A 72,089-nucleotide genomic window follows, 5' to 3' on the forward strand; every position below is an offset into this window, starting at 1 on the left:
TTAGAGGGTTCAGATGAGCTTTGTGTCCGTAAACCTTTGAATACTTGTAGAGGAACTAATCTTACTGTCTGAACTTTTCTGAGGTTCAACACATCTAATTTCTCTGGAGCCAAACTTCTAACTCCAACCAGACTCTCTCCGCCCACCACACACGCACAAAGGCATTGGGCTCGAATCATATGTGCCAAACCTAAACTCACAGAAAATGGCCAGAAAGTTCTAGAGTTTGTGCCTGTACATCACCTCCATTGACAATGCTGTTACGTGTTCTACTTTGCAGCATACATCCTCCTAAAAAGTCTGGAGGTTTTTGTTGGTCTATTTTTGTCCTTTTTTGTGTGTTTGTACAACTATAGAGTTATGCAAACTAAAAATGGCCTCTATATGACATACCCTTTTGAATGCAAAAGTTTCTACTGTTTTCTCTAGAAGATTTAGGCTGATTTTTAAAATTATTTCCAATGGATGAGATTATTTATTGGTTTGTATTTTATAGGTGAAGTGTGTTGTGTGCATGTATGAAAAATAACTTACGATCTTCATACTTTCTACAGCGACTTAGTAGTTAAAAATTTCATGATTCAATTTTTTTTGGTATCTGTATTATAATTTGTCGTAGGCAAACCCTCCATAAAAACAAGATTTCCCAGAGAAATCATGATCTTGCAGTGTGTAAAACTGAGTAAAGACAGAGATTGTCTAGGAAGGAAGATGAGCTTTTTCTAAACTCATCGTTTTCATGTCGTACATATTTTGGATATTCATCTTAGGGCTTTGTAGAAATCTGTGCAAGAGTCTCCACTTAGAACTAAGTTATCTCCAATGCACACATTTCTTTGAGTGCATTCTTATTGAAACCACATTTCCAACTTTTACATCCCTGGTGTTACTGTGCCTATGATGCTGGCTCAGGACCAGGAATTTGTCTCACATATCCCTGCCACATTTCCTGAGTGAATTCAGGGTTCCAGTTGTAGCTGCATTTGCTCTGAACTGTAGACACATTCAAGAAAGACCATATCTGATAGTCAGAGAATAATCCCCAGTATCCTCTTCTTCTGGCAGGCACACTTCCATGAGGCATGGTTTGTATGCCCAATACTACCAGAGTCCTCTGGGATTGTGCATCTTCCAGCCTGGTTGGCAGGCCAGTTGGCCTTCATTTCTTAACACAACCCAAATGTATAAGTAGGTCACCATTAGTGGCCCCTCATGGATAAAGCACAAAGCATTTGCTAGAGAAGAAACGTGGGGAGGACAGACAGCTGATTGGTGCTTCTTTGTCTCCCACATCCAGGATCTCTTGCCCAATGTCTAGCACGGAACTTCACATTTCAAATATCAGTCATATGAAAAGCTTACTGGAACACCCAGCAGATATGGAACACACTTCAAACATCTAACAGAAATCAAACCAAAGAATAAGATATACACTGCATTGCCATATTCTGCAAAGCTAGTTTTGTTTTTAACCACTCTATCATTGATTCAACAAAAGGAGGCCCCCATTTTATGCCAACTATTCAGCATTTGTGTTTGTTTCCTTCTGTTTCTGCTTTACCTAAAATAGCTTTCTAATGTGTTTATGGATTTTGACAATACTTGGGACCATATCAATAGGAGCTCACACATTTTAATTTCAATTTGAAATTAAATTCACCGTATAAAACAAACCTGCCAAAATACTTTTTCAAATCAGAAGGGCTTCTATACTTTTGAATGAATTTCAATGTACTCCATATGTAGATAATTAATAGTGGGTATTTAAGTGCTTTTCATAAAAATTTACATCTCTAGCGTTCCAAGAGTCATTTATATAGTATCTCATGAACATTCTTATTATGACCACTGTGCAAATAAAAGAAATAAATTAATACGGTGCCTTATAGAAGATTGTATTTTAAAATCCATATTTAACCTGATAAACTCAGAACCTTTGCTAGAAAAAAAGTAAAAAATACTCATCCATCCATAATTTAGGAAACCTAAACTCCATTTTCACGGGTCTTTGCTCTATTGAAGTGACTAATCCCAAAGGAATCTACATGTCTACGTTTTATTGTGTGGAAGGGGTAATATGGAGTGTTTGCAGATTTAAAAGGCTTCCAGACCCAAAGGAATCAAACTCTAATGGTGCCATTTCTGAAACTGGGGCTGGCAGTTGGGCGGAGATGCTGGCAGCTGGTACATCTGCGCACTGGAAAGGTCAGCCATGTCTGTTCCTTGGCAGAGAGGACTGTGGCTTTTTCCCCATCCCCACCCCCATTCCATGGAACCAGAGCCAGTTCCTAAGAGCATACCAGGCACTTAATGAACAATTTCTCCATTATTCTTTCAGGAAGGACTAGCCACAAATCTAAGAAGTTTGTAGAAGAATTTTCCTTGGATATATTTTAGTCCCTCCAGACTTAAATGTAGATAGACAAGAGGGTCCCCATTCATCCAGAGCATGTGTGTCAAACCACAGTGGAGCACCAGTGTTGCGTTCTTTACCTAAAAGGGAATGCAGGCTGGGAAGAGAGAGTCATACAGGCCAAGACAATCTTGCCCAAGGGAGGCCTGAGGAAAGAGCTCTGCCTTCCGGGCTAAAATCCATCCTAAAGGTGACTGATTTCCCTACTCCTGGTACTTACTCAGCAGCATAACTCAGGCTATGCGATGAGGACAAAGAATCACTGTGGCAGTTTTAATTTGTGGATATGCCCATGTAAGATGAAGACAAAGCTATCCAGAAGGAAAATGATACAGAGGTTCTCTACAAGTAGCAAGGGTATGTTTTCTCCATCTGTAGAGGCAGCCACAGTAATGAGAGACAGCACAGTAATAACCCAGGGCTCAGTTTCCAGTGAGAGCCTGGTAGGGATCTGGCTCAACACACGCTGGCATTCAATCATGCTAAGCATTAAGAGCTTAGGTGTACATAGCAGAATATACTAATGAAATGTTCCTAGACTCTCTCCTCTTGAGGAAGCAAGCTTTCTGTGGAGACACAGTGGGCAAACTTCTATGATTTAGCACTTTTAATTTAATTTGCTGTTGTAAATAGCGACTGAGAGCAAAAGAGATAGATGAAGGGATACACTAGTCATGCAAGCTACCTGTTAGTGTCTTACGCTTATTTGGGGTTAGGTTTCCTAACCATTTCTCACCTTATTTTATTGTGTAAGAACTTTGATTTTGAAAAGATTAAGTAATAAGTAATAGCTAGCAGCTTTTCTGCATCAGATTCTATAGCAACCATTAGGGAAAGAGAGATCTTTAGAATACTCATAATCAAGTAGAGAATGATCTCATCAATCAAAGTTCTCTTTCCACAGTAAATGTCCCCCACCATGATGTTATAGACAAGTTGGGGTGGACAGGTGTGTGGACAATTTTGATGCTGTGATGTCCTCTCCATCAAGTATCAGCATTCATTTAGCTGGTCTGGTGGGCCAGGCAGGTGCCCTTATTATCTGAAGATGGAGGTGCTCATGAGGACTACCTTGCTTGAGAGAGAGGCCTACTCCTTAGGAAAGGGGTCCAGGTGGTCAAGAGAAAGGTGAACCCAACTGTCTGAACAGGGAAACAATGGGTTTTAACTTCAATAAGACAAAGAAGAAAGACTATCTTACGTAAACAGGCTAAGAAGTCTTCATAGTCAAGGCAACAGAAAATTGGTTTTACAGTGGAAAAAAATAAGATTGAAGAGATGATAATGGGCTATGGGGCAAGCTTTCTGATGATGTAAGTTGTGGGTGGGTATACAACAAGAACACAAAACTATGTCTCCTGAGGGTGAGACTGAGCTAACCTTAATAGTAGAGTCATTATGATTATGCAATTTAGGGAAAAATGACACACCAAACCTGTAAAACGAAAGCGTTAAAAAAAAAAAAAAAAAAAAGGAGGGAGAGAAGGAAAAGAAGACAACATGACAGCAGAACAAAAGAGAAAATAGGATATGAAATCATTTCCTGGGTCTAAGGCAGCGTTTCCCAGATCTTCATGGTAGATAAGTGATTTTTCAAACAACTGTTTCATGTAGTGTTAAAATTCCGCCTCAGGGGAACCCAGGGGAGGTGGAGCTGGGGTGAAGGATGAGTGGAATGAGTTTCCAGGTCCAGGACTACGCTGCCTCTCGAAAAACAGTTTCCACTGTATACATAAATGGTTCCCGTAAAATTATTTGGCTTCTGGGGCATAAAACAGTTTGAAAACAGCCTTCTAAATTATCATTCTTTATGGTGGCCATTTAACTCAATTCTTGAGATTATATCCATGATGAGGCCTCCTTGGCATTCCTTCAAGACAAGTGAAAAAAAATTTAGAAGGCTTAGTTCACCAATCAACTTGTTTCTCTTATTCCTCACAACAGCCAATTACAAGAGTATATTAACCCAGGCAACCAGCATGGTGTCAATTTCTTTGCTCATCTTGGAGGGGCATGACTGTCAGTGGAAATTGTTTTAGTTATGTCAATTTTGCAGCGAAAAGTGCAAGAATCAGTGAATCCAAACCCTTGGAGTCCTACTCTGCCTCAGTCTTCAACTTGCTCATTCAAGGGATAGTCTATGGGTCATTTTCATATCCCTGGTTCCGAGAGGGACCCTGCCACCACCACCAATTTCTCATCTTTTCAATCTCTTTAGAAGCTTTGCCCAGCCCCATAGAGCAACCACTTGTGTAAATTCCAAATAAAAGGAAAACTGGTCGGTATCTTTCTGTTGTACTTACATGGTAAATTTCAGGCAATGCCACAAGGATTCAGTTACTAAACTTGGTTTAAATGAAAACGTTTTCATTGTAACTCAGACCTGAATCAGTACGACTTAGAGAACATGTCAATAGTATTGGTCAGAATTAATTCATGTGGATGGGAGGGTAGTACTTCAAATCTCCTTGTTTCTTGAACCAGATAGCTCTCTCGTCCCTTATAAACCATTCCTAATCCGCTATGTTTAAGTGTGATTGAGATGTCTCAAAATCTTACGCATTCTGTCATTTCTAATTCTTAAGAGATTTATAACTTGTTTCTGCACTATAATTAGAGTATTATACTTCTAAATCAAAAACATTCATCAATTTTCATGTCCTTGTACCAGAACGTCTACATATAATAGAATTGCTTAGAAACTCCTAGATCTTTGCTAATCACATTAGTAAATTCTTCCTCGGTATCCTATCTTATTATCGAAACAACATGTGCTTCAAATTTTGGCCACTCACAAGTTATTTCTTATAGAAGAAGGAGAGCATTGCACATGGCTAAATGATGAGCATATGTTAGCACACAAACACACACTGGGAGTCAAAGTCTGCTATTGGGACTGCAACCTATCTGGCCAACGAAAATTATAGATGTGCCTTTGAGGGCTGGCTGTACTAATTCACATAATTAATAAAGCTTGTTCAAAATGGTGGCTCATATTGCTGTATTTACTTATAGTGTCTCTATCTTAACAACTAGGGTCATTTACTATCCCTCTATTCAAGTTGTGACTTTCTGTCCCTTGGAAATATTCAGTCTGAATCCATTGCAGTTTATGGTCACCATGTCCTTGCATGTAGTAGCCATCATTTGCCCTGTTACAGTCTTTCTTTGAAGTATTGAAGACATCCTATGAGAAAATATTTACCTTCAAAGAAGTTTCATCATTCCTTTGGACACCTGGTAAATCTGACCACCTGTTGTACAATGCTGAAATTTCAAGTGTTTTCTGCTCTCAAAAATCAGGAAATGTAGGGGCTGGCCCCGTGGCCGAGTGGTTAAGTTCGCGCGCTCTGCTGCAGGCAGCCCAGTGTTTCGTCGGTTCGAATCCTGGGCGCGGACATGGCACTGCTCATCAGACCACGCTGAGGCAGCGTCCCACATGCCACAACTAGAAGGACCAACAACGAAGAATATGCAACTATGTACTGGGGGGCTTTGGGGAGAAAAAGGAAAAAATAAAATCTTTAAAAAAAAAATCAGGAAATGTAAAAAGCTGAGTCTAATCAGGCGTTGGTATCATTCTTAAGTGAACTAATTAGCATACTATATGTCCCTGGTTTATAACTTTACAATGAAGAAGGAACATTTGTGTTTGCCTAGAATGGCTTAAAGACTTAACAGCAGAATCATACCACAACTGCTCATCCTAGAAGCCAAAGAAGTTGGTTTAATCCTGAAATTCACATTGTTAACACCAGTTTTAAAGCCAACATCCACTATGGTAACAAAGACCTCGCCCTGAGTGACCAAGTGTAGTGAGTTGAATTGTGACCCTCAAGAGATGTGTCCATGTCCTAGTCCCTGAAACCCATGAATGTGACCTTATTTGGAAAAAGGACTTTTGCCAATCTAATTAAGTTAAGGACCTTGAGAGGAGTTCATCCTGAATTATCTAGGGGGGCCCTAAATCCAATGACATGTGTCCTTATAAGAGAAAGGCAGAGGGACATTTAAAATAGACAGAAGAGGAAAAGACAGACGCAAGCAGAGGCCACGTGAAGATGGAAGCAAAGACTGGAGCACCTCACCATGCACACACCAAGGAGTGCCTGAAGCCACCACAAGCTGCCAGAGACAAGAGGGATTCCATTCTGGAGCCTTCAGAGGGAGCACAGTCCTGTTGACACCTTGATTTTGGACATCAGGCCTCCAGAACTGTGAGGGAATAAATTTCTGTTGTTTCAAACCATCCAGTTTGTGGTAAATTGTCATGACAGCGCCGGGAAACTAATGCACCAGGATTTGCTTTCCCTTTGAAACAGCAGATAAAGACATAGGATCATTGAGTGTCAAGAAATGTTACCTTTCAGTTTAGGAGAGGAAAAGCAAAGCCTGTATATAGGTGTAATGCTGGGAAATGTGACATTTTGTTGAATGATATAGAATTGATGGTATGGTAGGCTGTTCCATTTCAAAATAGGAGGAAATGACATATTGACACCTGAAGAAGAAAGCTGACTTGGAAGGAAGTTTAACATAGTAAGTCAGACGTATTCAATCATCAAGTCAGAATTGTTTTTTACAGACTTTGATCTATAACAACAACAAAAAAACACTGCAAAGAGCAAAATTTTATAAAATCTCCATATCCAAGACTGAATAAATAGCACACATCTCCAAGAAAGTATGAAGAGGAGTCAAGAGGACCCGGTGTGTCTTCATTTTGGAAGAGTCGAGGGTCTCCCCTATGCGTTGATTTTGTCCTCAGATAGAGTTTCCTGAGATGGACACATACGCTCCCTGTAGCTTGATCCCATGTGCATCTGCTCACAGACTGCACTCTGGCTGGGTTACCAATGTCGGCATGAAACTCCCAAGCTCACCATGTATTTTATTGTTTTATTGTTCCTGTTAATTTTTAGGGATATTGTTTTTTTTTGTTCAAGTCGTTCTATTTTGGGTTATATACAATTATTTTTTATTAGTTGTGAAATGGGTAGTGTCTCTTGACTGCACTCATCTGTGAGAACTCACCCTTCAAGATCCAAGAGTACCAGCGTGTATTTGAATGGACTGTGAGATTTCCAGGCTCTACCCGGAACTACTCTCTCCAAGAAGGAGCTTGGTTCCATCCCATTGTCATTCCCATCTGAGGAGACATCTTGCTTCAAATGGGTGCTCTGATCTTCTCATGAGAAGGTCATGGCAGGTCACCTCGTGATGCCTTGAGCCTGGATTCCTTCAAGATGTTGTTATTTTTTCTGCATTGCTTTGTCTCCAGTTTGAGCACAGGCCCTGGCCTCAATTCCCTAGAGTGATAGTGAAGACTGGGCTCCAACCACTCTGAGACTTTACTGGAATTTGAGAAATAACTGAAAAAAGGAAAGACTTGGCAAACAACTTGTAACCATGACCAGGGGCTCCCGGACCAAGAAGGGTGATGTCACTGCCTCACTCCCAGATTCCCAACATCTTGAATAGGCTAGGTACCACCCTCAAAGGAGATTTTCTCCTGAAGTCCAGTCTCAAAAACTAGGCTCCAAAAAAGGAGGAACACCCAATTCAAGTCCTCCCAGTCATCTCTATCCCAGCCTAGCCTCTCTTGAACAAAAGAAAAAAACATATTGAAAGGAATACATAAAGATTAGTTCCAGTTAATTCCATTCTGTGGCAACTCCTCCCTCTCTCCACGTTCTCAGGCCAGAATGGTGGAGTCACCTCTGAATTCTCCCTTTCTCTCTGAAAGCCCACATCCAATGCCTCGTATATCTTAGCTGTTTATTCAACATATATCCAGAATCTGAATTCTTCTCGCAAACTCCACTATTATCACTTGCTTCGAGCTCCCATTATCTTTTGCCTAGATTAATGAAGAAGGCTCCTAATTTGTCCCAGTTTTTACACCCTGTTTTTCCCATCCCTCACAGTACAGTCTCCACTCAATAGTTCAAAGAGATTCTTTTACCATTTCGGTCCTACTATTTAGGACCTACAACTGTTCAGTCTTCTCCAGGACCAGCCTTAGAGCCTTTGCCCTGGCCCCTATATTTTTAAGCCCCACTCAGCTCCTCCTCTGGTTGATAGCTGTCTTCAGGGGCCAAAAGAAGGTGACCCCATAGAGCCCCCTCTTTTTCCTCCTCCTTGTCCCCACTGTGATTTGAGCACCCTGAGCAGGAATTCTCTGACCAACTGGCCCCAGACCACTTCTTCCTTGGGGAAAGCCTCTTCTCTGTCTATCCTCTCTAGGTTCGAGTGTGTAGGACCTTGCCACACTCTTAAGCTTGAGGGATAGCCAAGAGGCAAGGTCAAGGCTGTGGCTGTGGGCTTCCATTTGTCCTCTTACCCTGACTCTAGAACTGTAAGAGACTAGTTTGTGTTTCCCATGTTACTCAGAGAAAAGCCAAAGTCTTTTAAAGTCCTCCAAGGCTGGGTGATACCAGCCTCCCCTTGCCTCTCCCACCTCATCTGCACCCCGCCCCTGAGCCTCCAGTGGTCCTGGAACACTTAGAGGGGTTCGCATCTCTGGGCCTTTGTGCTGGTGGCCTCCTAGGCCTGGATTCCTCCCCCCTCCATCTCCTCTCCCTTCATTATTTTTCTTCATTGCATACATCTCCTTATGCCATATTACATATTACATAATATTTTGTATAAATATGAATATAGATAATGCCTACATGCAATTTTCAAAAGATGAAATCATGATTCTCATACAAATATAAAATGAAAACAAGTCAAAGATGTTATTTAGTTCAACTAGAATGAACCAGTAAGATGTTAAAACTGGCTCACTGAGACTTCGTCTTGCAGAGGGTCATATTCTTTACTTAATAAAATTCATTTGCATTGCCGGGCACAGGAGACATTTGCGCTGCTATGGATAGGAAACTTACATTCTGATAAGAACTGATAAGATCCTACAACTTAAATTCTATCCACAAGGATTTATAAAATAATCTAGTCAACCAAAGACATCAAGGTGCACACCTTACAGATTCAGATAATCCCGTGAAGATCTCTTAGACAAGACATTCCACTGAAAGGGCACCCAGTGATTTCTTTTGCCCGTTTTCAAGTCTTGGACCCATTCAATCCTGCCAATAACTATATACTCATATTCTACATTAATATACTACTAGTATATATTATTTGTTAATATTTGACTCTCTTCCCATACCAGAATGTAAGTTCTCTGAAAGAAAAGATTTTTATAGTTTCTTTTACTGCCGTATCTCTTGTGACTAGAATAGTGTCTAGTACATAGAAAGCATCTAATGAATTTTTGTTGAATGAGTGAATTCACAGCTCCACTAGTACATGGAGTGACTATACAGGCCTGGAGGAGTCTAAATCTACATAGAGAAAACCACTGGTTATCTCATAAAAGTAATGCAGTCTGCAGAGATGTGGTTCACATGAAATTTGCCCTCAGTTTATACTAAGTAAAATGCTTAACTGCAGATCTTCAGCTTTCTTCAAGGCTTCAGTCAATCCCCAAAATAACTAATGGATTCTCACATTGCCTTTGCTTAATAAATATACCCTAGTGTTGTTTTTTTTTTCAAAAAAAAATATATATATGCCTCAAAGGTAAATTCAAATTTTTACCCATTGGAAGCAAAAACTACTGGCTTGTTTTTTTTCCCCTACGTGTTCCAAAATCTTGGAATCTAGAAGGTTAAGGTGCCTAATTACATGTACACTTTTTATAAACTTCAATGGCTGTTTAGAGACATGGAATATTCTCTATAAAGACACTTTTTATTTTTGCTTTTCGGCGGTCCCCCTCTTACTAAATTGTTGGCTGTTCCAGAGGTAGGATCCACTTTTTCCTCCTTTAATGGAGTATGCAAAAATACCTATTCTCATTTTTGACACATTTTATTTCTTACTAGAAGGGCTCTTCAGTTTAGCTACTTGTATTCCAGGTCAGACTTTCAGCGGATCTGTTTTTCACATTCTTGGGTTGTCTCTAGGATGGAGCAGCTGTCTTTACAAATCTCACTAATTGTATTTTTCAAAACGAAAGCAACAAACTAACTAGGTCCTCTGTCCAAAAGTTTATCAATGCTCTAGAAAACCTCAGAGATTTAAGACATTCTTATAAGAAATGGTCACAGCGATTCTTCTCTCAGCTAGATTGCTTGTGCATTCATTGAGCGCTGAACTTAGAGGTCTATCTAGTTAAAATTCTACTTCATAAGCAGGAAATCCAAACCTTCTAAGATTCTACCAAAACTGGGCTTTGGTATATTGATTTCAGCCCCAAAAAGATATACTGAAGACAATATTTGGGAGGAAAAAAGAAAGCAAACAAATGTTTATTGAATGTTTGTGTTCCTGACAGCGTGCTAGCCATTTTCAGACACTATTTCGTTTAATTTTCACAATTTTCCTAGGAGGTGGTTGTCATCCTCCCCCTCAATCTCCTCCATCTTTGCATATTAGGAAATTGAGGCTCATGAGGTGAATAACTTGGCCAAGGTCGCAGAGATGGGGAATGACACAGTCAGGACTCAGAACCAGGTGCCTCAGGCTCCCACTGCTTTTTTTCACCATGGCAGGCAGGCTGCAGCCAAGTCACTTAACTCTCTTCTGCTTTAATCTGTGCATTTGTAAATTGGTTAATGAGGCTTAAAGTGCTACAGGAAGGAGAAGTACAGAAGGGATAAATTTTAATCATATTCATACTTGAAATAGACATTTTCAAGGATTTTACAATGATCCATTGCAGATGTGTAGAAATGGTAACCAGTGAACTTCAGATCGGGGCTATGAAGGGTTTATTAATGGTTGCCACAATCAAAGGTTTCTTGCCTGAGTGTTTCTTAATTCCCCTTGTTCAATTGAAAAGGGCTTTGCCAGTAGAATTTGTAATTCTCTTGAACTTAACCACTATATATACAATATAAAGAAGGTTCTTGACCTGGCTCTAAACAAAATAGCAGTGTGGCTTTGGGCAACTCTTTTCTGTATGAGGAACACTTTGCTTCAGTCACAGGGGAATGGTCATAATTTTTTACCTGGCCTCTCTGGGCAATTGAAAGGCTACAATGAGGTAGGAGATGAGAAAATGTTTTCAAAAACCTGATAATAAGTTTATAGAATGATATCATAGTAAGAAGTGATAGGACACACCACTCAGTGTGTTGAACTTGTCCTTCATTTCAACGGACTAGCTTGGTCAGCAAGTTTCCTGTCGCTTATACTGTTCCCACCTGCAATGACGACAGTCACAAGTGTGCATAGAGCCTCCTCAGTTCATCCTCACAAAAACAGAGAACCCAATATCATTCCCATTTCCCAGGTGAGAGAACTAAAGGCCAAAAATTTCAAATAACTGGTTCAACACCAGCCAGATGAGACTCAATCTTGTATCACTTAGCTCTATAGTGTATGCTTGTTTCTCCATACCACATCCCGCAACTCGGGAGACTATCGTGGTTTATTCCACACAGCGATGCATAGAAGGCCCCTCATAAAGGATAGGGTTTGGGCAGTGCCCCAGACTGGGAGACCACCCCCCACTACAGCCATCCCTGGCCAGGTGGAGATACCCAGGGTCCCAGAAAAGGCATTCCTTTCATTTGGAAGAGACAGCGCGTTCAACCTCTTAGCTGCTTTAGCTGCTCTCTTGCTGCTTAGCTTAATTGGTTTGTCTCATTACCTTGTTGCTTGCCACTATCTCGAAGAAGAGAAAATGGGACATTCAGTTTTTCATCAGCAAGGAGTTCAGACAGGCCAGATTTTGGATTAAGCTCTGAATCTCACCCAACCCTTTCTGTTAACACAAGAGCCTGTGTTCACTCCTGAACCTTGTTAGCTCATGACTGTGACAGATGAATTTATAGGAAAATCAGGGGAGAAAGAAGACTCCACATTGGACACTCAACTGGCAGTCACTTAGCATAGACTTTGAAGAAAGTTTGAAAATTTGGTTTGGATGAAATCCGCCTCAAGTGGCTCTTTCCTCTCTTTTAACAAATGAATCACATGGCATGACAAGGCAAGAATGTCTCTAGTCTTATTGGATATGATGAAGTGTGATAAGACAAAGAAAAAATCCTATGAGTTGAGAGAAAATTTTTTCCTTTCATAAAAAATATAATAGAAACAAAGGGAAATGAATGAAAAGCAGTTGCGGCCATTTGAAAATCTGGTTTGTCTATAATGCCTGTGTGCATAAGTCCATATTTTAAAATAAACCTGAACATTTACCCAAGCCTAAATTTGGGTCTTCTATTATTTGGTCAGCCTGTCTTTATCATGATTTAAGCTTCATATTTCATTGCGTGGAAGGAGTATGTGGCAGGCTAATGGTCTAAATACCTAAGTCTCATTTTATAAATATTTATTGCCAACTGATGTGTTCCTGTCTTTGAAGTCATACGCATGGCTCACTGCGAGCCTGGACTTCCCTTCTCTGCCTGTGGAGAATAACTACCCAGCGCTCTTGTTTACACGAGGATCGCTTCAACGCGGAATTAATTTTTTTAGCTACATCTTCTCACATCACTCATCTTTGCTTTGTTATATTTTCCTCCCTCCTTCACCTCTCATCTCATGCAGTGGAGGCCAAAAGTAATAAACCAAACAATGTGATCTGTGCTGCCGTTGAATTAAAGCAGTGGTCCAGGCTGAGCCGATCATTCATAACCTGCCGTGGGTTGCTTCAGGGACCTACCAGATCCAGGGGAGAGAAATAAACAAAACCCAGAGAAGAAACTCAGAATAAAAGAGGTGAACATGGAGGATCGTAAACATCAGACTAAAACCCCTGGACATGATTCTACTGGCAATAGAGAGCCATTAGGAGTTTTAAAGCAGGAGAACCAAGTTAAAAAGCTGTGCTTCAGGAAAATTAACCAGACAGTGTACATGCAAGATTGCTATAGACCAGAGAAGGAAAAATCAGTTAGAAGGCAACTGCAATCATATAGACGAGAGAGGATGAAGACCTGGTCATAAACATAGTCCCACTAATATTTAGGCACTGGATCATGACAATAGAAATAGATAGGAGGGTGACGATGGGAAAGATGTCAGCACCACAGAATTGATAAAATTTGGAACTATTGGATATGGGGCAAAGGTGAGTAAAAAATACAGCAAAAATTTTAACAATAGAGAATAAGACAATGAGAGTGATGGTAACTAAAATTCAAACAAGGAAAAGAAGCATGATTAGAACAGAAGATGATATTTATTGTTCATTTTAGACATTATAAATTTTAAGTGTTACTGGAGCCTGATTATAGAGACATCCACAGAGGTGATGTGTGAGAAAGGCAGGTGTGAGCTATTTGGATGGCTAAGACATGGCAGGTGAGGAAAACACAGGCGTGTAGCAATCAATAGCTTCTGGTTTCTGGCTTGAATGGCCACGTGGTAATAATAACCAGGACAGAGTAAAAGAAGGAGGGACATTGAGGAAGCAGAGAGGGAACCTATACATTCATGTTGAATTTAGGTTTCCCATGATCCAGGTGAAAATATTCAGAAAGGTAAACTCATCTGCCTGGAGCTCAGTGGATGGTCTAGTTGAGCAATCTAGATTTGGGAATAGCAACAAGAAACTTAAAACACTGTTCAGGAAAGCAAAGTTTCACTTCTGGGAAGGTGGAGCAGACATACCCTCCTGCTAAGTAGAACTGAAAACGCTGGACATTAAATATAAAACAAACCTAAGAAGATTCTTAGAGGTAGGAAGAAGAAGAGCTATTAAGGCCTTAGGATGAGAGGAACAACATGGTGGGGAGTTCCCCGGGTTTCTTTTTCCTCATGTATCTCAGACTTGGAGCAGAAGAAGTTGGCAACCTGGAAACAACAGACACAGACAAAAAAGCCCAACAAAGCCTGCTCTTTCTAATCAAAGGACCAGGAAAGGGGCAGCCTAGCAAGCCAGAAAACTTCTAGACAATGACTGCTCTACTCCATCCAATAAAGCATTACAGAAAACCTGTAGTCCCACCCCAAACCACGGTAGCTAAGGCCAAGCGCGAGCCTAGGTTTCTTCCTTTATGAGGCTGTAACAAGATGCCTCCACACCCTTGACAGGGTGCGGTCAGAGAAGGCCAAGCAGGGAGCCAGGACTCTCATCCTTACTAGCCAATAATGAGTTCCATCCAGCCTTGCAGTGTCAGTGGACACCACGTGGGGAGCCTGGACATCACCTGGCAGTAATGAGGCAGACCTCCCCATCCCTGCTGGACGATGGTGTCAGAGGAAGCCTAGTAGAGAGTGAGGACTGTCACTATCACCCCGTAGGAAAAAGGCCACCCCCACTGCACTGTCAGTGGAGACTACATGCAGAGCTGGAGCTCCCACCCCACCCAGCAATAACAAGGAATTTCCACCTAGGGTGTCAACAGGGCCTAAGTGGAGAACCTGGACTCACAGTCCACCTTGCAGTAACAAGGGAGCTCTCCTTCCTCTCCTGCAGAATGGGTGTCAGTGAGAGCCAACAAAAGCAGAAGGTTTAAATGAGATCTAGAGTCTTACAACAGTATAAAAATGTCCACCTTTTAATTGAAAACCACTCATCAAACTAAGAACCAGGAAAATCTCAAACAAAATGAAAAAAAGACAATCAATAGATGCCAACACTAAGTGGACAGAGATGTCAGAATTCTGTGACAGAGATTTTTTAAAAAGTCAAGTCAGATAAGCATCTGACAAAATTCAATACCCATTTGTGAGTAAAAAAAAAAAAACTCTAAAAAAATAGGAATAGAGGGGAACTTTCTTTACTTGGTAAAACACTATCTAAAAAAGCTACAGCTAACATTATATTCAATGGTGACTGAATACTTTCCCCTAAGATCAGTAACAAGACAAGAATGTCTGCTTTTACTCAACTCTAATTCAACATAGAGCTGGAAGTACTAGCTAGTGCAATAAGACAAGAAAAGAAAATAGGAAGCACACAGATTATAAAGGAAGAAAAAAACAGTACCTGTAGAAATGTAAAATGGTACAGCTACTTTGGGAAAACAGTTTGGCAGTTTCTTACAAAACTAAACATGTAACTACCATATGACCCAGGAATTGCTCTCTTGGGCATGAATTCCAGAGAAATGAAGATTTGTCTTCGCACAAAAGCCTGTGTATGAAGATTTAAAGCTGCTTTATTCACAATAGCTAAAAGCTAGAAACAACTCAGAAGTACTTCAATGGGTGAATGAGTATGACTATAAAAGAGCCACAGGAAGGCTCTCGTTGTGATAAAAGTGTCCTTTATCTTGACTGTATCTATGCCCATATCCTGATTGTGAGATTGTACATAGTTTTGCAATACCCTTGGGAGAAACTGGGTGAAGGGTACAGGAGGTCTCTGTATTGTTTCTTACACCAGCACGTGAATCACCAAATATCTCGAATTTAGAAATTTAATTAAAAAATAATCTGCAGGTCAAGAAACAGCTTGTATGTTACCTGGATATGCTCCACTGGGAATTAGTCTACAGGTCGCTGGTAAGGAGTGTATAAGAGAAGTCAACCATGGGCAGAGCCTGGAGGAAACACCAATATTCAAGGGGCTCTTGGAGGAAAAGGAGATCCCCAAAGGTGAGTGAACAAGGACTTCTCTCTAATGTGAAGAACCAAGAGACAGCCAAAGAGAGATGCTCTTAGAAAGTGGAACTTAAGCTCACTTTGGAAGTATGAAATGAATAATCGTTTGCACTCAGTGATACCCCTCAAATGCCCCCTAAATTACCAATGTGTATAGATTTTTAACCAACGTGAAGAGGGGCTGAGTTTCCAGTCTGGTTAATTTAGTGATAACTGAGGAAGCTGAGAAAGAATGTCAGAGCCAGAGGAGACCATAAGAACATAGGCAATCAACAACCCTCACTCCCAGGAGTAACCACCACAACCACTTGGGAACCGTCTTCAAGTCAATCTTATTTTGATCTCAAGAGGCAGGGAAGTCCAAGCTGAAATCTGGGTTAAAACGTCAAATATGCTGAAATCTTTCATTGAAAAAGCTACCCCTTATTTTCTGCTCTTCTCTTATGACTGTCTCGTGGCTTTCCTCCCCTTCACAGCCAAGCTCATTGAAGCAATGCATCCACTGTATTCATCTCTTCGTTTTCCATTAATTTCTTAAATCAATCTAATCTGCCTCCAATATTCCAATGAAATGGCTCTCCCAAAAGTTACAGATGACATCCTTCTTGCTAAATCCAGCGGATATTTTTCAGTTAATATCTTCTTTGATCCTTTTATTTTTGTGGCATTTGCTCCTTTTGAGTGCTCCTTTCTGTACACTTTCCTTTCACAATTTCTCTAAAATTCTTTCGTCTCATTATTCCCACTTCTATGGCCACATCCTTGGATCTCATATCCTCCTCTGTTCTGCTCACTCCTTGAATTTCGATGCTTCCTATCTTCCTCATCTCTCATTTTCGCCTTCGAATTGCATTCAAATCCTTGACTTAACTACTTCCATTTCTACATTGGGCCAAGACCTCTCTCTGTGGGTTCAGGCTCACGTATCCAACTGTGTATTAGACATCTTCTTAGGATGTGCTATTCATTCATTCATTCACTCATTCATCCAAGTATTTATTGGACTTCAGGAATCTCACCCTCTGGAATTAATACAGCATTTTTTACATGTCATTTCTACTTCTCACTTGGGCTTGTAAAAGTGTTTGCACTCCCTTTTCTTCCTGGATCCCTCATCAAGGTGTCTGCCTGCTATCTATCCTGCCAGACCCTCCCAGAGAGGACCATCCCCACCAAGTATAGCTGTCCTCCGCTGTGGGCTGTCCTCTCACCTTCGGCACACCAGAGTAAACCATGGTTGGTGATCACATACAGGGGAGGAAAAATGGTCCACTCCCAAATTTCATACCACTGATATCTGATGCCTTTGCCCTAAGTCTTGAGGAGTATCCCATTCCATCCAGCTCATCAAATAGTTTAAGGGCACAACTAATTTTTGCCACATTTTAGGTGATAAGTTCCTTAAAATGAAAGTAAAACAACCAGTCTCCTGAAACTCTACTCACAAGACCAAGTATAACCATTTAGCAGCTCCTTCTGGGTTCTCCACATCATCGTCCCATCCTTTTGCTTCTTTCAGCCTTCCCTTTAATCTCTCACTGTTGGGGTCACTGCCCACATGATAGGCTCACCTCACTTCCACCTCCCAGTCAAGATGAGCTCTTCCAACTTCCTACCAAACCCTGTCATGTGTTTTTGGCTCAATTTTAACAACTTTCCTAGCCCTAACTTGCCTCACTGCAAACCTGACAACCTCCCAGACTCTGGGTTCAAATCCACAGGAATTCCCCAATCAGTCTTTCTCCCAGTGATGTATATCAAGATCATTATCCATATTGCTAAACAGAACCACTCATCCGTCCATGCCAGCCCTTCTGGCTTCTCTGTTCTTGCAACCATCCTCCTACCCCCTACCACCTCACCCCTCCTTCTTCATTCAAATGCCTTTCTAGCAGGGTGTTTCCTCCATTCCTTTCACTCTGAGTTGATATGCACCATATTTATTTTCTTCTTCTCTCTCTTTTCCTATAAGGATGCTAGTCTATAGAGATTGCCCTAACATCCATAGTCCTTTAGTACTCTGTCTTATTTTATCAGGCATCCCCTTGGCCCAGCTGGACATTCCTTCTTTGCAGGGGTCACTGGAGGAGAATTACAGAGATTCCTGTAATTCACACAAATGTATAACAAAAAGGAGGAAAATTTACCCAAATTTCCTATGGGGCATCTGTTTACCCTAGTGGATAGACAATGGATTTAGGATGTAGATAGATCTGTTCTCGAATTCCATCTCTGCCACATATAAGCTGAATGATTCTGGTAAGTTCAATAAATATATCAATAACATTAATAATAAGGTCAGCTATGAGTGAGGGTCTATTTCTTGTCTTGAACTTTACATATTTTATATCTAAACTCCACAATAACTCACAGGAAAGGTATTATTATCTAAAATTTATAAATAAGGAATGAAACTTAAAGAATTTGGCAGGAAACTTCAGTTCCTCACCACACCTGCCTCTCCATGGAGCTTCTCATGACACAGCAGCTGGCCTCCCCCAGGGCGAATGATGAGAGAGAGAGAGAGAAAGAAAGAGACAGAGATAGAGGGACAGAAGTCAAAGGCTCTTTTTTAACTTATCTCGGAAGTGACACACCATCACTTCTGCAATATCCTATTAGTCCTATTGGTCAACCCTGACACAACCTGGAATGTGGGAGGGGCTTATCATGAGGGTGTGCAAGGCTCATCGGGGCTGCGTTGGAGACTGGCTGCCATACCAATAAAATCAGGTCTGGCAGATGTTCCTGGTTAATATTTTATATTTATAAGAGTAAAATCTGTACACCATTAAAAAGTCAAAAGCCATAAGCGTATAACGCAAACAATAATTCCCTCTATGTAGCATGTCCTTCACTATAACACTCCCACTTTCCAAAGTTAAATGGCTTTTAACACTTCAGCTTTCATTTTTTGAGTAATTATTCTAAAATGTTAAACAATATAGATTTATATGATTTTTGATTAACTTTAGACATTGTCTTGCTACTATGGATGAAGCCTTAGCCTTCTTACTCCTATAGCCCAACAATTGCCTCCCCACTGTACACATGCACACAGTGCCACCACCTCATTCTTCCAACAGACCGTGAAAGTCATATGTGATGTGGAGCGGATCGGTTAACAGAGGAAGTTGGTTAAGGCGAGTGATTATATGAAAGGATATACACTTTAAAATTTGGTTTTAACTTAAAGTAAGTCATTGTACATTCGTTCGCCAAGTTTTTGATAGAGGGCCAAAGCCTGTTCTTTGAGAGTAGATCTCCTGATTGGAGGTTGCCATTATTTTCATTTTTGAATCACATTTATAATGCATCTTCTACAATTTCCAGTTTGGGATTCTTTAAATAGAATAAGAACTTAAGGATCCCTGCAGAATTTTATAAATGCAGAATCTTCCTATAATTTGTCATTTTTCTTCACTTTTTTGCAGTTGCCTCTGCCATGGCTAATTTCTCCACAAATGTTTGTAGTGATTTTCCTCTGATTCTATAGAAATGATACATTGGTTCTTTAGCTTGGTTTCTTGCTTTTTGCTTTTCTCAGCTTTCAAGTTTTCATGTAGCAGTCACAAATACAACTGGCATAAGCAGGTTTGGGAACAAACACACCAGAGCCATAGTAAGCGTATACTCAACCAGCGAGAGCAAAAATGCACAGGTATCGTACAGGATGACCCACTAGCTGTATGTATTCAACCTTCTGAGAGCATCAGGCAAAAGTGTTTTACGCAGGAAATAGGGATCATCCATCAGTCCCACAGCCAGTTAAGTGGGATCCATCAAGAAGTCTCCTGTGACATTTCTTCTCACAGCAAAGTAAAACTGGCAAGGGGATTGCTGCGTACCACAAGAATTTGAGTTGTTAGCATCACAACAACTGAGGAGATAAAGTATTCAGAAGAGCTGAAAACAGCATACAATTCAAAAAGAGCCAGGAAATATTTAAAGAGCAAACAGCTCTGCCCACCTAAATAGTAGCTACTGAGATTATCACTGATTGATAATCTCTGCAACATCATCCAAAAAAAAAAAAGAAGACTAAATTATGATCAGTGTTGTCCATTTAAGGATGTGGAAAGTGGGGACATTGTGTAGAGATTTCCATGAAGAATACTGAAATAGCAGATTTCCATCAAGAATACTGAAATAACCATTTGGCACTTGTGACGTGTGACTCTCCACCTTTCATCCTACCCAATCCCACGTGTCTAGTAGCAATCCAACGCAGGGAACTGATCCCATTTCAGGAAGTTGGTTCTGATTTGTCTGAGTCAATCATAGTCTCCTGTCCTTGTGATTGGCCTGCGCAAACTTGGGCCAGAAAGTCACTAGGAAAGCTTTATTCAGTGATGTCTGTGAAATTTCTTAATTGCTTCTGAAAGAAAGCCATGGGAAGCAATCTATGCTGGATGCAAATAAGGATGAATAATGCCCAGGTTTTTGCTAAGGGTTTCGTTGAGATTATAAGCCTGAAGACAACATCAAGATACAGATGAGGGGAGTGATCAGAGAATTATAAAGAAACAGAGCTGGTGCCATGATTATACCGTGCCTGAACACTTGGTTCTGAGTTACATGAGCAGCAAGTGTCCTCATTATTTAAAGCTATTTGGTCATGTTTCTATGGCCAAATATACACTAATTTCTTCTTCAGTATTTAAAAGGCTTTTCTTCAATTATGAAAACAATTCTTTATATGGGACGTTTCAGTTTCTATGAATTCAAGGAAATTAGGTGTTACTTTATACATTAAACTAATAGAAATTGTTACTTCAAGAGGTAGAGTAAGCTGAAAAGGAGAGCTATGACAGGATTATTAAAGAAAGCTGTTTGGGTCCAAAACAATAATTCTCTATGATCAACAACAGCATCTACTCTCAAAAAGTCCTGTGGGGCCACTGTCAGAACAAGTGTCCTAGGATGCATGGGCCAGGGGTCCGACTGAAGGAGACTCCTTGGAGGGTGAGCCATAAAATATGATTAGATATTTCTAGCAAGGATTGATGGTGAACTGGCCATGTCAGGCACTGAGCTCTGCCATTTAGATGTCTTTTCACTTGAAATTTTCCAAATACTATCATAGAGAAATTATCCTAAACTTTAAAAGGAGAAGGAAAAATGGTATTGAATTTAAATAACTTGCCCACAGTCACAGTGCTGCTAAGTATCTGACTTAAAATATGTATTACCTAATCTAGAAGCTATTCTCTTTTCGCCACTATGCTACATATTTTATTCTATTTATTTATTTTAATTCACAGGCTAAGAAAAGAATGAGAGAAAAAAACTCGGAGGTCAAATATTACAGGCCATGCATAACTATAATGATTAGAAACATCTTCCAACACTTTCCTTTACTGACAGTTAACTTGGCTTCACTTCTTCTAATAGCTTGTACCCTCTCCATGGGCCAAAGGGGCCCTTCTGCTTTTCACAGAGGAGAGTTTTCTGTTGTGGGTCTCTGGAAATGACAGCCTACAATAAATCCATCTCTAATGACTAGATTGGAGTGAGATGGTAAACGTATAGTACATCAATCCAAAGACAGTTTGAGATTGGCTCAACTTGAAAATTTTATGGAGAAATAGCTTCCAAAGCTTAAAAATGTACTCTCAGAAATTCAACCTGATCAAGTTTGTGTTGTACGGTCCCTCTCGTTCTTCAAAAACTATATTCAAGCAGACTATGCTTTATTACCATAAATTGATCTCACAGTGGCATATTGAATGTCTTAGGTACAACATTAAATTATTGAATTAAAAAAATTAAGGTTAGAAACAAATTAATGGCTTGGGAGATTGTGTTTATTGTTTAAAGAAAAGGGAAAGAGCATCCTTATCATTATCCCGTTCCTCAATTACGAAGGCACTTTGACATGAGGTCACCTTCACAGCACTGCAGCCATACAAGCAGAACAGGTATCAATGGCTCCACTCCGCAGAAGAATAAATCTAGGACCAAAGCATCTAGTTCAAGGTCACATCACCAAATAAAAGGCCAGCCTGGACCAAATACATTTAGTACTCACTCCATGACCAACTCATCTTCAGTTTCCCCGGGCATACACAATTTCCAGGCAGGTTAACGCTGCACATTAGCCATTCTGGGGAAACCAAGCTGACTTTTCTGAGAGATGAGTTTATATGATTACTAAAATTGCCTTCCTATTAAATCTAAAGAGAAAACAAGGAGGTAGGAATATATCACTAAGCCCTATATATACAGTTTAAAACCATATCCATCTCTAGTAATCTTTTGATGAATGTGTCTACTTCAGTAGTCATTACACCATGTGCTCTCATTTCCTACCCATGGTTCTGGAAAAGACTATCTGAGCAGAGGGAAAACCCAGACGTTTAGCCACTCCGTGCTAACACACCACCTACTTGCTCCCAGAGAGGAATTCAGGGTCACCAATTCAAGATGGCAGGTTCCAACTTTTCTAATTCACCCAACTCCATCCGCTTGCCAAAAAGAAAAGAAAAATCCAAAACCAAAAAACCCACATCCTCACAGAGGATGTACGGACTGCACTGACTTGTTGAATAATTTTAAAAGTGGGAACCACCAAGCTACTTCTCCAGAACTCGTACAAAATAGAGATTCCCAGCTCCTATTCCTGACCTACTGTCTCAAAACCCCTGGTGAGGGAAGCTTGAGAACACGGACTTTTAACAAGCTTCTCAGGTGATTGTGCACAATAAGTTGGAGAATTTCTGAGCGAGGGCATGAAGCCTCGTTCGAAACTTTCCCTGCCAAAATGTTTTACTCTTAATGACCTCTCCTTCTGGCTTTCAGAAAAAGTCAGAAGAAGAACGCTTGACAGAAATGAAGAATGATAGAAAATTAAAACAGAAGAAGTAAAAACCCATTCTCTTGATAAGGAAAAAGAAAAGAGGTAGAAATCCAATGAATGATATGAAAAATGAAAGACAGTCCAGAAATAATGAAATGTATGAAAAAAATAGCCAAATAGGCTAAAAACAGCAATATGTATATAAATACACATCAGTTATTCAAACTTCCTATCTTTGCTTTGACCTCTTCTTTAAAGGCAACACAGAGGCCTGGCCTCATGGCCTAGTGGTTAAGTTTGGCATGCTCTGCTTCAGCAGCCTGAGTTCACAGGTTCTAATCCTAGGTCATCATCCATGCTGTGGCAGTGACCCACACATAAAATAGGGGAGATTGGCACAGAAGTTAGTTCAGGGCTAGTCTTCCTCAAGGAAAAAAAAAAGAGGAAAATTGGCAACAGATGTTAGCTCAGGGCTAATCTTCCTCAAGGAAAAACAAAGAGGAAAATTGGCAACAGATGTTAGCTCAGGGCTAATCTTCCTCAAGGAAAAAAAAAAGAGGAAAATTGGCAACAGATGTTAGCTTAGGGCTAATCTTCCTCAAGGAAAAGAAAAGAGGAAAATTGGCAACAGATGTTAGCTCAGGGCTAACCTTCCAGAGCAAAAAAACAAAAGAGCAACATGGTTAATTCTGAAGCAATTTTTCTAATCAATTTGGTTGAGTGCTTCTGACAATTATTTTTTCCACAACAAGTAATTAGGTCAAATGTTTTTCTATTGTTACAGTTATAACAAAGGCAATTATTGGGATATCAAAAATAGAATAACGATTGATTAAAAAGTTGATCTCATGATTAGGTAGGTCCTTGTGGAAATATCTGTTACAAAAGAAGATGCGGGTACTTTGGCTAAACGGTCTGTGTCTAACCCATCTGGCCAGCTTGGACTTTAGAATCCTGAGGCTGAAACACACTTGAGAGATTTGAACTCAGCTCTTTTTATAGATAGGGATTATGAAACTCGAAGATGTAAATGCGACTTAACATGACAGAGCTACTAAGCCACTGAGGCAGGCGAAAGCTCGGGTTTCTTGACTCTTGGTCCAGCATTCTTTCTTCCTCACTACAATGCCTCTGCTCTGCAGGTTACCAGTTGAAGAAGTAGTTGGTTAGATTAGCCGTAAACGCACAATCCACATGTAGAAGCTGGAGAAGGCAGCTGTGTGGTATCAGCAATCACCCTCGTGGAGAGGCGGGAGAGCACATGGCTGAGGGTGCAATGGCCGGCACGAGACATCGCGGAGTTGGAACCCTACCTCTGTTGCAACTAAGGCTTTTGATCTTGGACGAGTCGCTTGACTACTCTGTGCCACAGTTTTCTCACCTGTGAAGCAGTGGCTACGGCCCGTCTTTGCAAAAGTGGAAGCAGGTCTGCCTCATAGAGTTCTTATAACGTGTAAAGCATTCAGAACAGTGCCGAGCACATAATACCTTGATAGGAGTTTGTTAAATAAATATGTGGTATACCCATACATGTAGGTCATTTCCCTCAGCCACCCTTGCCCAGGAGGGACCATTTCCAAGTCTTTCCTTCTAGGAATTCATAGCTATTTCCTGGGCCTCATTTCTTATTCAAAATCTATCTCAGATTGTCAAAAAATAAGTTGCTTTTAAAGATTTTTGTTAGTAAGACAAATACTTCTGTGATTTGTTTGAATTTGGGTTTAACTAGTGTTTCCTGAGAATCACCACACTTTTCTGTGTCATTGTATAAAATCTTAATATAAACTGAGTTTCCTCCACCCTTACAAATCTGTAAAAGCAGAGAAGCTTGTATTAATGGAAACAGGCCAAATTTCCTTAGCTTTTGTCCCAGCTTCTCAAAAAGGGAACTTAGTCAACTCCATGGCTCGTCCCTAAATGTTATCCAGTCATGTCTGGGAATCCTCCGGGGTCTCACATGGGCGCACAAACTGCCAAGGCAGTCCCTACAAGGCCCCTGTCAGGTTCTTCCATGCCTCCAGTGGGGATCCAGCATGCTGCCACTGCTTTCAGAGGCCGCTTTGAGAATGTCAAAATCTGGGGAAGGTCCTATGTCTCATGGCTCCCAAAGCCGTTGGCTCATTTTCTGTGTCGCACGTATGATGCTGTTTTCAATGCAAAATCAGGGGAAAGGGCCCTCCCTCCCACATAATATCACAATTTCTTATCTAAGAACCAAAGAATTACCCCATTCACACAGAGTCCTTGATGCAAAGGCTCCTCCATTTCTGCCTGCAGCCACTTCTCTCCACTGGTCTAGACCCAATTCCTGAAGCCTGACTGACGCACAGTTCAGCTTTCCCCACCCTAATTTCCCCGGGGCACCTACTCTTCCTTCTGGAAAACAACCAAAAGAAACCTCAAGTGATCTGATTCCTGGAGGCCAAGGTGTGCATTTATCAGTTTACTCCCTGATAAGCCTAAGGCACAGCTGAAGCTGGAGAGAAACACCTGACCTCCCACTCACCATCCCTGAATTTCATCTACTTTTCCCCAACTTTCCATCCTCTGAAAGGGGTTTTTACAGTGATTTCTTTTCCATAAAATTTACTTCCAGTGCTTAATCCACATACTCCCAATTCTGGGTTTACCACTTTGAAAATCATCATCGGATGATGGATGGGTCTAGTCAAAATCATAACTGAGTACTTGTTCAATACAAAGTGGGTTAAGATTACATTTCCTGTTTTGTGCAATGTTTAAAGCCCAAAGAGCAAAGCTGCTCCACATCACCCTCCCTCACCCCACTACGCTTGGTTACGGGAGTGAGCTGGAGTGGCAGATGCTAGGGTGAGAACTGGCTACTTAGGAACAGTGGGGCATACTTATCCTGCTTCTCCACACCTATTGACACTTGGCTTGCCGGGACATTGATTTGCTGTCCATTCCTCTTTCAAGGAGTCACGAGGGCATCCTTCTCCCTAGGTAGTGTTAAGCCTGGAGACCACTCTCGAGTCCTCTGTCCAGACTGTTTTCATAAAGTGGCTAAACAAAGGATTAAATCAACGCAATTAGTTTTAACTGTAAGTCGTATCTTATTATCCCAAGTCCAAAAGGAAGGAGCTATATTCACTTGTTCCATGTTTGCAATCTGAGGCCATTAATAGTAACTTCATGGCAACATGAGCCAGCCCACGATCTGATTGAGACTGGTGAAAATTCACTATTTTAAGAACATAAGGGTTAGTTGATTTCAGAATTTTGAAACCCATAATACAGCTTAATAATAGCTACTGAATGTACTATTGCAATACCATTTCAAGCCATGCCACCTACTTGCCAATTTGATCATGTTTAGGATATGATTACTCAGATAGAAAATTATTTTTTTCTTTAAGAATATCCTATTTAATGACGATGTTCCTTAGAGTCTTTGAGGGATAAATAAATTGACCATGAAACACAAACATTTGTTGTGGAGATCAATGGCAAGAAGCCTCCCCAGTTCCATTTAGAAGATTTGATGATTGTCTTCAAAGTGCTTGGGAGTTCTGGCACAATAAACACTTTGAAGCACAATGCTTTGTCATCCTCCTGCCTTAGGCCTGCTGTTTCTGGCATAGATTAGCAGTGTTTGTCTTATTTTTTCTTTCTTTCTTTCTTTCTTTCACAATGGAAGTTTCCCCATGACTGCCTTTATCCCATGTGACCACTAAGCTTTTCAAATGGCCTAGGCTGTGGTGCTCAAACTGTGTTGAGACAAATCCATTAACAAAAGGCGTATTTGATGGAATCTTTGTTGCCACATTATAGTATTTGTCTTAGAACACTGTGTCCCCCATGTGACAATGATGCAGAAACCACCACCACCACGACAGTAAGACTTACAGCACCAAATTGACTCTTGCCCTGGGTAGCTTTTCCAATGCTCCTTTAGAGAGTGATTGGACCTCCTCTTAACACTCCTTCTGACTTCTTCCCAAGCAGAAATCAGTTTAAAGAAAGATTTTTTAATCATTTTCATACAATCAGTTAGTCTAATATTTCCCTAAACCACTTTCAGGCTTTAACTGCCAAGTTTTCTACAAGATAAATACTTCTCTGGTGGGAACTGAAGTCATGGTGGAATCCTAGCATTTCAGGCTCTTCTCAAAGTGGACATAGTCAAGTGGGGCAACTGTCTGTTTCTAAGAAGTCTCGAAACAGCTCTGTGGTTCTTTGCTTGTGGATAAACAATTTGCCTTCCTTATTTTTCTTACCTTAGGCACTAATTACATAATAATTAAAGAAAGCCTGAAAGGGTGTAATGGAGAATTTCTAATGAATCCTGTTGTTTCACGGACCACAGAGAAGACGCAAAATTGGATCTATGCGGAAACACCAGAATTCTCTTAAAGAAGCTGGCACTTGATTTGATGCAAGGAGAACTTTTTGCCCTGCCCTGTTCCCTTTTGTTTAGACATCTCTTCAGACAACTGTTTTCTGAGGAAGAATTAAATCTCGCTATGCAATGGATTTAGATGTTTCCTTTAAGTGATGACACATTCTCTCTGCCTCATAAATATGTATATATATCATATATATTAGACGTGTAATATATATTACATACATATATGTTTGTATGTTACACATACATATATACACATTCAGTGTATTTTTCCACACCTGACTTCAACTTTGTTTTCTTTCAGTTATTTTTGCCTTAATTACAATAACACCTATATAAATTTCATAATAATATTACTCATTTCTAATTCAGTGGAGTTTTTACTTAGTTCCTAATATGCATTCATCGTTAAACTTGGCAAGAAACGAAGACTATTGCACGTCTTCATGTACACACGCACGCATGTGCACACACACACACAAAATATCACGGGGCCCCATAAAGTAAAATACTTTGGACAAGAGGTTTCCTCCAGCAAAATATAAGAATAGAAAAATAAGACAAATTTATCACTGTAAAGCAAAACTGTAACAATTCTTTTTTTTTTTTAAGAACTGGAGCTTTCCTACCTAAACCAAATCAAAAGGGTTTAGTATGAATTTACATGAACTTGGCATTTTGCTTGAAGATAAGTACAAGTGAAGTATCTGTTCAATATAAAGTGTCTGTGGTAAAAAGTTAGAAGTGTCTTCAACACTCAACCCCCATCCTCACCCCCTCCTTTTTTTCTCAGTACATAAGGAAACTAACACAAAAATGGAAGTATGGAACAGCAAAAAGAAAATTAACTTCAGTCTTGAATATGGACCTGGCTTAGAATCCTAGTTCCAATTAATGTTGCTTTATGCCTAAGATTCATCTGTGAAAGCAGGGATGACAATATCTATTGTTCAGGGTGGTTAAAACAATGATATGTGAATAGCAAATAAGATGACACAGGGGCACATGCTTGGTTTATATGGGCATTTATGAAAGTTAGTTTTCCATATAAGCTCTGGGATGGGCACAGGTACTGGTGCAAAACCTACAGAAGAAAAGGTTAAACCATCAATTCACTCCTGATTGGACTTCTGTGATTCCAAATTGGTCCTGTTGCTCTCAAGACTTTCTTTTCCTATGTATATAATTCTGTTCTCTAGCTCTAGGGGCTTGTGCAGTTCCAGGTTTCTGGCCAGAAAGGAAAGGAAGAAGAAAGAAGAGAAGAAAGGAAGAAGGAAAGGACAGGAGAAGGTGGGAGGGAGGCAAGAAGGGAATGTCTCTTTATTTCATGTTACTTGCCACTACAGTTTGAGAAATGGGAATTTAACAAAATGAGTAAAATATAAATATTGCTGGTCCAAGTATTTGCAGCCCATTACAAACCTCTGCCACAGCAATACATTTTCTTCTTCTGTTTGAGCTCTCTCACTCTAGCTTTGTCCTCTCTCTCCCATTCAGTCTGTTTCTCATGCTCTCCCAGATAGAGACGGTAGAAACGAAAGGATCCCCCAGCAAAGGGGTTGAAGCAATACGTGTGCAAAGTTGATCTTGGAAAACCAGAAAGACGTGAAATGAAAATAAAAATAAAAAAATAAATCCCAAACAGGTCTTTTTATTTAACATAAGGCCAAAGAAGCTATCAGGCGTTGCTGAATACTGTCCACTAACTGTACAAAATATTGACTGCATGCCTCGCAAACACCAAAAGATCCGCTGGAATGCCATAGAAATAAATAACTTCTGCTATAAACACATGAAAACATATCCAACTGTTATCTCTTTAAACATATTGTAAATAAAAAAATTACCAGTACTTCTACACAATAAATATTAAGAAACCATTGACATAGTTGAAATGCACTCATATAAATTAACAACTTTAATTACATCAGCCAAACAGACATTGGTTAAAGAACTGCATGTAGTATGCAAAAAAAAAAAAAACCAAAATAAAAACAAACAAACAAACAACATCAACCACAGAACATAAAAAGTTTTAAAACAAAACAGGCTTCAGATTATCTTGGCTTTCATAATTATATTTTTCTTTTAAAGAAAAATATCAACCCATTGTCAATGCACTGTTTTTCAAAGCATTTAAATAGAGGGTAAAACCCACTGGAAATTAATACAGAAAAAATGATTCACTTTATGCATAAAAAATAAATAATAATATAGCTGAGACATGTGGTTTGCTTCTGCTCTTGAAGATGTGAACAGCTTCTAAGCATTCATTTTCTCTGACCCATACAACAGCTTCTCAATGATAAAGGGTTTAATTTAAACGCATACAATGTCCACCCCCAAACCTTCTGCCCACATCTACAAGTTTCGTTTATTGTGTAGGTTTTCAGGGTGACTAAGTTTTTGTCTACACTGAAAAGGAAAGTTGCCAAAAGGCCCACAGGAAATCATTTTTTCAAGTGAACATGATAATTTGAATCTATGCTTAATACAACTGAGCATTTGCATTCTCTGTTTTTAGAGTCACCTTGAGGCCCAATGCCACGGGGGTGAGAAAACATTCATTTGCTCGACCTAAGAGGAGAATGCAGATACTCTCCTTGAAAAAGGAGTGTGAAATCAATCTTAAATAAATATGAAATTGGTTGGTCTTCAGGGACAAGAAAAATCTCAACTCAGTGTGCTGAAATTCACCTTACTTTTGGGGGCAAAAAGTAGAAAATGTCAATCCAACCTACAAAATATTTATCATTCTTAAAAGACATTTGGGGACAAATGCTTTTCAGAGCTTTTAAGATTGGTGTGGGTAGATTTTTAGGAGCCTAGAGATTAGGCCTAGAGAAAAAGTAGAGAGATGCTAAGAGCAGATAGAGCCACCCTGTTTCAAGGAAAACATACTATGAAGAACCCAATACGTAGAATTTAAAAGCTTTTTCTTTTGGCCTCATGCTGCTACTTAAAAGTGTTGTTGTTTACAAGGCTGCGTATCTTCCAAGATTATTAAAGATAGTAGCAATTTATAATTCTATTTCAAGGCCACATACATTTAATGAAATAAGGCTAAAGTTTGTGGATGAGACAAACTCAATCATTTAACTTAATTTAAATTACATCATCCCTTTAAAATATTGTCATATGGAATTTCTTTCTAATTACTGTGGCCACTAATCAAACCCCATTTTATCCTCAATATGGTGAGAACTTAAAGGGCTTGCAAAGACGGCATACACATTTGAGATGAATGGAATGACCAAGAGGTCTCAGCTGTCTGTTTAACCTCTTGTTTTCTCCATTGCCCTCGCCATCTCTGCCATTGCACAGTGAAGTAAGATTTGGCTCTCCACGCTATTTTCATAGATTCCACTATCAGTTCCGGTACCAAATCGGAGGCAGTTCAAAAGGCCCTCAAAGGTCTTCCTAAAAATTAGTAAAGTTGAACATGGCTATCTACACCTCTCCTTAAAACTTTCCTCGCCACACCCACCTTCCCCATCTGCGTGATTTCCTGGTCAATGGCTAAGAGCGAGGAAGTAAGTACCAATTTCGCATGCTCTCCCTTCCATACTTAATTAGAATCCACTCTCAGGCAGTACATGTTGCATGTCCTGCATGAGAAAGTGTGGACCTCTAGAATGTAGTAAGTAAATCTGCCAGGTGATGACGTTGACGTGATTTGCCTACGTACAGCCTATTCCGAGTACTGATTTAATATATTTTTCAAGAAGAGCTAAACCACATTTTGCAGTGTTTGGTTTCTCACTGATATTTTATTTTCCTACAATTAATTTTTTTAAAAATCCACAAATCGACATAGGGCTGAAAGCTTCACTATTTTACAAAATACTAATAAATAATTTTCTCCAATTACTAGAACTTTTTTTCAATTTTTGCAAACTTCCAACACGTCAGTAAAAATAAGGCTCTGTATTTTAAAAAGCACATAAATGAATAACTTATTAGCTGTTCAAGGCAAGCTAAATACCGTGGAATAAATTAGTAAAAATTCAGCTTTAAGCATGTACTTTGATATTTATAAAACAAAGTTTTTTTTTTCCTTTTTGCATCTGAATCGATACATACAAGCTTATACATCAAGAGTTTTGGCTGTAAATTAAAATATTATGGATTTTTACTAGTGTTACCATCCCCACCTCCTAATTGTTCTCTTCTTGACTCCCACTCTCTTAACACCTTCCCCCAAATTATTTATCTTTAACTGGTGACAACAACATTATTTAGCCCAGCCGAGCAGGTAATATTTCTTGAAACCAGGCCTTAATCATAAAAAAAAAATGCACCCAACTCTTATATTCTGGCCTAAAGATTAAATTTTTTTTCTGAAGAAGCTTCTGATTTAAGATTGACTCCAATAGATAATAAATATAAGTTGCCAAAAAAAAAAATCAGCCTAGACCTTTGATGAACATGAGTTTCCTGTTTTCCTTGCAGGAAATAACTTGCAGGATGGGGGTGGGGGACAAGAAAAACGAGGGAATTGGAACCCTGGACATTGAAAGAGGGTCTTGCTGAATATTCACTAGAATTCCCAAGCTTTTTCTCATCCAAGTTTTTGAAATGTGCCCACCTAGTTCAGAGTAAAAGCAAAAACTATAGCCTATCCTTCTTAAAAATACTGTGTTTTGCACACAAACATTCATTGCTTTAAGAACATTAAAAATGACAGCCTGAAGTGCTTAAAATGTGTCTGGACATGATGCGATACATGTATATATACACACAGATATGCATATGCACAAGCAATGTATATATACACATACAAGCACATAGCGCTCCATGAATTCGATTGAACTTGATATCCAACAGTGTACAACTACTGTACATCCAGTATGAAATGTCCTGTTTCATGGATGTAAAAGGAGTCAAAAACCAAACTTTTCAGGTCTTTTAAGCCTGAACACAATCCCCCCTACTCATCCTTGAATGCCAACCCCTGACTCATTGATGGTGAATGATACCAACCACAGACAGACTGTCTAAAGGCTCACACAAATGTCTTTGGTGTATGTGTCTATTTTTTAAGGTACAAAATAATAATAATAATTATAATTATAATAATAAAAATAGCTATTTTGTGTGCTGTAGCAGTTCTTTTATAGCTCACATTAAGTGCAGCTCTTTAACCCCCCCACCCCCACCCAAAGAAAATACTTGTTAAATAAGGATTAGACAGGTCAAACACCATTGTAGTGCAAATAGTAAACGATAAAAAAAAAAAATTTACAAAATATAGAAATGTTTGGATCCAACAGATGGACAAACATATTCCTTTCAAGTATCTCTCCTTGAAGAAAATAAAAATTAATCAGGTTACTTCCAATACAAAAAAAGTCTCTCTTTTTGTTCTCTCTCAGGTAAACAGTTTCAAACCTATTAGGTTGCATAGTTCTAAGATCATAAGCACCTTAACGAAATGTAACTTGGTATTCTTTTTTCCTTGATCTTTCACTCTTCCCATTCTTGTTCTCAATTTTTCTATGTTGGGTTTTGTTCTGTTGCGAGAGTGGTGCAGAAAAAAGAAAGTGTGACCACCTGCACACTATTGTTCTTTGACTAGGATGCGTATGTATGTGCTGTGTGGAAATGCCTCTGTGTGTCGTGTGGGGTATCTGTGTGTGTGTGTCTGCGAGTGTGTGTGTGGTATGTGTATCTGTGTGTGTCTGTGTGTGTGTGTGCATGGGCTGATAGACACAGAGAGAGGGTCACACAGACATACCCTACGACCTGGGTAACTGGGTGGGAAAGTGCCTGTGACTGGCCCTTTCAAACTCATGGCTTTCTAGATGCTATTTGGGTTGTGCTAGCCCACATTGCTGCAGACTAGACAAGTTGACTTCGAGGCTCACACTGAAAGGGAACTGAAAAGGAGAGGACAATACTCCCATTTAAGCAATCGATGTCACCACTTTGATGTCGGAAGAAATGAAGGGTACACCATTCCCGCTTTCCCTCCCAATTCCCGTCTCCTTCGTGGCTTCATCTCTGAGCCCTGGCTAAGGAATTTCTCCACATCTTCCTTCATCTGTTTCAGGTTTTGCTTTTAGTTTATTTATTTTTTTTAATTTATATTTTTCTGATTGCTTAACTCAGAAATCTTAAAAATTTCTTCATTTTGCCATTGTCTTCTCTGGACAACTCTTGCTCCCTTCCCCCCGGGCCAGGCACTCTATGAGCACCCACACTCCTCCACTATCATGTTCTGAATGTCCTTTTTGATGATGTTTTGCCCATCATCATAGTACAACATGGACATAGGTCTCAGCTTGGTGGGCACACAGCACGACTTGAGGTTGGCGAAGGGGTTATGACCCCGCAAGCGGTATTGGTTGATGACCGTCGAGTGAAAGGACAGCGAAGACCCCGAGGTGCCTGCTATATGGCTTGGGCACTCACCCTCGCAGTAGTTGGCGTGGTAGCCAGAGGGAGCGATGATCCAGTCATTCCAGCCAATGTCCTTGAAACTAACAAAGAACTGTTTCTTACAGCAGATGTTGACCTTGCCGTCACACTCCAGGCCGCGCCGCCTCCGGCGATGAGGGTGATCTTCAGACTGCCTGGCCTGCAGCATGAGGAAAGGTCTGTGGGACTGCTCCTTCTCCTCGTCAACCCCTGCCCCTGCTTCTCCTCCGTCCTTCTTCTTCCCCTCACCCTCCTCTTCCTTCTTCTTCTTCTTCCCCAGGAGGACCAGGCTGGCGCCGGTCTCATGACACTGATCACAGGCAATCCGAATATCCAGGGAGCTCTTGCCCTGGTCCAGCAACCGCTGGATGCTGCTGGAGACAGGGAAGATGTGCCAGGTGCTCTTCCGAGCATCCACCACCTTCTCCGATATCAACAGTTCACTCCTCTCCTCCATTAAGTCCGCTTCCTCGGCCTCCTCCCTTGTGTCCGAGCTGCCCTGCGGGTGCTTCTGCTGCTGCAAGAGACGGATGGTGACTTTGGACCTGGTCCTGTTGGCCTTGGGGACTTTGAGGAAGAGCCAGACTTCTGCACGCTCCACCACCGACAGGTCACTGCCTTCTTTGGAAATCTCAAAGTGCAGCGTCTTCCTGGCTGTGCCTGAAGATGAAACACAGCACAAGAGAGAGCAGGAACACTCGTTAGTTCTGGTGTCTGTGGCCACTCGCTCATTTCAGGCAAGACCACGTCGAGCAGGGGTCAGCAAATCATGACCCACGGCCCGTAAGAATGGTTTTGACATTTTTAAATGGTTGGAGAACAGCAGTATTTTGTGACACAGGAAAATTCTACGAAATTTAAACTTCAGCGCCCGTAAAGTTTTATTGGACCGCAGCTATGCTCATTTCTTTATAGGTTGTCTATGGCTGCTTTTGCACCAGAATGTGTAGCTGAGTAGCTGGGACACACTGTTTGGCCCACAAAGCTTAAAATATTTACTCTCTGGCCCTTTCCAGAGAAAGTTTGTCAATTCTCATACAAGAGGGCCTAGATCTTAGTGTACCTGGGGGCCTATGGATCTGTGTCTCTTGACTAACTGTTTAATCTCCGTGTCACCTTCTATAAAGTGAGAATGACATAGTGACCTTTGACCCATTATCCCACAGGTTTGGAAAGATCAAATGGGATAATATAAATGAAAACACATCGTAAGCTCTAGCAAGCCACAGAAGTATTATTATTCCCACACAAATACGCAAACATCCCCGCCGTGTAAGTCTGTGTGGAGTGTACCCACCAAGCTCACTTCCTCCTCCCTTGCCACATCTTGCTTCACTCCCTCATCATTATTGTCCCGGGTCACTGCAATAGCTTTTCTTTTCTCTGCCTCTCCAGCACGGAGCCAGGCCCCTCGCCAAACATTTCTCCCTTAAGCAGGTAAAGGAATCTTTCCCAAAGGCAGATCTGATCGCATCACTCCTTGTTTACAGTCCTTTACTGAGTCCCTACCACCCTCAGGATAAAACAGAAACTGCCCAGGACTCTGGGCTCTGCCTGCATTGCTCCCACCTTCAACACCAGCTCTCGCCCAGGGCCCCATTCTCTGTGGTCCAGCCGCATGGTGTTTGCTTGATCTCATGAGCATCCCATACACTCTGTCGCCTCCAGGCAGTGACACGTGCAGTTCTTTCTGCGGAGAACACTCCCGCTCCCAACACACCACCCTCAGTGGCTGCCCTTAATAAGCTTTCAGTTTCCAGATGGGACAACACCGTTCCTCTAGGAGCTTTCCCTCACATCTTCGCTCCCACCCTCCCACCAGTCTAGTTTAGGACGTTTAGTTTAATTGAGGTCCTATCTGTCTCATTCACTGTTATAGCACAGTGTTTAGCAGAAAGTAGGCAATGCCTTGATTCCTTTTTAACAAATGGAGGCATCCTTAGCATTGAGCTATCTTAGATTAAGAGATTTACCACCTATCTCTACATCCCCCATTTTTGCCTCCTTCCCTTCTGAATGCAGCTTAATGAGCCTCAATTATAGCAAGTGCTTCTAATAGAGAGAAAACCCCTATAGTGGTAGGGCAGTTGGATTCTGTGACCACTCAGTTCTTGCCTAACTCTAAAATTAGAAAGTCATCTATTTCCTTCTCTTTTTTCCTGTCCTTCTCTCCATAAGCACTGGTACGTTTATTCATGCAACATTTACTGTTTGGAGCGGGTGTCCACACTAGAATTCTTTGATTGAGCAAGTATTTTCCCCCACTTCCCCTTTTACCCCTTGGTAGGACATGAAACATGTCTTCTTTACATGACCACCTCCCGCGTGTCCCTGCTTACAACTGCCCAGCGTCCACGATCCCTTGAACAAATCTGAGAACAATCTTAAAGAAGTTCATCTTAGAACTCATAACTCCCCAGGAGGGTCTCCCCGCCTGGATTTCTATAGCTAACGGAAATCCAGCCCTACTTCTCACTCTCAGCCCTGAGATGTTTACGGTACTATAAATTTTAGGCACAGTTTCAAGTTCTCTGCAGCAGAAGGCAGGATTTTCTGTGCATTGCGCACTGTGGATTCTGTTCTTAATTTAACACACGCTGCACACTGTGATTATGATAGTGGTAAATTCACTGAGGCCAGGGCCAAGAAGGGCTGCATATGTAAATGAAAGGATCTCTGGCATCTTTGTACCAACTTGCTAGGACGCTGGTCAAGATGGTGGTGGCAGTGGTGGGGGAAGGTCCTTTGACTCTGACCTCCAGTCTCTGGCAGGAGTTGAAATGAATAATAAAGCTGGGTTTAGGATTTGATCGCCAGAGCAGGGAGCAGTTAGAGGGGGAAACTGTCTTTTTTAAGGGAGCATGCTGACTTTTTTTCAAAATGTGAATCCAGTATTCCACTTTGCTAAAAATTGGTGCATTTTTTGTTATTTGTTTTTTAAGAAAGCAAAGGAGGAGAAGACTCCACGAAGGAAAGCTTAATCACCTAAATCTGAAAAAATACTCAGCAGATTTTAAGTGGTAGGGTCCTTCCAAGACCAGAGGACAGGCCCCCCGGAAGCCACCGGAGCCCTGAGAACCGGCCTGGAGGAGCCTGCAGGCTGCCTGGGCGTGGGCACACCCGCCCTGCCCCGCGGAGAATGTTAACAAGCTGCCTGCTGCTCGCCCTTCTGCCTCGAAGCAGGCCAGCTTCTGAAACCCTAAACCGCACAGGGTGCCACTCTAAAGAGAGAGAGATAGTAGCTGCTAAATTAGAGAAGCCAGGGGGCATGAGGTTGTGTTTTGTTTTTCTAGGAAAGCGTGTGAAACTGGAGAATCTGACTCGTCCCCAGGATGGGAAAGCTCTCTGGGTTTCAGGTAACTCATTCCCACAGGCTCTGCTCTGCTTTTACCGAGGCTTGATGGACGGGAGGGGCCGAGGGTGAAGGTAGATGGTCTTTGGGTAAAGAGAGGGTCCAGATGGCAGTGTGGACCCGCACACATTGGCTTTTCCCTGAATAAAGTCCAGCGAAGTCTACAGATGGGGGGGGGGGGGGGGGGAGAATTAACTGGCCCACTTGAACATGCAAATTGCTTTTGTAGGTCCAGCGAGGCCCAAGCCACTTGCTTCCAGCAACAGCCTGCAGGACAGCCCCTCACTTCACAAGAGCAGGTTTCTAACGCATGATGTAGCCCCACCCCTTCTTCTCAGGCAGCTGTACTTGGAAGCAAATGATTTAGTGCTCCTGAGAGAGGACTGTACAAAGAGAGTACTCATTAGAGGGGCTCAATCTGTCAGGTGCTGTTATGTTAGGATCAGAGAGTCATCATAAAATGACTTTCATCCCGGTCCTGGCTGATAATTAACTGCATGGCATCACCCGCGTACCGTGGAGGGGCACAGCGCTGATTTATACATCGGTTTAATTATCTGAGCTGAAAGACTGTTGCCTGTATTCACATCCATTGCCTGCCTGCGGTCTCTCTCCCCCATATTTCTGACATTTGGATTTTCCCCCTACTAATTGACATGCCTGTCGCCTCCTTCTCCTGGTGTCCATTTCTGGAACTGCTATTTGTATATTGCATGATATTTTATCAGGGAAAAATAAAATAAAACTGAGAGCCAATTTCATGAAAATGCTGTTGCCATAATGCTCAGGAGAACAGGGGGAAGAGAGAGATTCAAGCCTTCCTAATGTCTACCTTACATGCAGGTACATTTTAAAAGTTCTATTGTATTCTGACTTACTAAGCAGTGCATATTTTTTCTTTTACATTCAGCTTTCATTGCAGAAGGGGGTGGGGAAAATGAGACAGCTCAAAGCTGAGATGGAATTAATATTTAACAGAGATCTAGGTTTCAGAAAGACCTTACAACCCTAAATTTCTTAGGTATGAACAATATAACAATTCACTTGATTATATTCCCTTTATCTGCATTTTATCTGAGAGAGATGGCTAAACTGCTAAGAGAGATTGCTATGCTTTTAGGATGCTCTAGTCTTCAAATGTCTATGCATAACGATTAAAAAAATGGAAGGAGGTTGCCTAAGGCTGAAGCGTTTAGGATCAATTACTAATCAGTTTCAGATTAGGCTTAAACATCTCCTGCTTCAAAATCCTGCAATGGAAGCCTTCCCATAATGCTTTGTGAGCAGGTACAGCGTTAGTTCATACAGGTGTGCACTGGGTTCCTACGATTAGTACCCATCTAACTAGATATAGCTGGTGGCTTTGCTAACCTTTCATTACTTACTCTCTGATAATATTCTTTTCATCCTCTGTGCTATTTTTTCCCTCCCGAGGCTTGTGAGCAAAGCTTGCATCACAGCCTGCTCTGCCTGAGTAATTCACTAAGAAAGTCCCACGCAAACCCATGTGGGTGATTATATTTCATCACTTAACCTCTATGAGCTCGGTGGACACATACCCAAGGGAGAGGAAAAAACTGCATGAAAATGGGCAGGAGGGATAAATGTTGCATCTTACAGGGCACACTTTTGCAATGCCGGGAGGGATGGACTGAACAGAGGAATGGGAAAGGGAAGCTGGACGTAAAACCACCTGAAGGCACATTTTCCTTCACTTTCAGAATTTTTCAAACATTTTGAATAACACAATCACAAAGGCAGGCGTGCCAAGGGTTAAGCAGCCAAGCCCCTGTAGTTCTCTTCCTCCACACCAGTATGCAAAATGCTGCTCATCCCCAAGTCCAGCATCTCAGGTTGGTGGGCGTAGGAGCACTTCCAATGAACTAAGCAATATACACACGCAGTGTTTTGTTTTTGTTTTGTTCTGTTTTCTCACCAGGGTCCTGCTTAACGCACGCTGCCCTTCTACATGCGGATAATAGTTATGTCTCTAACCTGAATGTGGGAAGCCTTGTTGTTTACAGAGAATTTTAACTCACTGTGGGGGGAAAGCCTCGCTGCAAAATGCGGCTGTTACTTTAATTTTCCATTCTTCGCCAAGGTTTCACTGTGCCTAGATGCGGCATAGTCACCGGTAGGAGCGTGCACAGCTACCATTTACAGCATGTATGTTCTCAGAAGCACTGACTTTGCATCTGGACTGTTTCCAGGGGTTTCTGCAGAAGGCAGCAAGTGGGGTCTTAAAGATTATGCCTCCTTTAACCTCCAGTAGAGGGTCTTGCCTGCAGTGGAACTACAGGTTTGGCCATAAATCATCTTGATTGATTTTTTTTAGCTTTAATATCTTTCTTAAGATCTGCTATTGAATTGTAAGTGCTGGGCCTCATTTGTGCATCTTCCATTTAAAGGGGGATGAAAAAGAAGGTTAAATATTTAGAGAGAAAGGGGTTTTAGGTGCCTAAAAGTAGAAAAAATTCTGAAGGTTCAACCCACAGAATTTCAGAGACTTCTTCCAACGTGCCTGAGAGCTTTGACACTTTTGATTTTGGGTCTAGGAAGGAGTCGACTATGAAGAATTCCGAACCATAGTTAAGAGATCGTGCTCGAGTGCACTGTAGCAGAAGAGGGGCCAAGACAAATATGTGTTTCCCCAAAAAGTGCCTGGGAAGGTATTATTCCAAGCTCTCCGAATATTAAAACTGAATTTCTACCCTGACACCTCCCCACCCCCATTCCAATACACCTACTTCACACGCCCAAATCACTAAGCACCTCTTTGCACATCTTCTCTCCACCGTCTCTTCACACTCTCAGTTCGGAAACAAACGCATTCTCCGAAGCTGGACACCATGTTCCCCCAAGGCGTTAAATAAATAGCCTTTTTCCTCCCTGTTTGAAGTCAGTCGTCATTTCTCGCTGGTGAGAAGCGTAGATAAGACAGGCAAACTAGGCAACAAAGTCAGGGGAGACGGAAGACGTGTTTGCAAAAGCCCAGGCGGCCGTGTTAGGGAGAGATGTGCGAGCACATCAGTATTGCTCATGATTCATGGTCACATTTCTCCACGCTCTGCTTTGTTTGCTTCTGAAATTTATCATTCCTCTGTCTTCCGTAGAGCTCCGGAACATTCACATGCCTCACCAGAATTCCCACTTCCTTTCCTTCTGTCTCATTTAATGTATTACAGGTAGTCACGTTCCTCCCATCCCATGAAACCCTAACTTTTTCCGGAGGATGAGAGGAAGCAGGAGGTAACTGATAATCACCGAGATTAGGGCGCTACGGACTGGGGGCTTCCAGTAGGTGAAACTGCGTTTCCCTAGAAGATTAACTGGTAAGGAGCAAAAGCCTTTGGAATGCGCCCTCTTGTGGCCGATCATTTCCCATTATTCAGAGAAGAAAGCGTGTGACCCCTACAGGCACCCTTCAGCGAGGGGTAATTCGCAGGCAAGTGCAGAAAATTGGCATGGAACGGTGGGAGTCAACTCCAGTCTGAGATGGCTTTCTCGGGGTGAGGGAAAATAGTCATGCAAGCAAGCCTTCTTAGACGCCTGTTTGGGAAGCATACATTTCTAACTCAAATCTTCCGTGACTAGAATCCTCCAAGAGGGGAGATTTACGTGTTACTTTCAACACCACCTAGGCTACGTGAGCATTTTCCATTTCTTGGTGTTTCACTTGTCTTTCTTTCCCTATCCTTTCTTGATCAAGTGCTATCAGTTGCTACGTTAACTACCATAATCAGTACATAAATTTGACAGCATATGGAAACATGATAACATTGTTATTGTACATTGCCTAGCTATTATCACATATCAAAATAATATAATATGTAGCAGTTAAGAAGGCCACTGATTTTTGGCTTCACTGACAGTGACAATGATAGTTGGCTTGGCTCTATACATCCCTTCTTCTTTTTCTTTAAGGTCTTAAGGTAAACACAGAGGATTCTGTGCCAGCCTTGGTGAGCAATCTTGGGTGACATCCATAAAAAGAAAATCATTTTTATTTGTTGGAATAAATTTCAGAAAGCCTGAGAGTGATTCCTCACTGCTTAGTCAATAACAACTCATATCTGTCTTACAATATGGGGCACTTTCCACCTGAGCACAATGGGACAAGCTCAGTTCAAAGAGTTCTAGGCACTTGGGCTTTTGCGGTCCCTCAGCTGCTGGGCCATGTCTTGGCTTTATTTAACCATTAAGGAGAATTGAGGCAAAAATGAAAAAATGCGTCCTCCAAATTGAGGAATCTCGCCGTTGAAAGGTGCATCTATGGGTACACATCTGTGGCATGCCTGCGGGTGACACTGAGTGACTAGATTGTACGTTGTACACAATAGTTTGTAAAGAAAAGAAAAATGAATGCCCTTTGCTAGTGTCCAGAAATTTTGTCATTTGATGTAGTTTGAATATTATTAAGGTTGAATTATTCCAAAAGCAACAAAACATTTTCCTATATTCACTACAATCATTCAGATGATAAATCTCTTTCCTGGGTTAGCAAAATACTCACATGGCACTCTACTTGGAGAGTAGATCGTCTGTATAGCACTGACTACATCTGTGAAATCACAGTAAATCAACTTGAGGTGAATGTATGAAACTTCTCAGCTGAGAAAAATAAGCAAGTGTAATAAGCCTTTTCTAATAAGCCAGCAGCTCACCCAAAGTCAAGTTGTAAACTCAACCAGGAGGAGTTTTCCATTACAAACCTTAAACTTTAGTCAGTGTGTGTGAGTCAAATTAATCACCTTTTTAAAAAGCGGCTCAATCTCTTTCAAACTAAACGCCTAATGGAAAAGTGAAAAAAGGACAAGATTTCGTATAACTGAGAAAAAGACTGGCACTGAGAGGAAGGCCATAAGTAAGAAAGAATGTAAAAGGTCAAATTCTTTCACTGCAAAATCTCTCAATGCCAAGAGAATGATCTGCTATACAAGTCAGATAAGGCAGAAAGAGGGCCAGATTGCTAGCATCAGCATATATTAAAAGCGATCAAAAGCTTGGGTACACTTAGTTATATGATGCGGGTAGAGCCAATTGAGTATGAGCTGCAATTAAGGCCATCAAGTGTGGCAACTGGTATATAAAAACCTATACAGGGTCCCTGGCAGCAGGGCAGGACATGGAGCAATCCCCTGGACCACTGGAATCCATTCCCCGCACAGAACCCAATGTCACTAGGCACTTGCTCTCCTACCTTGCCACGAGGAAAGGTTGGATGGCAACTTGCAAACTCCAACCTGACTTTTTTCCTCAATAAGCTTCAAGAGATAAAGTCATAATTATCATGCTCATTGGGGCTGCATCAAGAAAGAGTTTTAGAGAAAGAAAGGAAGACCTTCTTTAAAAGAAAGAAGCTTCTGGCGAGAGAGTCAGGAAGCTCGCAGGACACCAGGACTCCTCCAGGGGGAAGCCAGGAAGCCAGCAGGCTATCTGCTCCCCCAAAAGGATGCCCAGGTCTTGCATGGTTTTCTCGAAAACAGAACATCTGAGTCAACAGGTTTTCAGGATTGGAAATTCTGAGTGTTGCCTTAATTGTTTATACTTCTGCGGCAAACTTTTAAACAGAAATGCTGGGAGTCCCTGCACATACTTTACTGGCCATATGCTCTACCAAACAAAACAATGGCATTCCTTTCAAATGGATTTGGCAAGGGATACAATTCTTTAGCCTGGCATTACCATGAAAGTAACATGGTATTAACACATCTGTGCGCCTGGGCGTGCATGGGCTTGCAGGCATGCAAAAGGGTCCACGTCCCATAAATGGCTCCACGTCTACAGCCTGCACTTTTGACAGCTATCTCCTACTCAGCAACAGGTTAGTGGGGGCCCGAGCCAAGGATTGATTAGAATCTATTTATTAAAGTTCTTCCTCTTAAGGATTGAGTGAGAGTTCAGCGTAGTATCTGAGAGCACTTTGTCAAGGTTGCATTCCTTGGCAGAGAGCTCTTAGTAACTTTACAGAGAACAAAACTCTTTTTTTTCTTCAGTTCCAAGAGCAAAAGTCAGAGTTCCAAAAGTGACTGCTGCTTCAATGTCAACTGTCCCCCAAAGTCACTCTTTACTGCCTAGAATGTGATGCCTGTGCTCTTACAGATAGTGTTTCTAAAGGTAAAAAGGACTGTCACTAATAAATATGCCCTGCTTTGCTGATGTGGCCCCTCATTGGACTTTTAAAAGGAAGGTTTGTTTTAAGAATGACTTCATCCGTGCCATTCCACCCCGATCCCGCACTCTGCCCCCGCCAACAATAAAAACTTTGGATGGGGTCCGGAAGCCTCCTCTGCTCCCCCAGCACCCAAAAATGCCCCGGCTTTCATCCGGCTGCTCAGATCTGGTTTCACAGGCAGGGCGAGGGAGCCTCTCACAGACCGGCTTCCAGCTTCAGATTGGCCCCAGAGCCTCCTCCGGAGGGACCGTCTGAGTTCAGCAAGTGTAAGCTAGCCATCTCCAGCCAGGGCTCCGCCGAGAATCCCATTTCTGTGAAGCCCTCTCCCCTCCCCTCCGTCAGTCCTCCACCATCACCTAACCACTAATGACCTTCCCAGGCAGTTTACAGCTGGAAGGAGAAGTTCCTCCTAGGACTGTCAAAGAAACACATCCCCACCCCACCCCCAATGCCAGCACCAACCTGATTCCGCGAACGTGATGATCTCCGAGGTCTGCTCCATAAGTTCATTCATTTCTGCCCTCCTGCCGATGTCATCCTCTATCTCCACATACCCGTTCTCCCCCACTTTGCCCACATGAAGCTTTCTGATAGCGTTCAGAAGCGCCGCCTTGGGCACAGGCTGGGTGACATCGGGTCTCTTCTTCAAGTGCAGCATGTTTAAAATGTGCTTCTTGACGGCCTCCACCATCTCCGGCTGAGCGTTGGGTACATCCTTTGGGAGGGTGGCCAGCGCACAGGACGGGCAGTCGGGGGCTGCGCTGTGCCCCTCGGATCCTGGGGTGGGGGAACTCTTCACTATAATCCAGCAACTCGCCAACAAAAATCCTCTCAGCCAAAGCAAGGGCATCCTGGCAGCAAAAGTTGTTGTGATTGCCTTTTTAAAAGGCCCTGCTTTTCCTCCCCCCCTCACGCACAGGTTTGGTTTTTTTTTTTTTTGGTGTTTTTTTTTTTTTTTTCCTTCTCCTCTTCAGCAAATTCTCTGGAACAAGAACAAAAAGTTTTCTGTGAAGTTTTGTTTGCAGGTTCCCTCTCTGAATGCAGTCAGGGCTGTAGGTTTGTGGCTGTCAGGCAGGAGAGTTCTGACTGTCTCCGAGTAAGAGAGAAGGAGGGAGGGAGGGAGGGAGAGAGGGAGGGAGGGAGGGAGGGAGGGAGAGACAAGGAGAGGGGGAGACAGACAGAGACAGAGAGAGGATGGGAGGGAGGGAGAGACAGGGAGAGAGGAGAGAGGGGGAGAGAAGAGTGAGGGAGAGAAGGGGGAGAGGGAGGGAGGGAGAGAGGGAAAGGGAGAGAGTGAGTGAGGGAGAGAGAGAGAGAGAGAGAGAGAGAGAGAACGATTGGCCCTAAGTGAGTGAGTGAATGGGAGAGGGAGGGAGTTCGTCTGTGAGTAAAGGCTGTGATTAGGAAGGGGAGGGACAGCCCGTTTTCTGACAGGCTGCCTTCCTTCTGTTCCCTCACACACACCTCTCTTCGAATATCAGCATTCTCGGGAGTTCTACTTTCCCTTCTGAAAGAAATTCTCCTAATTTTGTTCGACTTCCTTTTTTCTCTCTCTCTCTCTCTCTCTCTGCCCAGTCCCCTGGCTTCACCTTCTTCCTCTTTCAGAGGAGAAAGAAAACGCCAAAGAAAGGCACTGTCTCAGTCCACAGGGATGGCTGGATGGAAACAGTCTGCCCCCATCACCCCTCCTCCCTACCTAGTCACAGCCCCCGGGGACCAAACGTCCACCGGCCTGTCAGGTGGGGCTCAGGGTGCCGAGGGGTCAGCAGCCAGGTAGGGGAGGTCGGGAAGAGGGGTGAGGGGCCACCACGCTGCTGGGGCCGGCCAGTTAATCATTTGGGCCTGAGGGAATCCTGGAGATCTGCCGGGTCCCCATTCATTCCTATTGAAAGGGTCAGGGTCGTCACCACTGGCTGGAGATCTGAGCGGAGGGCCACAGAACTTTTGTTTGGGGTCACATAATACGCTCTACTTTTCCAACTGCAAAAGGCAGCGGGGCACTGAGAGATCCACATGCAGGCAGGGAGCCTTTTCCAGGCTCGCGTCCTAGGAAGCTCTGTCCCCTCGCCTCAGCCACCGCCCCCTTCTGCCCTGCACACACGCACTCGAAATTACAGCCTACCACCGCTGGCCCTGACTTCACAGAGCAAATGCAAAATTCATTTGGCCTTTCCCACATTATTTTATACAAACAGTGCGCTCCTGTGACTTGAATAACTGGTCCTATGGGAAAAGAATCTCTAAAATATATTGGCAAATTATTTTCTCTGTCATGTGGTCGTTTTTTCAGCCTGCCCCTACCCCATCCCGGACCAGTGCGTTCATGGACTGGCCCCTTTAATGGCTTCTTTTTCCCTCAAAGGAACAGCACAGATGAAATCATCGTGGATTTCACTGTTCACAGAAAAAGAAAAATGTGAATTTTTAAACAATGTCTCTCTGAGGTTTTTTTACTTCCCCGCCCCCCAGCCCCCTTTTTCATTTTCTGTCTTATTGCTTTTATCTTGCAAAAGTATCTTTAAGAGGTCCATCTGTTAAAGCTTTCCTTCCTTCTCGGTTTCTTTCCCACACATAAGCGCTCAGTTTCTGTAGATACAGTCAGCTTATATCTGACACCTAGTGTGTTCAGAGCATTATAGTCAAGCAATGCAGTCTGGGTGGAAAAAGTGAATAAATTTCATCACTGCAAGCACAAGGTCCGGGGGCAAGGGGAGGAGGGTGAGAAAATTGTGACACTAGTTAAAATTACAGTTTGCATAGGTAACAAAGCTTTTCTGAACTGGATACACTGACCTGTTTCCCAAAACAACCACTTGCAAGACTTTCTCTGTTACAAACTATCTATCACCTTCCGGGTTTCACCTCCAGGAACATCAATTACTCTGCTATGATTGTCAAGACTTTGTTAACATTCACTAAAAAGTCTAATTCTTTTTAGTGGGGGATGGTGAGAGAGAATGGGGAAGGGGGCGTTTGCATTACAATTGTTTAATAAAACATCTTTGAAATAGAATACTTAGCGTAATCTACCTATTTGGCGTCACATATACAGTGCCCAAAGCATTTTGTAGTCCAATTAAGTTTTACAAGAGAGTCTGAAATAGAACTAAAAGTTTAATGACTCCTAACAACTCAAGCCCTCACAGCAGCATTTAGAAAGTGCAACTTATCAATATTTGGATTCTCTCTGTGTGTGACTATGTGTGTTTCCCCTGAATTTACTGTTTATGAATGTGACTCTTAAAAAATAGCTTTCTCTTTGGCGTATGTACTCATATATATGTGCTGAATGGGTTGTATAAACACAATCTATTTGCATGCTTTCCCATTAAAAGCTATATTAACCTGCCTGAATAATATAAAAAGGTACAAACCGCAAAGTGCATGGAAGTGCCAATAAGTTATAAAATTCCTTCTAACCATTCTGACTCTGAATGTGTGGATAGCTCATAAGTAAGAGTTAAAAAAGATTACCTCTCCGGTCCTCTCTCTTGCCCCAGCAGACTCTTGTATCATGTGGTTAGGAGCCGTCTGAGTTCCTCTTCATGGTATTGGCACTGTGAAGTTTTATACTGTACTACTTATTTGTACACTCACACATTGGTACCACTCAAACAGAGGAGGGCTGGGGCTTTGTTTGCGATTGGTTAGAATCAGCATGACATCAGCAGATGACTGGTTTTTCCAGTGTGAGCCATATTTCATAATTCATTATCTAATGGAAAGCCTTTCTTGGCTGCTGTGACACTGGGTGATCACTGAGCCAGTTAAACCTCTGACTGACTCGATTACCTTTTAGAAAAACATCGGAATCCAACAGCTATATCTCAGCGTGTGCAACTTCCAACTTTTCTTTGACTTCTCGCACACACACTTCTCATTATATTCAGGGTCAGTTTTATGTCTTCACATAAAACATCTGTTACTTCATGAAGTTGCCTCTATTTACAAAGTATTTTATTGTTTCTTACAGGCAAGAAAATTCACAGGGCTCTTTATAGAGATTCTAATTTTACTTTTTAAAATAAGATATTTCATTCAGAAAAAAAAAAACAGGAAAATACACATACCTATATGATAATGGTCTCCCCTCCCCGACTTACACTATTATTTTTACATCTTGAAACTGAATGCCTGCTTCATAAATCATTTATCACCAAGAACTTCGGAAATAGTCATTCTCTGCAAGTGAACTTTATATGTATCTTTCCCAGGGCTTTAGAATCCCAATCTAACTAGCAAAAAAAAATAAATAAATAATAAAAAAAAATTCTCATACAACATTCTTCTTTATCAGAACTTCAAGTCCTATGTTTTTAAAATTGTTACAAATATAACATGAGATTAATGAAATAAAAAACGTTCATTGAAATACGGGTTAAGTTGGTCAGGGTTTTTTGGGGTGGGGGGGTGGGGAGTCTTAGCAAGTCTGGAAAACAGCACAGGAGGCAGGAATCTTCAGACAAGAATGGTGGAGAAGGGTTGTTTCAAGGAATATAGCTGGGTACTCATGACAAATGGAATAAAATGTGCAAAATTGGGAGCTAATGAAAGCCATCTGACCAGATATGTTGTTTTGTATGCAGGACTTAACATGCATAAAATAAACTTTTCACTGTGCCCACAAGCAAAATATAAAGGCTCTGGCCTCTTTCTCCAGGAGCAGTTGAAGCAGGTTCCTGTAGGACACCAGAAGTTTTCTGTGTCAGAGGGTTTGCCTTGGCTGAACACAGAGAAAGTGAAGATGCTGAGCTGTATATTGGGGTGGTGGGTGGGGGGAGGTGTTCTAAGATCTGCATATGTAGGAATAAAGAAGAAAATAAAATCATTAGGTTGTAGGGGAACAGAGGGAAGCTGAGAAGGGAAGGAAAGACAGAAACACGGTCAGTGTTGCTTAACTCTAGCACAGCCCAGCACTTTAGAATTGGATGGACTCGAACACTTTAGAAGCAAGGAACTTGCCACCACCCTCTGTGAGGAGAGCTGCTGCAAGAGCAATGACCCGCAGGGCAGCTAAACCACCCCTCCCCCACGCAGGAACGCTGAGGTCCTGCAGGTACCACCGCGGTCACGAGCTTTGGGGCACACAACGAACCCGAATCAAATTCTGCTTCCACTGCTTGCCAACCCTGTCACCTCGGGCCTCAGTGTTCTCGTCTATAAAGTGGGATCTACCATACTCAACTGCAGGGAAGCATGTGCTCAGAAAACGAGGGGAGGTTATTTCAGAGAGGCACGGTGGCTCTTTCTAAACATTTGTGTCACAGGAATCTGCAGCACCCTCACTGCAGGAGCCCCCCTATATGTGTGACTCAGACCGCGTTGGCCATCGGATGCTACCAGACTGCCCACCTGCCAGGTCAGCCCACCAGCTGTGATGTCATTCTCTACCTGAATCCCCAACCTCCAACCTCGGAGCTGAGTCCCACTGGAAATGCCTCCTCACTCAGTGGAAATGAAGGTGGGGGTCGTAGAGGAAGCAGGCGGGTTAAAATAACTTCTGTCGAATATTCTGGACTGGGAATGATTTTTTTCCCTGCCGAACTCCAGGACCCAGGGGTACCCTGGTCAGCCCAGCTCCGGACGAGCATCTCCTCTTCCTTCCTCGCTTTGGTTTCTCTTTCACTTCCAGCCCCCTCCCCCGCAGCTTCCCCACGCCCGGGCCCTGCGGCCCCGCTGCTCGGCCTGCTACTGTACCTTGAGCAACACCTGCTGGCAGCTCCCGGGGATCACGCCGGAACGCGGCCGCCGCTCGAGCCCGGCTCGCGGGGCTGGAGTCAGGGCCAAGCCATCCGGAGCGGCCGCCTCTATTTTTACCCCGAGCACCAGCAAGGGCAACTTCTTTTAAAAGCAGCTCTTGATTTTTCCCCCCTTTTGGCAGCTAAAGAATTCAGAGAGGGGGAAAAAAAATCACTGTTCAGTGAGTGCAGCTGGAAATCTCTCAACCTAGCCCTCAGTGCCAGGGCTGCAAGCACAGCCAATGTCAGGGACCAGGACGGGGACCTGCGGGCCGGCTCTAGGGCGGACAGAGGCGCGCCAGGAGCGCTAACGCCCCGCGAGCTGTCCCCCTTCTGACTGTGGAGCTGGGTCCTACCAGCGACTGCGCTAGCACAGTGGCCCGCTGCCACCGCGTTTTTCACCTAGTGCAGGCGGCCTGATTTACTGGCTACTTCACAAAGCTCCCGAATACTCGCTGGAGCATTTGCATGGCTCTCTTCTCGCCTCGAGGAGCAGCCCCTGGAGAACCCGGTGGAGCAGCTTGTTGCGAGAAGGAGCCGGCAGGGAAACTGTGATACCTTATTTTACTGTAATTGCAAAAGGCACGATGTGCCAGAGATTTATATTTAGAAGTTGTATGTTTCTACTTTTATGTAAATGGAGCAATTAGGGCCTGTCTTGCTGCTGCTAACGCCAGTGCTTGTGCCTTGCTGGGGAGCTGGTGTTTTCAATCACAATTAGTGAGCTGGTCAAAAAACAAAGTTCGTTTAAGGATAAGAGCTCAGCGGTACAGGCAGGGGAGAGACCAGCGTCCCTGTGCCTCCCTGTGGCCGAGGTGACACACACCTTAGGGCACGGCTAACCTGTGGTGGTGTTTACCCGGGGGGCGGCAGCTGTCCCTTTACAAAGTTGGCATAGATGGGGAGGCAAGAATGTTCATTTTTCTTCTCAGGCAAACCGTATGTCCTTCGGCTCCCATCCATGCTATTAATTGGTCTCTTTGCTCAGTGCTCCTGGAACAAGGAAACAGGCCTAGAAAGGGGGCTGTTTTTCATGGCTCTGTTATTTTAGCTGCAGCACACGCATCACTGTTATTCAGTGAAAAGTACACGCCAGGAGACGTGAACACCCCAAGCAGGTGACTGGGAAGTTGTCATCTGATTCAGCTGAAATGGCACGAGACTGGAGGTTCGGAGCACGGACTAGGCTGCTGACGACTCAGGGTGTTTCAGTTTCTTCCTATGAAAAAATCTGTTTCCAAAAAAGCCTGATTTCTGGTTCATCCCGTCTGGGAAGCCGAACATAAAACGTGACTGGAGAGCAATCAAAAGGCCCCGAGGTGTTCTCAGCAGCGGATATGTTATTCTGGGCTCAAGGCACGAAAACCTTGCCTCGGTGGGGGCAGTGACTCCCTCCCTCACTTGGCAGCTGGGAATCCAGAAAACGTGGGCAGGCTCAGAGTGATATTTGCTGCAGCGAGATTTCGGGAGTCTCTTCCAATGGTTTAGATTGAATACGGGCTTGGCAAACCCTGTCTGTTTCCTGGACAGCCAGAGCCTGCCCATCGCCTCGGCAGTAGGTTAGGTAGAGACATTTGGGACAAAGAAGGATGAGCATTTCACATTCATAATTGAACTAGGAAGCTATTTACTCCTAAGTTCAATCAATGAATGAATACAGCTAAAGAGAGAGGGAAAGGGAAAACATTAAAATCCCTCCAGAATTTGTTCGAAAAGAACAGGGTCAGAAATAGTCAATCCCAAACTCTACTCCTAAACTTCCCATCTCTCTCAGGACCGCCAGAATATCCCACAAGGCCTTGTGCTCCGTGTGAGGGCTCTGCGTTCAGAGTGTTTGGAAATGCCTCGTCGGAACCAACGGAACCCAAATGCTAGAACTAAAATGATTAGGGAAAGAAAAGAACGGCCCCAGGAAGTAACTGTCACCCTTTATTCTAGAGCAGTGGTTCTCAGCTGGGCTGTTTTTGCTCCCAGGAGACACTGGCAATGTCTGAAGACATTTTTGCTTGGCGTAACTGGGAGGGGAGGTGCTCCTGGCATCCAGTGGGTAGAGGCCAGGGATGCTGCTAAACAGCCGACGATGCACAAGACAACCCCCAGGACAGAAAAATTACCTGGCCAAAATGTTAATTGTTTTGCAGCTGAGAAACCCCGATTTAGAGTTATAATTTTAAAGTTTTGCCTAATTCCCTTCCCATCCATGCTCCAAGGGACCATAGCAACTATGAAAAGTATTAATAATGCAAGTGATTCTGCATCCTTCTGTGTCTTGTGCCTCCTGCTTAATGGAGGCCCACACCACACAGCAGATACCGACACAGGAGGAGTACCTCTCGGGCAATGTTCTCATCCCAACCAACTTTCCAGTGTGGCCTTAATCCATTTCCTGCTGGCTCTGTGTTCTAACTAAAAGCAGAATCTTGGTGACCGGCAACAAAATGAAATGAGCTGACCCACACCCAAGTTGTTAGGAGGCAAACAGACTCACGGAAAAGAGTAAGTGAATAAAGACTTGAGTTACTCATTTTAGCAATGCAGTGTCTGATAAATCCACACAACAGAGAATTCCCTGAAGTAAAACTCACAAAGGTGAGATTACCATGCCTCTCTCGCAGAGTGAACAAATACGATGTAGCTTGATTTTATTTGTTTAATACCTTAAGGGAATAACACACAATCAATATCCAAGGAGAGAAATGGAGTGCTACGCTAACTCCTAATGTTTCTTCCAAGCGAGATTTGATTCTCCAAACTTCCTCTTGAAGAAGAAATGGTATGACTATTCAAGGAAGGCTATGCTCTCCCGTGAGCCCTGGTGGAACTATTGTGACAGTTCCCACATCATGGAAAATAATAATAATAACCCACGAATATTGGTGAAACCTACAAAAGGGAATTTGCCTGGATCAAACTAGCTTAGATGTGAAATGCCGTTCTCCCAAGGACGAGGCCAGCTTCCTCAGCTCATCACTTAGACCCTGTGACCTGGATAATCCAGAAAGGAGAGGGTTGGTGAAGGATTGTTTTAAGATGAGAAGAGCCAGGAGAGGAATGTCTTAGACACTCCGACGCCCTCTCATCAACTCCAACATGTGAATCACAGTGTCCTCAGGTAAATGCTCATTTTGGAACCCAAGGCCTCAATCAACTTCCAAATGATTCAGAAATGCCTGGATTTCTTCCCAAGAAGTGTCCATTTAGTACTTGTGAAAAACTCAATTGAGAGAGAGAAATGATCATTTACAACCTCCATAGAAAAAGGTACACTGAAGAAAAGGCAACCCAACACTAACTCAGACAATAAATATGCCCTCAAAGTCCTTCCTGACCACGTATACTTTGAGATTGTTTATCATAACTCAGTTCTAATCCATTCAGGAAACGTCTGCTACCGCAGTTGATCTCCGTATTGCCCCAGAAGATTATGAAAAATACTCACAAGAGAACGTATAACAGATTGCTGTAATCGTTTCTCTCACCTGGATCCCCTTGGGTAATACGTTTCATGTTGCTGACTTGAGAATATATAGGTTTAGCGTATAGATTCCTTGAGACTGATAAGAGCAGAAACCTCAATTCTAATCCGGTTTCGCCTGTCCACAAAGATGCCCCCACAACCTGTTCCCAAATTGTCGCCGCGGAGGGGAAGACACAGAAAAGGCTGGGGGCAGTCCTGTGTGTATTTTCTTATCAGTGTGTTGTTGCCACTCTCATGTGCTGATAGAAAGAGTCCAAAGGTTCTGCCCCTCTGTCGGAGTGCCTCCGAGGTCCGTCGGGGCCGGCATGACAGAGTCCTGTTGTTCCCGGCACTGTGTACTTTCCTGCACACTGACAGTGCGCTCTGGCAGTGGCTCAGCTGGGTTAGTAAATATTTCCAGGTGCCCCGTTCTAAATTTAGGAAGGTCAAGTTTACAAAGGTGAAATAGCAGGCAGGACCTCTGTTAGTCTTTATCAGCTTGGAAAAGAAAACTGTCATTAAGCACAACATTCTGAGACTTTAACAGGAACCCACTGGATTCCATGACTAATGTTAAACTTTCCAAAAATAACTTATGGCCGTAGTCTCTTTTCTTGATACTCACTGAGTTCCTCTTTAAAGATGAGATGGAATGATGAAGGAAGGAGGAACCATTATATTAGAAAGAAAAAAGCTTCAGAAGACTTCTCTCCCAAAGGCCAGGGGTTAATGAACAGAGGCAGAAAACCAATCCTGTGATTTTGGCCAACTCCAACATCATTTAACTACGCAATGAGAATAGTTAAAATGGTGCTCCCTCTAGAAAAGAGTTTACCCAGTAAGTTCCCCAAATTTCAAGAAGGTTTTGTTTTATTAGATGTTGTTAGCTTCATGTTAGTCACAGGGAGAAAAAAATGCCCACATCCACACGCACGACTAAATGTAGTCAGTTTGCTCAGCTGCTGCTGACGTCACTGCTGCCCACTAGGAGTGAGTTACTGTAATAATCCCCCTTTTATTAATCATAGGCTGGAGGAAGCAGAAAGTGGGTGACATCATTAGGCAAAGGACTGGCTAACTCATGCTCCAATTTACTCAGCTTTATTATAACATTTCTCAAGTGTCATATGAAAGCGATTACCATTTCACACTTTCCCCTCTGAGCAATCCTCCCTAACCTTCAATTCAAACTCCCATAGAAAAGCTTAGCTTTCAGATGGAGGCGCATAAAGGCCAAATCTCACCAAGGGTCCTTGTCCCAAGAAGGAAAGTCCTCCTTGGAACAGCTTCTTCCTGGGCTTGAGATGGAGGCAGTTTCTAGAACCAAAGCATCTCAAATGACTCTCGGTTTACTCTGGCCCTGGTGGCATCTGACTGGAGAGGACAGCTGTCGTGAAGAAGACCCAAATGATCTGAGTGGATGCATCTACCCATCGCCTCTTGGGTCCCCAAGGGCACAGGCTCTGTACCCCAGGCTTCTGAAACGTGAAAACTCCATTTGAAGACCTGCTGGAGGGTAGTGAGGTGCGTGCGTCCTGCAGCTGGACTGCCAGGGTTTAAATTCAGCATTCACCCCTTTCAAGCTGGGTAACAAATTACCCATCAGTCGTCAGTTCCTGACCAGTGAATGCTGATAGTAACAGCACCCCCTTCCTAGCACTGTTGTAAGGAGTAAATGAGTTAATACGTGCGAAGCACAGAGAACATGCCTGGTACATAGCAAGTGTTACTTACTAGTATTACTTCTCTTGCTTTCTCTAAAAAGCCTTGCTGACTGAACAGAACTTTCTGTGTCCTGGTCTGTAGAGCATTGAAAAGATGGACAGCCGTGCTCTGAGAATACATTAGAACAGACTGGTCCTAGCAAGACTGGTCCTGACTGCACATTTTGGCTCTGGCACTGGCTTGTCTGTTCCTAGTCAGTCCACCTCTCTGTGGTCCAGTTTCCCCACCTACCCTTTGTCAAATGAGGAGCTCCTGACAACTAATAAAGGCATGTTCCTAAAACCAGAAGAAGACATTGGCTCCAAGATGCTCAAGAGCTCAACATGATGCTGCTGTTGTTTCTTCAAAACATTTTGAAGAGACAAAATTGTCAGGCTGGTCAGAGGCGCGCTCTCTCTCTTTATATATACATATATATCTGAAAAAAGAGCATCTCTGTAATGTGTATGCATCAGAAAAAAAAAAATACTTGTACCACAGGCCACGCTATACTTCATTCTCTTAAACTAGCATCTTGGGGCTCTTTCAGAAGCACTTTTATAGATGTCTTCACTTATCCCTTTACTTGCAGATCCATCCTGAGGGTACTTTAAGGAGTCAAAATAAAGCTTTACTTAAGGGTATGAGAGACGGAATGATAGGCCGAAAGAGAAGGCTGAGGCTTTGTAATATTTAGATGGTGATGAAACCGACTCGGCTGAGGCAGAGTGCAGTAATTATACAGGATAATTTATTACTTGGTTTCACCTTTGCTCAGTATTGAATTATAAGCACTCTACTAGGTGAGGAGTTTGGCTCCCAAAAATAATCAGCTGGTGCAGGAAGCAACTGCCAGACCATGTTACATGGCAAATAAAATAGTAATATAATACACAGCAACTTTAGTGTCTCCAAATTGGAAGCTTCCTTTAGACAGCAAAGGATGCCAGGATATCTGCTGCCCTCTAACTGGTGCCATGAAGAATAGCATGTACTTTTTAAGAAGCAGAGGGTTCAGGTACCACTTAGGAGGCTGGGGCAGCCTATTAGGTTGTAAATATGCGTCTGGGTCCTTCCATGAATCTGTTTGTGGTCAGTAAGGCAAAGCCATCAAGTAGACTCATGTTTCGCAGAGTCATCTCCCTCCTGAGAAGCGGACTCTTGATTTCTAGCAGCTGCCTAGGTGGAACCAGGGCAAAGGGATGGCCACGCACAAGTCGTCAACACTGTGTGTCTGTTAAGAGTGTGACCAGAGGAATGCCTCCCAGGAGCCATTCAAAACTGCATAGCCTTTGTCTATACTAAGTTCTGGGAGACGCAAAAGGAGTGTGACCACCGGGGAAAGTGAGACGCCTCAAGTTAGAATCCTGCTGACTTGTGGAGCACCCCTGACCCACCAGGTGATCGAGCTCTTGTGCAAGTAGAAAGAGGCTGAGGCGCCCTCTTCTGGTACATCTGTATAGAAAGAAAGCCTACGAAGGCGGCAATAAGGGGTCCCTTCTCTGATGGAATCGTCCGCTCCCAATACCAAAATTCCAGCTTAAAATGGCATTTGTCCCAATTTTAAAAGTAACACACATTCTTTATCTAAAATGTAGAAAATATAGATGAATATAAAAAGTGTAAATCACATATCATTATCCCTCCCAGAAACATTCATTATTAAAATTTTGGTATGTATATATATATATATATGCATGAGTATGTATAAAGCAAAATTGCAATCTTACTGTAAATATTTTGTATAATGACATTTTTCACTTATCATTATATGATGAGTATTTTCAGTGAGCCAATTAGTCCTTGAAAATATTAATGACTGGAGAGTAATCTATCATGCAGATCTGCCTTTATTTTTAAACCAGTCTGTGATGGTACATGAAGTTGTTTGCAAAATTTTGCAATTATAAATAGTATTGCAGATGTAGTTTTATATTTTGAGTGCATCTCTGATTATTTCCTTAAGATGAATTCCTAAAAGTTGAATTATTGGATCTAAGAGCATAGGCCTATTTAAAATCTTCATATTATTGCCCAAATTGCCCTCCTGAAGGTTATGACCTCTTTACATTACAACCAATAGCATTAGGGCTTGGCTCTTTCCCCTTGTTCTGGCCTGAATGTTATCATAGTCTTTTCCCCCAGGCCAAATGTGGTATATGGTTTGGTTTAACTCGCATTTTTTAACTATTAAAGATAAAACATTTTATTGCCCATTTTCACAACTTTTTTTGAGTACTGTTCATATTCTTTGCCTATTGGCTCTTTTATTTATAAGAACTCTACTCATATAGTTTTGTTTTAAATAAAATTTCATGACATAAATTTATATTATATATGTATATATTTTCAAACATATTTTATGGGGCTGGCCTGGTTGCATAGTGGTTAAGTTCACGCATTCCGCTTCGGCAGCCCAGGGTTTGTAGGTTCAGATCCCGGGTGTGGACCTAGCACCACTGGTCAAGCCACACTGTGGCAGCAGCCCACATAAAACAGAGGAGGATTGGCAACAGATGTTAGCTCAGGGCCAGTCTTCCTCACATGCAAAAATATATATGTATAGGGGCTGGCCCCGTGGCCGAGTGGTTAAGTTCGCGCGCTCCGCTGCAGGCGGCCCAGTGTTTCGTTGGTTCGAATCCTGGGCGCAGACATGGCACTGCTCATCAAACCACGCTGAGGCAGCGTCCCACATGCCACAACTAGAAGGACCCACAACGAAGAATATACAACTATGTACCAAGGGGCTTTGGGGAGAAAAAGGAAAAAAATAAAATCTTTGAAAAAGAAAAATATATATATATGTATATATTTTATTAGTAATGAGAGCTCTTTATATTAAGGACTCTAATCCATTGTCTGCTGCATATTATTTTAATTATTTTTCCATTTGTTCTTGCCCTTTAATTTTGTTTATAGTGTTTCTGACCAAAAGAAAGTTTACATTTTTATGTAGATTAATCTAGGAATCTGTTTCTTTATATTGAGGCTTCTTCATCAGGGAATCGATTGGATATTCATCTACATTTTCCTGTAAATATTTTTTGGGCATTTCATTCTTTAATTGAAAGTATCTGCAATGTATTTTGGCATACAGAACAAAGATAACTTTAAAATTTTTTTCCGAAGATTTAATCAGCATCATTTATTGATTTCCCCTTTTGGAATGCCATTTTTATCACCTATTGACTCTGTATAAATATAGGCATTATATTTCGTTCCCTTGATCAGTTAGCTGTTGCTCAGCTTTCTGTTTCATTCCCTTCATATCTTTTTTCCAATTTTAATGTTGTTTTATAAACTTTATTGTTATTTTTATTTTTATGCTATACATTACATCCCTAGAAATTATTTACCTTATACCTGAAAATGTCTACCTTCTGACCGCCTTCACCCATTTCGCCCACCCCCCTCCCCCCGGCCCCTCACCTCTGACAAGAACCAATCTGTTCTTTGTATCTATGAGTTCAGATTTTTTTAGGTTATATAAGTAAGATCTTATAGTGTTTGTCTTCCTCTGTCTGACTTATTTCACTTAGCATAATGTCCTCAAGTTCCATCCATGCTGTTGCAAATGGTAGGATTCCCTTCTTTTTTGTGGCTGAATAATATTCCTTTATTTATATATGCCATATTTTCTTTATCAGTTCATCCATTGATGGACACAAGGTTGTTTTCATGTCTTGACTATTGTAAATAATACTGCAGTGAACATGGAGGTGCAGATATCTTTTTGAGATAGCGATTTCATTTCCTTTGAATATATACCCATAAGTGGAATAGCTGGATCTTATGGTAGTTCTATTTTTAATTTTTCCAGGAACCTCCATACTGTTTTCCACAGTGGCCACATCAATTTACATTCCCACCAATAATGCACAAGGCTTTGCTTTTCTCCACAGCCTCATCAACACTTGTTCTCTCTTGTCTTTCTGATAATAGCCATTCTAACAGGTGTGAGGTGATATCTCATTGTGGGTTTGATTTGCATTTCCCTCATGATTAGTGATGTTGAGCATCTTTTCGTGTACCTGCTGGCCATTTGTATGTCTTCTTTGGAGAAATGTCTATTCAACTCCTTTGCCTATTTTTAATCAGATTTTTTTTCTATTGAATTGTGTGAGTTCTTTATATATTTTGGATATTAACCGCTTATCAGATATATGATTTGAAGATATTTTCTCCCATTCTGTAGGTTTCCTTTTCATTTTCTTGATGGTTTCCTTTGCTGTGCATAAGATTTTGAGTTTGATGTAATCCCACTTGTTTATTTTTGCTTTTGTTTCTTTTGCTTTTGGTGTCAAATCCAAAAAATTATTGCCAAGAACAGTGTCAAGAAGTTTACCCCCTATATTTTCTTCTAGGAGTTTTATGGTTTCAGGTCTTAAGTTCCGGTCTTTAATCTATCTTGAGTTGATTTTAGCGTGTGGTATAAGATAGAGTTCCAGGATAGTTCTTTTGCCTGTGGCTGTCCAGTTTTCCCAACACCATTTCTTGCAGAGACTTTCCTTTCCCATTGTATATTCTCGCCTCCTTTGTCACGAATAAATTGACCATATATGTGTGGGTTTATTTCTGGGCTCTCTATTCTATTCCATTGATCTATGTGTCTATTTTTATGCCAATACCATACTGTTTTGATTACTATAGTTTTGTAGTATAGTTTGATATCAGGAAGCATGGAGCCTCCAGCTTTGGTCTCCTTTGTCAAGATTGCTGTGACTCTTTGGGGTCTTTTGTGATTCTCTATAAATTTTAGGATTGTTCTATTTCTGTGAAAATGCTATTGGAATTTTGATAGAGATTGCATTGAATCTGCAGATTGCTTTGGGTAGTATGGACATTTCAGTAATAGCAATTCTTCCAATCCAGGAGCATGGAATATCTTTCCATTTACTTGTGTCTTCATTTTCTTTCCTCAACGTCTTGTAGTTTTCAGTGTACAGATCTTTCACCTCCTTGGTTAAATTTATTCCCAGGTATTTGATTCTTTTTGATGCAATTATAAATGTGATCATTTTCTTAATTTCTCTTTCTGATAGTTTGTTATTAATGTATAGATATGCAACTGATTTTTGTGTATTGATTTTGTATCCTGTAAATTTACTGAATTTGTTTATTAGTTTTAACAGTTTTTTGGTGGCATCTCTAGAGTTTTCTATATATAATATTATGTCATTTGCAAATAGAGACAGTTTTACTTCTTCCTTTCCAATTTGGATGACTTTTATTTCTTCTTCTTGCCTGATTGCTCTGGCCAGGACTTCCAATACCATATTGAATAGAAGTAGCAAGAGTAGGCATCCTTGTCTTGTTCCTGGTCTTAGAGATAAAGCTTTCACCTTTTCACCATTGAGTATGACGTTAGCTGTGGGCTTGTAAAGCCCTTATAATGTTGAGATATGTTCCCTCCATACACAGTTTATTGAGAATATTTATCATGAATGGATGTTGAATTTTGTCAAATGTGTTGTCTGCATCTACTGAGATGATCATTGATTTTTATTCTTCATTTTGTTAGTTTGGTGTATCACATTGATTGATTTGCAGGGGTTAAACCATCCTTGCATCCCTGGAATAAATCCCATTTGATCATGGAATATCTATTTTTTTTAATGTATTGTAGAATTTTTAACTTTAGTTCCATTTTATCCCTGGTTCTTTTGTGCATTTGATTCAAGTCCATACCTAACAATTATCTTGATTAAAATGTGATTTCCTCGTGTCAGGGCTTTATAACAATTATAGATAATTCTAGGTTCCTCTACCTGTAGTTACTCAACGTTTGTCATTTAATGATAGAATATCATTAACCAATATTTATTTTTAATTAAAATAGCCTTTTTGATTATAAAAATGTTCATTTCTAAAATGCAAACACAATGGGAGGAAAAAGAAAGAAAGCAAGGAGAGAGAGAAAGGAGTGAGGGAGGAAAGGAAAGAAGGAAGGGAAGAAAGGAAGGTCCCCTGAAATTTAACCATTTAAAGAAAACCAGAAACAAAATTGCAGTTTACGTTCTTCCAGAAATGGAGAGATCTTTGCTCATCCCAGGAACATTTTCTTTAGTTCTTTCCTGACAATTACTTTTGGCAGATTTCTCATTTGTTTCTAAAATTTTCTGAATGTATAAGTAAATTATTGATTTAACAATTCTTTAAGTTTGGAGTAAGCCCCTTAGCTTTTTTTGTTGTTTTGTTTGGTTCCTTCTTGACAGTTGCAGAATTTATGTATGAGCCCTACGTTGCTGTTTTATTCTTTTCTATTAACTCATGTTTTGAATAGGATAAGACATCTGAGGCTTATTGTTTGCCCCAAAATGGTAGATAAATTCTCATTTGTCCTCCGTTCTTCTTCCCTGAGCACCATTTAAATCTTAGTCTTAGACCTTTAGTTGGAGCTGGGTGGTGATGGTATCTGGGGCCTAGGAAGAGAGCTGAGGCCACGGGAAAGAGCTTTCCGTGCGACCCAAGGCCAGGGCCCATTCCGCCAAGTTGGAAGCGCATCCCTTTCTATTGGAGGATAAACCTTTAGGTTTATTTTGTTCCCTGGCTTTGAAATTAACGGGGTTGGAGAGACCCTGCACAATTTGCAGCCTTTTTCTTTTGTCCTGTTACATGTATTCATTCTTCATCATTCCCCACATTTACTACTCTTATTCCTCATTTTCTTTTCTCATCTATGACCAACCTTCTGTCCTCCATTTCTAGAGATGATCCTGTGCCATCTCTAGCAAAACCTAGTGAGAGAAAACTAAATGTCCTCATGCATTCTGAGCTTGGAAGATGCTAAATCCTGATTTACCCCCTCGTGGGAGCTTTCAGTCATCTTTGAGTCGCTCCACCTGCAGCTGCCATGATGTGGGCCATAGCCCTCTTTTGCTGGCTGCTCCCCACCTACTGGTCCCTTCTCCTATCACCACCCTGACATAGTTTGTGACCCTCTTTTGATTGGGTGCTCCCTACTCAGGCCCTGTTTCTCTCTCTGTTGGTGTATCCTCCTCCAAGGCCATCCTCTTGGGCAGGACGTAAAACAACACCAGGCCTGCCCTCCCTCCCACACAGACCATGTGAGGTCCATGGGAACCTCACGCATTCTGGCCCACTATTGGTAGAAATATGGTTTCTCCACAAACATAGCCCTCTACTCCATTTTTTTCTCTGCTTTACCACCAACCAATTTACCTTCTTCAGACATGAGTTAAGAATCAGTATACAGGGTCCCCCAACTGCAGGAGGTCCCTCCTCTGCTCATTCCATCCCATGACTTCTCAATGCACTCAAAGTCTTTACTGTGGCCTGAAAGGAGCTACATGATTTGGCTATGTCCCTGACCACATCTTCTCTGTTACTCCTCAAAGTCTACATTCCACCCACATAGGCACCTTTTTGATCCCTCCAATTTACTGAGCCCATACCTGCCCCAGAGCCTTTGCACTTACCATTCCTTCTGCCAGGAATTTCCCCATTTTCCACACGATAGCCGTTTGGCTCACTTCTTGACTTTCTTGTCAGTTGTCTCCAGCTCAAGGAGGCCCTGACCACCCTGTATAAAATAGCAACTCACTCCACGTTGGCATTCCCTAACCCAGCCTGGTTGTTTTTTCCCCCCATTATACCTATCACCATCTGTGATATTTATTCGTTTGTTGTTTACCCGACAATACTAGAATGAGGATAGAGATATTGTTTTGTTAATAGCTAAATCTCAGCACCTAAAACTGCCTGGCATGTAGTAGCTGCTCAATAAACAGTTGTCTGATGAACGAATCCCAAGCACGGGTGGAAGAATTAGTTCTAAACAGGAAGAAAAAAGAAAGTGTAAGCACTTAAAGACATGATAATAACTGACACAGAAGGGAATTAAGAGAATTCTCATTTATTTTAACTGATTTTCACAGTGAAAAAGAATGAAAGTTCATCTGCTGAGAGTGATGAACTTTTATGTGGTAGAGATGGTGGGGTGGAAGGTGTGAGGAGACAATGGAAATTTTGTATTGGCAGCAGAAGGAGATGGGAGATGGAGCTAATTCAGAGCAGCTCCAGGCATCCTTAAGGACTGTTGAGATTGAACACACTGACGTTTCAAGTAGCACCAACCACATAGTTGTTCTGTCTTACCCAGCAGCGTTCTTCTAAGAAGGTGTGGAAGAAAAAAAGTTAATTGTTTAAATAAATTATTGCTGTCCAGTAGAACTTTTTGTGACAATGAAAATGTTCTGGGGCCAGCCCAGTGGTGTAGCAGTTAAGTTCACGTATTCCACTTCAGTGGCCCAGGGCTCATCAGTTCAGATCCTGGGCGCAGACCTACACATCGCTCATCAAGCCATGCTGTGGTGGTATCCCAAATAGAAGAACTAGAAGGACTTGCAACTAGGATATACAACTATGTACTGGGGCTTTGGGGAGGAAAAAAATAAAAAGAGGAAGATTGGCAACAGCTGTCTCTCAGGGCCAATCTTCCTCACCAAAAAAAAAAAGAAAGAAAGTGTTCTATGATCTGTGCTTTGCTATAGAGTGCCACTTCCCAAAAGTGCCTGTTGGACACTTGAAAAGTGGCTGTGGTGATATTGGACAGGGCACGGAGAGCGATCCATAGTCAGGTTCTGGCAGGGCAGAAGCCACAAAAGGACCACAAAGAATGGGAGTAAGAGGAAATGTCCATAAAGAAATGGTAGGTGGACTCAGGAATCTGAACTGGGTGAAGAAAGAAGTGAAGCCAGATAGCAGCTGAGAGTTTGTGAGAAATAGAACCATCCGGGAATCAGAGGCATGGATGATGTGAAATGGTCTGTTTAGAGGGCAATAGAGAGAGCTGACAGGAAGTGGTTCCCGGAGAGTGGAATACTGAAGGTTAAGATTTCAAAAGACAAACAGTTGTAAATAGGGGAAAAGTGGAAGGTGTGGCCGTGGAGATGGATTTTTTATGTGGAGTGGGTGTGAAAGTCCTTGGCATTAAGGAATTCAAAGATCTATAAAGGAGGATTGGATGAATAAAAAAGCCAAGGTGGTGTGAGGCACAGAACATGTACAGTTGGATAGCCGAGTCCTCGAAGCCATTTTTATATGAAGGTGAAAATGTGATGAAGATGATGCCATTGTCAGCTACCAATTATCAAGCCCTCACTTCTCCTAGGCATGGCACAAAGTGCTTGATTTGTGTGTAACCTTCTTAAATCCTTTGAGCGACCTTTTGAAGTAGGTTTTTCTATTATTGCCATTTACAGATGAAGCCACTGAGGCTTAGAAAGACCAAATAATTTGTCCAAGGATATGATCAGAAGGTGTGAAGGAGCAAGGATTTTAATCCAAACAACTTGGCCCTGAGGTTCATGCACTTTACATCTAAATTCTCTTGCCTTCTTATTTGGAGCAGCAGTGGGTAGGGACAAGAATCGTTAGTGGCTCCCCCATGGGAGAACTCTCATGTTCTCAAGGATCTGGGAACTGCAGGAAAATATGCATGCTTGACTGGAGAAAGAATTATCACGGAGGACTCCGCGTCAGAGAAGATTAGATGGTGGAGCGAGCATTTAGGGTGAAAACTGGGAGTGAATGGTGGCTTATTCACGGTGGAGTGAGGTGAGTGGGTATTAGGAAGGGATGCGGTGGGAGGAAGAGGGATGGGAGCAAAGAGCCCATTGGATGGGATTACAGGAAAGGATGGTTCTCTGAAGGCCTTGATTTGGGACAGTGCAGAAGGCTGACAAGCAAACATTAATTGACCTTAAACTGTCATACTTAAAATACAACATATATGGCATCTATACACTCCTCATGCCACAAGAAAACTTGTAAGTGTAATGATTACACGTGTTAATAGATATTAGAAGAGCACTAAAGATGCAAAAGTCTTAAATTTATCAGGACCTGGTTAGCATAGTAACATTCAACTGGATCTTGCACACCTGCTTTCGTGAGGATATGACACATGATAAAAATTTCCAGAAGCACCGAAGTAAGAGTGGGAATGAGTCTTAATCTATAGACACAGGTGGTCAGGATAGATAACTTTGTTTTTCTACAGTTGCAATAAATTTCCACCATGAGCCTTCAATTTGCCGTATGCTAGCAAATGAATCTCACTCTATTTGGGGTGTCCGAATTTCCCCCTGCACCTAAATTCTGAGATGGCGGGGAGTGAGGCGGGTGAGAGAGCTCGCCTAGCTTCCCAATCTGGGTGGGCTGGAGAGCATGAGGCATGGTTATCGATGATCTCGCCTATGTCCACCCAGATATCTTGGTCTCTGCAGGTCATGGCTAAATTATTCCTCATTATTATGTGAATGCAAAGCCTCTTAATTATTTTGCAAGTTCTATTCAGTAGAATAAGGCAAGAAATAAAACTAATGGGCAAAACTCAGCAAGATGGAAACAAACTACATTTATTTCTTGGTAGACGGTATGAGTGTGTTGCAGGTACGATTTTTCAGCGCACAAATCCATGTGCCAGACACGTTACATTTCTTTAGTTCTTGAATCAACACAAATCAGTGGGAAATAAAACCTCTGTTATGCCTTTTTGCCCCCGCACCATTCTAACATATCTTGGAGGAAAACGAAAGTCTCTCTATTCGTAGGTCCCCACTGGCTAGTGCTGGGACACCAGTCTCTTGGCCACAAGGTCCCACAAGGACTGAGACTTTGCCGCTCTCTCAGGCACTGTCCAGCCTCCTGTGGCTCTCCGCTGTTCCTGCCAAGTGGGTGCCAGCTTTTACCCACCTCTCCTTTTCTGCCCTTGGCCGTGTTTTCTCTGCTCTTCCTGCTCTGGATACTCACCATCGCCTTTTCCAGATTTAGGAAAAGTCTTCCCTGCAGAAGTGCTCAGGGCAAACCTTTAAAACAGACTTGGCTTTCTACCTTTCATATAGGGAGAAGAGAATGCTAGGGAGAACAATTCCAAACCAACATTAAGTCAAACTCTATTCCATTATATGACCAGACCATTATATAACCAGACAAACCCTGACTGCATCACTTTGCGTACTAATACGAGAGTTCAGCCTGATGACAGAACACAAATTAATATACCATTTACTGTAGGAAAAAAATAGTGGATAATACCTAGACATTGTTTAGAGGGTAGATGCTTCCCCACCGTCCTTTATAGATGAAAGAGAAGACGCTCACAGAGACGAAGTGACTCGTGCAGGTTTACACGGCAACACAGTGGCACAGCTAAACAGACACCCAAGTCTATCCAGGTCCAAAATCCAATCGCTTTAATACACTGGATAAGAAATTAATATTTTTATGTCTATGTATGTACATCTCCTCCATTTATTGAACATGTACCATGTGCCAGTCACTTTGCTAAATATTCTACAGACGTTATCTTTTAATCCTACAATATCTACTGACCTAAGTGTTATTCATCCATTTCGCACATGAAGCAGATGAAGAATTTAATGAATTCATTTCTCATTCACTCTTCAGCTGTGGTCTGCCTTGTTCCCAGAAGGCCATTAAAATTGTTCTGACAAATACTACCTAGCGATGATCCTCTACATAGAAAATTCCAGTGCACCTGTTTTCATCCTTGGCCACTCCCTCCCCACCTCTCTTGTCGCATGCTCTCTGATACTCTGGTTCCAGGATCCCCACTCACTGATGCTCCTTCCCAGCGTCTCCCTTGGCCTTCTGTTCTTCTCTGTCTCCACTCAATCTCTCTTTGAGTGATTGTGTTCACTCTGGTTTTAACTGACATGTGAGTGATTCCTAAATCTCTCTCTGACTCGACCTTTTCTCTGAGCTTCGGACTCATGTAGCCAACCATCCGTTGATCATATCCATTTGGATATCTTTTAAGCACCTTTGACTCAACACGTTAAAAACACATCTTCTTTCTTCCCAAAATCCAACTCCTGCTTTTGCATTTCTGATCTCAGTTATTGGTGTCCACTCACCCAAGAGTTATTCTTTGACTGTTTCTCTTCCCACAACTAAATACAACCAATAGCCACATCGTAATAATTTACCTTGCAAATATTTCTCTGGTCTAGCCTCACTATTCCTTTTAAAAAGTGGTAGGATAATAAAACAAGACATTGTGGGTTAGGACTTTAGCCCAGGTTCCAACACAATGGAAACTGTCAATAAATGTTAGCTATTATTTTGACTAATACATAAACAATAACAACCACACCACCACAATAGAAGCAAACTGTGCCACTCCCCCCCCCCCCACAACTGTGAATCAGTCAGATTTTGGATCTTTTGGATAAATCCTCCTGTTGTTTCCTTCTTTCTTTTTCTTTCATTTTTTTTTTTTTTGCTCTGGGCTCTGAGGGACTTCTTCAACTTTACCTTCTAGCACTTCCTTTTGTTTTGACATATTTTTAATTTGTAAAAGCTTTTGGGTCGTCTCTGTCTCTTTTCTGTCTTTGGGTTTGATTTTTTCTAAAATATTTCTAAGGGCACTTTCAAGAAGCACCTTTAGAAAAGACACTTTCTGTTCTGTTCCCTGAATAATTTGTTTACCCCATCACCAGTTTTTCTGTTTGATCATCTTTCACATGTTTGGTTTTCCTCATGCCTGGTGATCCTCGGTCATCCCTTCGTATTTAAGATGAAGAATGTTAATTACCACAGCTGGCATGTCAATTTCCAGAGCTGGAATGGGTACCTTTTGCTGTAGTCAGATAGGTCTGTTTCACCAAAAGCCTCTCCTCTAACTCTTGATGGTAGGAGACATAAGCATGTTTAGTTCTCTGACTCTTAAGCCTAGTGCCTAGAACAGTGCCTGGCACGCACTAGGACCTAAAAAGTAAGAACCTATCATTGTCGAAGGTCTTTCCATTTTGTCGACAAGATTGTTAGTGGAATCTAAAGGAAGCTTCTAATGAAACATAAGCACTAATCTAATCCCGGGAAAAAGAAGAGGAATTTATTTTAGGAATGGTCAGCCTTTCAAGCCAATTTTCTTTTTTCTCTTGTTTTTATTACAGAAAACTCCTAAACTTAAATCAAAATAGAAAGAGACCGTGTTAATCTGATACTAGTGCCCTCTGCATCAAGAATCAGAAGCTATGACTCCTGATTCCATATGTGTTAGTGAGATTCCGAGACACATCACCTAATCCAGCTAAATTCTAGTTTCTCTAAATATAGAGGCCATAAATCTCACCAACTGCTTGTTTCCCAGGGTTTTATGGGAATTTAAGTAAATATCTTATAAAGTTATTTCAATCACCTTAGAAACAATACGTTTTACAAACACTCATCAGCAGCACTCATTTCATAACTCAGAATGTGCGCTATTGTACCATAGCGTATGTCTATACACTTCTTCAAACAATTCTTCAAAAATGTGAGTGGTAACATTTTTTATTAGCTTGCACATATCACAGAATGTCTTTCTGGGTACTCACACATGTATAAAAATGATTGAATCAAATTCTCAGGCAGTAATCTCTTAATCTTAATACGTTATTGATGTTCTCTCTCCACGGCCTTCTATTTGCTTCTGGAAAAGTAGGAAGTCAGCTTGATTTTTTTGTTGCCCTCAAAGTTAGCTTGTGGGTATCTTTTTACTTTTTTCTCAGATGCTTACAAGCTCTATTTCACTTTGTTTTTCTTCATCTTCATAATTCAAAAACTCATCATGATCTAATGATCTGTGGTTCTTTTTATTAACATTTCCTGAAACCTGTTTAGCCCTTTTCAATCTGCACACTCTTGTGTTTCTCTTAGATCAAGAAAGTTTTCTTCCAATTAGTCTGGTTTCTTCTTCAAATTCATCTGTAATTCCCAGCTTGGCTTTCCTTGTATGAACTCCGTATTTCTTCTTCTCTCAGTGTTCACCTCTGGGTATGTTTCTTCTTCTTTCTAGAACAGCTCCTGAGGTGTGTCCCTCCCATCAGTGTTGAAGTTTATTCAATATATACCCTCTAGTACAGATTTTAATTCTGCTATTGCAATTGTAGTTTCTTTATAATCGTTTTTTATCTCACTTTGTTCTTTTTTCATCCTTTATTTCTTTCTAAATTATTCCATAGCCTTTTATCACATCGCCCTCTCTTTTCAGGTCACTTTTTTTTAGACTGCTTTAGCATAACAGATTTCTTTTTTTTTTGAGGAAGATTAGCTCTGAGCTAACAACTGCCACCAATTCTCCTCTTTTTGCTGAGGAAGCCTGGCCCTGAGCTAATATCCGTGCCCATCTTCCTCCACTTTATATGTGGGACGCCTGTCACAGCATGGCTTGTCAAGTAGTGCCATGTCCACACCTGGGATCCAAACAGGCGAACCCCGGGCTCCCGAAGCAGAACATGCGCACTTAACCGCTGTGCCACCAGGCTGGCGCCACAGCATACCAAATTTCTAAAATGTTCTATTGGTAAATAATTGTAGGAAGAATACTTTTCCATTGAATGTTAAATATCAGGGACACTTATTTTTCAACTGCCTAGTTTTTATGTTGGTCTTTCTTTTTTCCTTTTCATCTTCAGTTGCAAAGAGAGCTGTGCATATTTGAAATTTACAGTTAGACTGAGTGCGTGGATTCTTTGGTTCTGTTGTCCGACTTCTGGGACACTGTGAAATACCCTGGAAGGAACATTATTAGTAATTTCCAGCATTTGGCAAGCGTTCTTGTTGAGATGACATGTTCCGTGATATTGTGCACCAAGGGTATATATGAAACCTACAATTCCCAAGACACTTTGAGAGAGGTACTTCCATTTCTAACCCTGAAGGAAGGTTTTACCAAGGGGACGATATTTCCAGGGTTCAATGTGTCAGTATCTGTTTTCCTTTTCTGGAAGTGGCAGTTCCACGATTGATACAGAAAAGTGAACGAGGTAGAAAAGTATGGGAAGAGGAAAAAAGAGCAATATTTTTGCGTCTTTGGAAAGCCCTATCTATGCCCTGAAAGAGGGGGTGGTGCTCAGTTGACCAGCCAGGAGTTAAAAGGTGGGGAGGGGTAAATGTTTTCCTTCCTCCTGTTGGATGAAAAGTGCTGCTTTATTTCATGGGTCAATGCAGGGGTTGGCCAATCAGCCCAGGAAAATCAGAGTTAATGAAACTATCTCCCAAATTCTTGATCTGCTTGTCTGGTGTGTATTGAAGGTAACCCAAAAGGGAATCAGAAGCATGGTTTTTCCGTGAAACAGTGAATCGGTTCAACTGTGCTCATACTTTCCATCAGTGAAGGGGTTCTAAGGAAGAGCAGATCTCTATGCAAACCTTTCAGGGAGCATTTTGACCAACCAATTTTCCCCCTTCTAAACATACGGTAAGCTTCTGGACAAGAACAAAGACCTTTCCTCTCTTCCTCTCTGTGCTGTATACACCTTTCCAGGCTGTCCCCCTTTATTCATGCCATTTTCTGCTAATCAGCCTCTTTCTATTCCAGACGAGGCAGTAGACATCACGACTTAGTTGCTATTCCCAATCACAATTTCCTCTACCAAATACCCACGAGAAAAGATATGTCTAATTGGTAACGTTTGAAAACAAGTAAATAACACATAGAAGTCTAAGTGTACTAATCGTTAGAGTTATTATTAATGATCACAATAATAATCAATGTTTCCCTGTTCATAACCGGCCTAAGACATGATTTTCTGAGAGGAGGCATCTCAGAGTTTGTAAACTTGCCATGGAGCCACAGATCCAGCCAGCCAGCAGGGTCTTCATGAGTCACGAGTTCCACCACAGCCCAGAGCTGCCAAAACGCAGCTTTTCCCCACATTTTTCCACAGGAACTGGGGGTGCCTCTGCGTTTGGAAATCTACCTGGTACTCTGTCCACACTCAATAAACGCAGCTTAATAATGACAATGGGAATATGTGTTCCATCTCCCTTTTCTCCTGAACGCCTCTATTCAGGGAACCACAAATGTTTCCCCAAGTAATTTATTCCATTGCTCTATTGGCTGCTTAGTCAAAAAAAATTTTTCCTACCGTCTCCCTTGAATGTTTCCATTTTCTTTTCAAGACTCAGCCCAGTGCTTGTCTTCTGCATGCACACCGCCCTGAACTGTGCTGATGGTTAGGAAGTCAAGCTGGGAAGACCCTGCTTCAAATGCCTTGCTCCCAAGTGGCCAAGTCCAAGAATATGTTCCCGGATTCTAGATATAAGCTGAGTTGGGTTTACATCCATTCATTATTAGAAAAAAAATTTCTACTTATTTTCTTTTTCTAAATGTTTGAAACTGTGCTTAAGCAGAGGACTGGGCATCCCGAGAGTCGGGTCCAGAGACTGTCGATGCTGTGGTTTCATGGTGGGTACCATTCTGGCTAATAACAAAGTGGTCTGCAGGAGAATTAGCTGGCTTTCCAAAGTCGACCTTCTTCCCAGGGGATATTCTTCAGAGCTTCCCACCACAGCGGCATGTGTTCCCGCACAGGAGCCTGCATGGATGTGTAATTGTGCACATCCTTGTGTGTGAGTTAATGCAGTACACAGGCAATTTGTGTATTCGGGAGGCACTAACACGCCAATCAGTTAGGATCTGTTTTACCCAGGGGTTCCTATGCTTACCTCTCCAACATTAGTTCTTTCTCTGATAGCTGAGTAGGGTCAGCCTGATGAGACGTCTGAGTCAAAAACCATTTACCTTTTACATGACCCGAAAACCCTCCCTTTCCAAAGTAACTACTCCAGTGGCAAGAAGGATAGGCTAGGAGAAATTAACTCTTTTAGCTTTTAGGACTTGCCTAGGTGGCCTCTCAACATGGCAATATCCTTGACGTTAAAATTCATTAAATTCCTATTGATATACACTAAGCAATCTAGGGGGTGCTGGGAATAGAGCTCCAAATAAAGCAGGAAATCTCCCCTTCCACACAGGAAGAAAGCTGACAGTAAACGGATAATATTTGATTACAGTTGGGGCGAGTGCCATGAACAAGCTACCGAGTGGTCACGGAGTCAACATTCTCCTACACAGGAGGGCAGATTTTCCTAAAAAGGTGCCCTGAGGCCCCAAAACTAAAGGATAAATAGGGTTTTCTCTCTAACAACATTTTGAGATCACAGCAATAAATAAACAATAATGCATTGACTGTGATTAAAGCTTATAATTTTTCCAAAGCACATGTAACACAGAAGATCTAGTTTGAGTTTTACACCACTCCCTCCCCCTCCCACCACCACTGCCATGAAGCCAGTGGGTACTGTCATCGTCCTCACTCCACAAATGAGTAAACCAGGCTTTACAAGTCTTCAGTGAATTCCCTATGGTCACGCGGCTATTGAGTAAAAGAACAGGAAGTAGTAAGCATGCCTTGTAATTCCAAGTCCAGGACTCTTCCCTGGTTGGGGAACAGACAGAACGGGGAGAATGGCATCACCTCAGAGGTGCAGCTGTGGCAGTGGACCTTGGTTTTTTGGACAAATGCAGTTCCTTTGAAGTGGTATGACGGGTGGACCTGGCTTCAGAGTCAGGTCCAAGGAGGAATCCTAGCTCGGCCATTGACGAGGTCCGCGCTTGAGCACACAGTTTCACCCTGCTGAACCTCAGCCTCTCACCTGCAATACGCGACTCCTTCCAAGCCTGCAGGGAGATTGAATGAGACCCAGAGCAGTATCTGACACCTTGCAGGCTCCCAATCAATAAATCTGTCTCCTTTCTCCTTTAACCCAAGAAAGATAGTAAAGCAAAATTGTCTATTAACTGCAGAATAATAATAAAATATCCCTTAGTAGGGGAAGCATTGAAAAAATACTCCAAGTGGCAGACCGGCAGACAGGGAAGGGGCTGCAGTCACTTTGGAGGGCGGACGTCACCTGGGATGGATGCTCCTCTCCCCACTGATTTTGCTCTGGGACCCAGGAAGAGTTCATTCCCATTACAACTGAAAGAAACCTAACAGGGTCTTTTTAAGAGGAAACGTAAGGCAAACGATAAGGAAGAGAAATCAGGCAAGTAAGGGAAATAGACGGATTGAAGGCCCTATTTTCTTCCTCCAAGCATTTGCTCTGTTTTTACCTTCTGTGCCCTGTGAACTATGTATGTAACTGCCATGGTTTTCCTTGTTGATGGGTAGAGAAATTAAAGGCGAATTTGGGCTCCACCCATAGTACATGTTTATCTCAACAAGCAGTGCATTTTTAGTCAAATGCCTCCTTTCAGTTTGTTCTCATCCTCATTCT

At 41.9% G+C, this 72,089-nt stretch overlaps 1 protein-coding gene across 1 annotated transcript; it reads right to left on the minus strand.

Moving 5' to 3' along the window:
* Window positions 1-29,215: 29,215 nt before the first annotated feature.
* Window positions 29,216-44,155, minus strand: INHBA (inhibin subunit beta A). The gene is made up of 2 exons (XM_046668805.1): window positions 43,557-44,155; window positions 29,216-34,227 (listed from the first exon to the last, which is right to left on the minus strand). The coding sequence occupies exons 1-2, from the start codon at window positions 43,942-43,944 to the stop codon at window positions 33,335-33,337; spliced, it is 1,281 nt and encodes a 426-aa protein (XP_046524761.1). The 5' UTR covers window positions 43,945-44,155; the 3' UTR covers window positions 29,216-33,334.
* Window positions 44,156-72,089: the final 27,934 nt, after the last annotated feature.

The sequence above is a fragment of the Equus quagga genome, chromosome 8, assembly GCF_021613505.1.
Source record: "Equus quagga isolate Etosha38 chromosome 8, UCLA_HA_Equagga_1.0, whole genome shotgun sequence".
Taxonomy (NCBI): domain Eukaryota; kingdom Metazoa; phylum Chordata; class Mammalia; order Perissodactyla; family Equidae; genus Equus; species Equus quagga.

Coding starts and splice junctions, on each gene's coding strand:
- INHBA (XM_046668805.1), bottom strand. CDS start 43,944: ATGCCCTTGCTTTGGCTGAGAGGATTTTTGTTGGCGAGTTGCTGGATT. Junction 34,228..43,556: donor CATCACGTTCGCGGAATCAG/GTTGGTGCTGGC, acceptor TTTCATCTTCAG/GCACAGCCAGGAAGACGCTG.